The 72,089-nt window shown below is 41.9% G+C and overlaps 1 long non-coding RNA gene across 1 annotated transcript; it reads right to left on the bottom strand.

The window, feature by feature from the left end:
- Positions 1 to 23,284: 23,284 nt before the first annotated feature.
- Positions 23,285 to 66,940, bottom strand: LOC141934110 (uncharacterized). Its single transcript, XR_012626278.1, has 4 exons — positions 66,854 to 66,940; positions 64,218 to 64,298; positions 52,361 to 52,422; positions 23,285 to 23,317 (listed from the first exon to the last, which is right to left on the bottom strand). It is a non-coding gene; the product is annotated as an uncharacterized LOC141934110 (long non-coding RNA).
- Between the last annotated feature and the right edge of the window lie 5,149 nt (positions 66,941 to 72,089).

Raw genomic sequence — 72,089 nt, 5'->3', positions numbered from 1 at the left:
GGGAGTTGTAAAGTCCTTGATCTCTTAGCAACAACTGAAAACATCAGTGTATTATCAACATTCTTCTCATAACAAATCCCATACTGAATCCACAACACAGCACTGTTCTAGCTATTAAGAAGAAAAATTAACTCTATCCCAGCTGAAATGAGGACAACATCCCATTTCTCCTGCCTTATCCAGTCTCCTTCCTGCATTCTTCTTTCAAGGCCTAGTGACAATCTCCCAAATTTACTTATTTTGTGCTTGTGAAAACAAGTCAAGGTTATTTAAGTCTCACCCCAAAAGTTATTTGTCTGAAAGGTTTTTTCATAAATATGTCATTGTTTCCCTAACTGAATTTCCTGGAACCCTTCCTCACTTTCTCTATTTGTTCCTGGTTCCTTAATTGCAGATAAAAAGAGACAACAAAACTACATTAAGTATTTCTTAGCTCCCATTTGGGTGTAAAGAACGACTGAAGTTGCTGGAGGTGTGACCAGTGCCTCTGATTGAGTGTGGTCTGGGCCAACTGTATTGGGCAGCGAGGGGAGTTATACCTACTTCAAAGAAGTCCTGTGAAACATCTCTCCCTCACTCTTTTCCATGATGTGAGCCACATTTGATACTGTCCCGATCCAGTGTTGGGGGAGGTTTTGATATGATCCCAAGAGTGAGATTAAGACACAAACGAGGTCAAATGCTGTATACCCAAAACAGGTTTTTATTATTAAAAAAGTGAAGAGGGGTAGCGATAGGACAGAATGGAAGGGAAAGACAGAAATAAAGCAAGGATATGGGATAGGGCTGCAAGAATAGTCACCACCATGGATCCAGCGGTGTCCTGTTAGTGCTCAGTCTTCAGTTCTTGGGTGGTGGGTGCACACGGATCTGGCTTCGATGGTAGATGCACACTAAGCAAAATTTTCTGCTGCCTTTTTAAGTTCATCCGTATCCGCTGATCAGCATATCTGCCCACCTTTAGTTTTTTTTTTCTCTGGTCCCACAGGTTTTGTTGCATCTGACTTCAGGGCAGGAACCTTTGCCTCTTGTCAGTTCATTAGCAATGCATGCATGGAGTCTGGCCTACACAATAGAGCCACAAATGGCTACAGGATGGGGTCAACTCAGTACACCTCTGCCCCTTGGAGGCTTGTCTAAGGAGTCCGACAATGCAACCGCAAAGAAGCGGGGGGGGGGGGTGTGCATCCTTCAATACACTCCCGCTTCTCTGGGTGACATCCCCCAGACCAATTCACAGGCCGCAGCAGCTTCTCTTGGAGGTTTGCACAGACACAAGCAAGCTTTGAGACAGTCATATGACATTTCAGTCTCTCACAGATACCACAATCCAGTAAGACCCTGTTAGAATTAATCTAGCCAAATAAGATAAAGAAGCTAAACTGTAAGAAAACAACTAAACAAAAAGCTACACCCAGATTACAGTTGCGTTCATACTTATATAATTTCCTGAAACATGTACCTCATCGCCAACTCCTGAAGGATCTTTCTCCTTTCCATATGAATTCAAGAAAAGAGTACATGTTCTTGGCAAATTACATTAAAATAGGAAGAAGAGATGGCTGCTGAAATGCTTTCGTTGTAAATGAAGGGCTTTATGTTTACACAAAAACCACTCTTGGAAAAAAAGTAATTTTGCTAATGAGATATTCCCGTATCTCCTGGGGAGCTTTTCATTGCTAAGGCACTGTTTCAGATCCAGCACAGATCTACAATAAAAAGCAATAACAACTAGCTCAAAGGAGTTAATGGTTGAGCTAGCTCTCCAGTAGCAGTCTGTGCAGCATACCCACCACATCAGATGACAGTGATGCACAGTGTCAAAATGACCAGTGGTGTTGCATGAGCAGCTCAAACCATGTGAAGTGTGAGCTCAGTGTTCATCCACAGAAATGAAGTGCTGTTAATGAAAGTCCACATTGCTGCGTACATATTTCTGCTTTCATATTTATGTAGCTCCCAGACCTGTTGCTAACCAGGGAGCTGACATGTCCCAGAGCCCTCTAATTGCCACTGGATTTTCCTCAGGCATCCTGGGATCATGCGTCTGGTTGTAACAGACTAGATGCCCTACTAGATATCAGAGCTACAGTGGATGACTTGCAGATACATTGCAATGCAATGTGGGAGGTGACAATTTCTTAAAATCTTATTTTGAGTACAGAAATCCTAATCTCAAACTGGCTTGTTTTGCTTGCTTTGGCTGCCTTTGCCAACACAGAGCCTGGAATCTTTAACTTGAGGCATTTGATCAGACTTCTCACTGATCCCTTTTCCTGGCCAACCTTAGCTGGCCACATTAGAGAAATTAAGGACTAAGTAGGCTTGACCACTCAGCAGTGGTGCTCCAAGACAGTCTTTGAGTGTATTGAAAAGGCAAATGTTTGTTCTGCTGCTGCCTTGCTGAACTGTTCTGTGGAGAACCCTCTCAACCCAGCTGCTGGTGCCTTTCATGGGTACCAATTAAATTTTTATATGATGTTTTATAACCATAAATATACTCTACAGAGTTTCACATAATTCCTCTGCTTCTTTAACTGCTTTTCAAAGCCTTTTTCAGCAGGCTTATCTTTGTTTTCCTTGTGCTGATTAAAAGGCAAGATATATTTTTAATAGGGTAAGTAGTACCAGAGAGCACACTTCACATAAAAGAAAAAGAAATGCAGTCAAACCTTTGTTATCCAAGTTGAGTAGAAGACATTGAATTAATTCAGCTAACCATAGTTGCAAATAATTAATGGGATTTTCAGGCTACTGAATGCATCAGGGACCATGAGTTTGTTTTCGGCAAACAAGGTTTTCAAATGATCAAACCTGTGACTACAGGTAAGAAAAACAGCATATGAGAAGATCCTCTGCAAAGAGCTAAAAGGCTAAAAATTTGGACTTGAAATTAAAGATTTCTCCAGAAGTATTTCTGAGACTCAGTGGGCCAAAAATAGCCTGGAGACAGTAAAAAAAAGCAGTGCCATCCCTCTGGGCAGACCCCATCCTGAATGTACCAGCATGACTGAGTATTTCCACAGAGATCCTGATTTCCTGTAAAGAATCTTCCACTTTTCCTTTTTTTAGTGCAGTTTATTCCTCTCCCTGGACTGTTTTTTTTCCCCCCACAAATAACCCTTAATTGTTTGTTTTCCCTGCAAACAGTGAAGAGAGCCATATTGCACCATAAAAGTAATGTCATGTGGGTTCCCATCTCATCAGCTCTCCATGACTGCTGAGTCATGCCTGGGTAGTTTTCAAGTGCTACTGCAGCATTAGAAGACATTTCAACAGAAATCTTGATGATTTGTTGGTAAGAGGTAGCCTATTTCCATATAACATGAGCTGTAGTTTTGAGGTGGTCTCTGTTCATTGCCATAGATGGAAAGAGATCTGGAGTTGGTCATGACCGCTGAGGAGGTCAGAGACCTGATGCATTGTTTTAGGAGGGGTATAGGAACAGCTTTTGCTAGTCCACCAGTGAAGAGTGGTCACAACAGCTTACCATGAGACTGCAGTGGCCTGAAGAAGCAAAGATGGTTGTGACGGTAAGAGCAGCTGCTGTGCAGTGATGAACTGTATCAGGGGAAGGAAATCATTGGTTCCAAAATGATAAAGTGGGCTTTAATTGTCCACATCCCAATGCCTAGGGGAGTACTGCCAGGGAAGCTAGAACAGACGGAAATGCTGCTGACATTAGAATAATGTGCTGCATGTGAAACCACTGCAGAAATAGTTAAATGGCGCCTTTGCCAAGGCCACAGAGTGAAATGTTACTACACCATGGGGCGGATTAAAATATGCATTTTCTCCTAATTGAGCACAGCGGACTCAGCTGGAGGTCCTGTCAGGAGAAGAAGAATAATTTGTCACAGCAAGAAATGTATAACTTGACAGAGCATCTATTAGGCAGTACAGTAAAAAATAAAGTAGGACTTGTGCAGGTTTTCTTTATGCTCCAAACTGTTTAGTATAGGCACCCACATACTGCAAGTAAATTTCAGACTTGTTGGCAGTGAACCAACCTGGTTGTACAATGCTCACTACCCTCATGGCTACCATATCATGATGAAGAGAAGGTTAAAATCTTTCTGGATCATCCCTCATTAGAAAGGTCTCATAAACAGCGACCACCCTCTCCCCACAGTGCATTTAACTGGATAGAGTCAGCAGAGCTCTGTAACGGTTTCTTCCATCACTCTTGGAGAAAACATTTATGGGGGTAACAAGGTAATGCCATGAGGATGGAGGTAAGCCCAGTAAAGAGCTGGGACTGATCACCCATCAAGAACCACATTTTCTTCCTTTGGTAAGTATCTGGTTGTGAGAAGTGTGGAAACGGTCTCCGTGAAGAAACCGATTGGCCAGGGCTGCTCTCCAGCCTGTGAATTTCCTCTAGTAATTTCTTTCCTCATGTCACTTTTATATATGTATATTTATGATTTTCAGGGAGATCTGTCCTGGCTTGGCTGCAGCTTTTTGCTGACTCAGACCACCAGCTCCCAGTCCAGGCAGCTCTGCCAAGCCTAAAGCCCAAAGCCCTGTCCTGGTCAAAGCTACACTGTAGCCTGTAGGAAGGACTGTGTGGGTCAGCCACAGGGCTTAGAGGTGAAAACAGCTCTATGCTGTACTTGCCCTGCAGCCTTTGCAGTGTTTTGTGTAGTTGGGTGATGCCCAGAAGTCCAAATTTTAGCTCTGGCCACCGTTTTGCAGCACTTCACAGAATCCCATGCCGAATCTAAGGGGCAGCTCCCAGGACTGGGCAATACAGAAGCAACCTGTCACATCCATCCATGAGGCTGTGTGGCAGCTAAAACCAAGTAACTTCTATTCAGGCACATGCTTTTTATCTCCCTGAAAGGAAGAGCTCTGACTGACAGGGTAATTCATCATTTACCTGATGCACGAAGAAGTCTCCTGAAGGAGCAGAGCCACACACATTATTTTCACACTGGTGGAGGCGTATGCCCTGTGTGAGAGCCAATGTTTTTAGAAGTTTCTGTAACCCTAAAAAAGAAATTCTGGATTCTCTAGGGAGATGTCATTGGGAATCTTTGTCTCATGCCATAGAACGTTGAAGTGACACAGTTTATACTGGAAAGATCTGTGCAGTCTATGAGCCTACCCTGTCCCATGTCACTGCAAATGAGTTAAACAAATCTGGTTTACTTTGCATGGCACCAGGTGTGAGGCAATGCGGACAGCTTAGTTTCATGTCTCCAGTCTGTGTCAACAGCACCATAAATCATCTCTCCATACTAAACTACTTTTGACTACAGGAACCACAGAAGGGGAGCAAGCACCATCTTTGAGCTTTTATTTATATTTTATAGTGGCTATTAGATGGCCAGCTCCAGTCTGTCTTGGAAGTGGATATGCTGCTTTTTGCTGAGTAGACCTTGGTAAAATTCGAGTTACACTGGGATAGCTGGAACAGAGGGCCAATGAAAAGTGCCTCAACCACAATATTTGTATTCATTTGTCCATATGTTTACTTATTTTGATGCACACTTGCTGTGTGTTTCTTTGGCAGGATCTCCCACAGCCCAAGTCTTACCCAGTTGTAGTTTAGTCTTGCATTTCTTGACTTTAATTTTTTTTTCTTTGCTGATCAGCTCTTTCTTTTGGTCTGTGTCAGCTCTTTGCTCACACCTTTTTGTGAGGGGTGTGTGTCCTACTCCACAATTTTTCCCCTTTGTTGTGTGTAGGGAGGGTGGGATGGGGGTGCAAAGTCATAGAGGAATTTTTGTACCCTTGAGGCCAAGTCCGTGTTACATTCTGATCCTAGAGGTCTTAAAATTTTACTTTCTGGCTTGCTGGACACTTCAAGTTCAAACTCATGGATCATGGGTCTACGACTGTTTTTGTCCTTCTGCCTATTTAAAATTGAATCAGCGCATGATCATTTAGACCAAACTTCTATGCTACAAGCAGTTACCTCGAAGTGTTTTGGTACTTACCAGAACTGTATCTAATGTGATGTTGCTCTAAAGCCTGGGACTACTTGCTGTAGAAATTTGTTCCTTTCATGCAAAGATAGTTTGTCCTTCTGTATTTGGAAGCACTGCTTACTGCATGGTGAATTTAACTCCTCTAATGACGTGTTCTCTTAATTTCTTGTAGTAAGATGGTCATCTCCAGCCACTCAAAGTGAGTGGCAGACCCTATTTTAATTCCCGTAGATCCTCTTTTTCAGGCTTTCCAAAAGTGATTTTTGACTTAGCCTGTTTCTGGGTTTTACTGAAGCAATCAATTCTTATTTCTTTTCAGTCTACTTCATCAGTTAATGAGAATTGCTACCTCACCGCCTTTTACCTTTTCTTCTTTTTTAAATAAAGCATATCTTTCAATGCCTGTGTTTGAGGCAAGATTACTATTCCAGTGTGTTTCTATTGTTCTTGTAATATCCTTTTCTTTTTGTTCTGCACCAGAGATTCTACTTCCTATATGTATTTGGTCTTAATGCACTGCATTTCTCTTGATTTTCTGTTTTAATCCAGTTTTAAATAGCAAATTTCATTAAATGTATCACACATTTATTCCTCTCTTCAATATTATTCTCATATTCTCTTGCTGCCTATTTCTCTCCCCTTCTGTGTCCTATTACCCATTGTAAGAATCTCATTTATCTGATTTTCCTTTTTCCCTTGTGTTAGAATCAGGCATGGAGATTAAGTGAGTCTCCCAACCCTCTCCCCTCTGTTTCTAGTTTAAAGCTCTTATCAGTCATGCAACTGCAATCTTAGGAGTTATCCATGTGGAGTCCATTCCCAAGAGCAGTTCTCACCCTGTGAACCCCTTTTTTGGGGTCACACATCCCAGGACATTGTTCACAGCACTGATGCGTGAGCCATCAGCTTGTCCTACCTCTTGAGTCATGCCTTTGCTCTTTGCCTCTGAAGGACACTTGTAACTTCATTCATTTCTGCATTTTCACATGGCAGCCATCCCTGATCATCTCTAATGAGTATGGCTGTGTCATCTGGCCCACCATGAAGGGCAGCCAGTGGATTTTCTTTCTCTCCAATCGGGGTCTTTGCCAGTCCTACAGAACATCCTTGCTCCTAGCTGTCTGTACGCATTCTCTTGTCTAAATCTGACTTTGACAACGGTCTTCCCAATTACTCTTAATAAAAATCACTGGTCACAAAGACCTTCCTCTTTTTAATGTGAGCAAAAATGCGTACATAGTCTTTGGCTTTTTTTTCATGCAACAGCATATGGATCATCCTTATTCTCTCTTTGACTACTGCTTCTTTCTCTCTTCTGTTGAGGCTGAATCTCTTTCTTGTCCTCTCATCATTTGTTTATTCATACTCCTCTTTTATCCAGTGAAGCAAACCGGTGCCTCTTTTTGCTTCTCTATTAGCTGATCTTTTCCTCTGTTTCTTCTTCCATGGTCACATTTTCCACATGTACCATCATCTAATGATCTGCCCTCTGAGTATCAGGCTCAGAAGTTATCTAGAGCCTGACATCTCTTGTCTCCATCACTTGTTTAAAAACCCTTCTGTGATCCACCTACATCTCAATATTACAATACCTAGCTGTTTCAGTTTTGGAAAATCGTATTTGCATTCTCTTCCTCCTAACACAGACCAAAACTGCATCACCTCTCCAACCACCAGGAGACATCTACCAGTGGGGCTGCAGATGTGAAGCTAAGGGCAGAGCTGGATGGGAATGCACTTAAGAGCTGTGTTGATGAGTGGCCTGGGAGGGAGTCATACACTCTCCCTTTGCTGTGTTAATTGTTTCAGTGCTAGCAGGAATAAAAAGTAGTAAAAGTTTATTTTAGACACTAAATCAAACAAGTGTGCTATATGCACAATTCAGGAATTAAAAATCTGGTAATACATCTTGAAAATGTTTTTAAAAACATTCCACTTAGTGCTGTTTCGGGGTATGAATTATTTTATGGATTTAGGTTCCTCTCTGTTATTAAACACATTTGATTGATTCTAAGAAGCCTGGTTTTGATTCCTCTGATTCTATTCTCTGTTTTCTGCATCAGCACAGTCCATCATACAGGAGTTAAGTCTCACATCTGAAACATGTGATTATGACTTTGGGTAGGAGTAGCAGTGAATCTGGCTCCCATTCATGTTCTTCCACAGAAGTGAAACACAGAAGAAATACTCACAGAAGTCATGGATGCAAAGGAACTGATCTGTGGAATATAATAATAATACTTATTATTATTAATATGACATTACCACTTTTCAGGTTAGTTCAATAGTGAGCTATTTAAGTGACACTGTCGAAATATTGACAATGTGATAAATATGACATGCATCCTAGCCTAAGAAGAATCAACAAAATACCATGGAACTTTTTTATTTTCTTTTTTCTTTCTAGCACTTTTTCTTTTCTCCTTCTCCTTCCCTCCTCCCTCTTACTCCCTACTTGCAACATTAAGCAGTTTTGTTGTTTGAGACATGTTTTCTCTTATCTTTCTACTGTGCATGTGTGTGTTTTTAAATGGGTAGCTCCCACTTTATGCCACACTTGAATTATACAAAGGAAAGAAACTGTCCTACTTAAAAGAAAACAAAAGGATTTTGCAAGGGAAGTATTTGAAGAGGGTTATGTCAAATTAAATAAAGACCATTGTTAAACATTTTTACTCCAGTATAGTTTCAGTTCTGAAGAGAGTCTAAATTTAGACTGAGCAGTAGGTATGGCTTCATGTGGCATATCGAGTCCTACATTTGGAAGAAAGATTTGCATTGAGGAACTGGCCTAAGGAGCTTTTGGAAAACTCCTGAGTGCTTTGTTTCTGTCCTCCGAGAAATATGTTTTTTGTTGTTGCGTTTTGTCATGGTGCTCACCTTTAAGGGATGGGAAAGGATATACCACATGGCAGCTCTAAGTCAAGCAGCTTTTCCTGGTGTAGTCTGGTAACAATCCAAAGCCAGGTGAAGTTCATATACAATGGAAAGCTCTTTTTGCTTGAGCAAGGACAAGGGTGACCTGGGCTTGAGATACCTGCAATAGTCACATGGTAAACTCTCATTCAATGTCCTTGGTGTGTGGGCCCAGTGATGAACCAAGACCAGACTGAGAACTCTGCCATTAAAAGAAGAAATTAATGGGAACTGTAATATTTTAGGCAAGGCACCTACTTACACAAAACCAGCATCTCTTGCTCAAAAGTCAAATCAAACAACAGGAGAGGGCATTTAAGTGCTGGGTCCTGCACTTGGGTCACAACAACCCCATGAAACTCTACAGGCTTGGCGAAGAGTGGCTGGAAAGCTGCCTGGCAGAAAAGGACCTGGGGATGTTGGTCAACAGCCAGCTGAATGAGCTGGCAGTGTGTCCAGGTGGCCAAGAAGGCCAATAGCATCCTGGCTTGTGTCAGAAATAGCGTGGCCAGCAGGACTAGGGAAGTGATCATTCATCTGTACTTGGCACTGGTGAAGCCACACTTCAAATATTGTGTTCAGTTTTGGGCCCCTCACTACAAGAAAGACATTGAGGTGCTGGAGTGTGTCCAAAGAAGAGCAACAAAGGTGGTGAAGGGTCTAGAGAACAAGTCTTATGAAGAGCAGCTGAGGGAACTGGGGTTGTTTAGCCTGGAGTAAAGGAAGCTCAGTGGAGACCTTATCAGTCTCTACAACTACCTGAGAGAGGGTTGTAGTGAGGTGCGTGTCGGTCTCTTCTCCCAGGTAACAAGTGAAAGGACGAGAGGAAATGGCCTCAAGTTGCACCAGGGGACGTTTAGATTGGATATTAGGAAAAATTTCTTCACCAAAATGGTTGTCAAGCATTAGAACAGGCTGCCCAGGGAAGTGGCTGACTCACCATCCCTGGAGGTTTTTAAAAGACATGTATGTGTGGTGCTTAGGGACATGGTTTAGTGGTGGACTTGGTAGTGTTAGATTTACAGTTGGACTCAATGATCTTAAAGGTCTTTTCCAACCTAAATGATTCTGTGATTCTATGGTTCATTCTCAACTGCAAGCTTGCATCAGCCAGCTTTCAGTCAAAAAACCCCTGCTTTTGTTAACACCACATCTCCCAATACTTGCTTGAGCAATGTTCATCTTTTCCCTTTGTCTCCTGTTTTTCTCCAGATTTTCTCACACGTGGAAAATACCCAGTGACAACCCCTCCTTTCCTAACTTCAGAGCTGCTGCTTGAATATACCTTTGTGCTGTGAGGCTGAGTCTCAAGGATGAATTAAATCATGCTCCTCTTGGAGCACCCCATAGCAGAGGTGGCATCACAGCTTCATTTTGGAGCATGAAATGGAGGCACAAAACAGCAGCACATCCTGCCAGTGCCTGTGGAGTCAAGGGCAGAGACAATGTGTCTTGAATCCGTGTCTCCAGGGCCACTGTGCCTCATCTGGGTGGGCTGCCTGGGCAGTGAGGGGGCTGCGGGGCAGGGAGGGACCTGTGAAGCTGTGTAGGAGGACAGAGACTGTTTCTGAGCTGTTCTTAGGGACAATCTACATATCATTAAAACTCCTGTGCCATCTGAATGCATAACGGTACTTTATCAACTAAAACTTCTTTATTTAATCAGTTGATTTAATTATGAGCTAGTTAATTGAAAAATTCATGGTACAAGTTCTGAAGGTCAAAATACTCAGAAGTTCAAAGAAGACTGGAGCATTTGTTTCACTTGAGCTGTGACGTGCAGTGCTGAGTTACAGAAATCTGCTCTGATTCAAACTGGCAAACTGATCTCAGGACTAAACAACTGAATTACCAAACAAGAAGACAATTCACTTGCATTCATGAGGTGTGAATGTATCTACTGCCAGCTGTGGTTAGTCTGTGATTGATTTATCTGTATGTTGTGGTTTCCAAAAGATCCAAGTAGTAACTACTCTTGCAGAAATGCCTTTAGCAGTGTCCTGTCAACCCCTTTAGCCCTCTCAGGGACATGTCTGTGTCTGTGCAAAATGCCAGACTGATTAACCTGCAGACTGCGGTTCTCCCTGGATGGGAGAGACATGCCGAGGGCAACAAGAGCTCCAGATTCCCACCTCTGGGTCACTATGTTTCACCGCTGCATGAAAAGCTTTTTCAGAAGTTGCAGAGGCCAGGTGAAATATCTGGTCAATAATCTGGAAATAATCTGGGTTTATGAACCCCTAGGTGTTGCAAACACTGGTTTCCCTCCCAAACAAGCACAATGTAGCCAGGCACCACTAAGAACTTGCTTGAGATCCCTATTTTAGACTGAAAGTCATGTAAATATCTGCTGGGATATTTACATGCCTATAGAAGATTAAACAGCAAAAACTGTAGCCAAAACCAGTGAATTTTGGGCAGGTGAGGATGTACGAAAGCCCTGCAGCCTTAGTGTTGCTACAGAAGTGTGAGTCCCCTGTGTGTTACTGTTTGTCCAAAATGTACGATCAGAGCAGGTGGAGGACCTGCATCCTCATGTTAACACCTCTGCCATATGCTGCCCAGACTTAAGGTACACAGAGACTGCGATATCCCCTCTTACGGGAATACCCCATGTATTGGCAAACCCTGGGCCACTTTCAGGCTTTGTGTTTTCATCCCTTCATTACAGAATTTTGCCATTCCTGTCTCAGCAGGAGGATGGCACCAGCCTGGATTCAGGCCAGCCTGTATATTCTTGTGCCCTAAACAACATAGTCTTTAAAGAATAGATTGCGGGTTTCTTTAACAAGTAAAACATTACATTTCTGGCCCTCACGGCTGGAATGTACTTTGAAAGAAGTGCAACCAATTTAATATTGTTTTCCTGAATCTGCAAGTAGCCCTAATTATTAGCTCTTAGGGACTCTCTTTCCCTCAGACTTTTCAGTGATTGCAGGGTATAACTTAGAAGACCTGTGGTGGTTATGTATGTCTGCCTGTCAATGTTAACTATTCAATTGCTGAACATTTTAATGACAAGTGGGGATAGGAATGAAGCCAGGAGTAGAAGACAAACTAAAATAAGACTAAAAAATGCAGGAGGGGGGAAAATTAAAACAACAACAACAACAGTAAAGCAAAAGAGAGGGGAAGGAAAAAACCAGGAGAATGGTAAAGAAAATGAAGCAGAGGACAAAGCACATGAAAAACAGAAGGACAAAAAACTTGCATACTTATACAGATAGGTGAATACTTATTCTTGAGGGATGCTGCCTGTAAGAAGAAGGAAATTAATAAATAATAACTATAAAGTCATTTAGTACTGTTAAAAACTGTCTGGGAGACTGTCGATTTTGAAGGCTGCACTTCAGAGACTTTCCCCCTAATGCTGCTTACTGGAAGACTTTGTTTTTCTCTTGCTGGCCTGCACTAACAGCTCACAAACTGCCCTGGACAGTGAGTGGGGATGGGCCCTTGCTAGACACTGTTGAGAGATGTACTGGGAAACCTGAGGGCCTGCAAGAGTGGTCCAAGGACCAGTTTTCTTAAGTGCTGCTGTGCTATTAGGAGTGTATACATATACCACAGAGCAGCTCTGAGAGGCTTTTTTCTTCTTGGGTATCCAGTTAGAAAGCTGTCATGATACTTGCACAAGTCCAAGAGGACTTGGTAGAAACAGTCTTGTTTCCACTTATCACTTTTGGGGATCATTCTGCCCTTACCCAAACTCTTTGCAGGGCTCTCTGCTTTTCAAACTCATCTCTTAGGAGTTGTAAACATGAGTCAGTATGTATTTTTCTAACGTTCCTGTTGGGCAATTATTGGCAATCCCCACTCATCTTTCAGCAAGGCTAACACCCCTTGGGCATCGCTGGGTCAGACAGTGAGCACAGCCCCTTCACTGCTGTCTCAGCACCTAACTCGCTATAAACATTTTGTTAACCTGGGATGAAGCAAATACACGTTTAGGTAAGGTGTGCTGCAGAAACGATGGCCCTGTGACACAGGAGATACAGATTTTGAGATTCTTGGTAAGAGTATATGGAGAACCAGTTTTCATACCCTTGTGTAGAGCCACAGCAGCAATGCTGTATGGGAACAGGAGGAACACGACAAGACCATTGTTAACACCTGACTGAGACCAGATAAAATCGTTATCCAATATTTAGTGATGATAGTGAGTTTGGCATACATAGTTCCTAATGTGATCTTTATGGGATCCTGTAACTAATATATAAAAGTTTATTTTGTCACTAATCTATGTAAAACCTCCCCTCACCATCAAAAGAATGTTGTATTGACCAGGCATTGTCTAGTTTTTAAAGATCACTCTTGCCCGTCATCCACCACTAAAAATGGAAACCTTTGCTCTCTGCTATGTGATTTTTGAAAATTGGCCTAATGAGGCAGCAGAAAGAAAAGAACAAAATAACAGTAATATGGTGAAATAGTTTTCACATTTTGCTCAGATTTCCTGTCTCTCAATATAGGCATTTATGAGAAGAGAAAAACACATGAAAATTCAGAAGGCATTATTTGAAACAATAAGTGAGTCTAGGTAATAATGTACTGTATGCCCAAAAGCAAGGGAAATTGTTTTTCAATCTAATGTTGTATTTATCACTCCTGGGATGAAAATACTGCTAATACATATTTGAAATGTAAGTTCAAAATACTCATGTGCAACCAAGAAAAGGTTTATTTCTCACTCTCCATCTGTTTCTAGTGAGGTTACGTTGTTTTTCCGCATGGTGTGGTTGCATTATCTTAATAAATGATTAATTGTGAGATATTATTTCCCTTTAAAACATATGATAACAAAACAAGTTTTTAATAAAGTGTTTTGAAAAAGCAACAGACTGAAAAAAACGGGGCAAGAGTTCAAATTGGTAATGAACTGATTATGTCTCTAATTATATTGAATTTACAAGTAATAGGATAAAGCAACATTAGAAATTACTTCTGACTGAAATTCAGTGCCTTAAGACTGAGAATGTTCCCCTCAAACTTCTGAAGACTGAATAAAAATGCTATATCATTATTTGTTTTAAATATCTGTCACTTCAAATCTCAAAATGAAGGATGGTGGGCTGAGCCTTCTTGAAAACAGACACTCCGATAAATGTGTCACAAAAGCTAAGATTTTTCTTAAGGCAAAATTTATTTTTGGACTTCAGTTTACCCAGTACATGTAACATTTGGTGTAAGTCAATCTGTCTGTGTGTAATAGGAGGCTCAGTACACATTTAAACCTATATTTTAAAATAGGGATTCAGCTGTGTCGATCTAGATGAGGCTCATCATAGGACTAAATCTCTGTGCCCCGTGCCAGCAATTTAAGACTCAATCTTAATCTTTGTATGAAGTCATTTTGTATCAAATGTATAAATAATTGATGTGTTGTGTATGGAAACACTATCAGATTAATTCCTTTAATAATAAAAATCCATAGATAAATAGAGGTTGGTCAGCAAAGTGACCTTTTATCTTTTTTTTCTGTGACCTTGAATTAAATCCAGCGTTGACCAGAATGACCATTAATCATTTTGATCAGATTGCTGAGAGAATTACCAAGTGAAGTCAGTTTAGTCATCTCAGTTCACTTTCTACAGGGAAGAGGCACTGGGTTTGTATCATACAAACAACACAATAAGCCCATGATTGGTTTTTGCAGGTCAAGGCTGCTATGTATTTGTGAAGCAGCATGGACCTTGCCTATCTGTAGTGCTCTTGAACCTATTACAGATAAATAAAGGGTTTCTTCCCCCAGCATGGGTAACCTTATGTTTTGTGTCATATATAGATTTTAAAATATCTTACGGCTAAAAGTACAGAGAAGGGGTATGCTTACAGGTCAAGTAGAGTAAACAAGACCATCTCACAGATTCCTCTGTAGTTTAAATATATTTGTATTCCACAGGGAAAGAAAATACAGGTTTCATGCCTACCTCCATGGCTGCTGCTACACAGCACAGTGTGAATGAAAACACAACTGGAGAGAAAATATTAAAAGACATTTAAAAACTTGTCAGACCAGATATTAGGTTAAGTAACATTCACTATAACCTCAGCTTCATGGATCAGCTTTCCTGATGAGATCACAGTAGGTTAACGCAGGAGAGAGGCAGAATCAGAATCCAAGTCAGATGTGGAGAAGTTCATCATAACAAGGAACAGCAGAGAGTTCCTAACATAATGAAACTGTTCATCAGAAAAATTTCACTTTTTTCATGCCGAGGACAATATTTTGGCAGTACTACAGGGAATGAAAAGGATGATATGCACAGTTCACCAAGTCAGTATCTTCATTCTTGCATGGCATAAATGGTAAAAAATGAAAAGTGTTTCCAGGATCTCTCTTTCGGGGAATACAACTTACTGGCCCAAGCTAGAATGTGTCACTGCCATGAAACCCAAATTGTCTTGCCTGAGAAAACTGCTGAATCAATACAAAGGAAAAGTGCTGGAAGGAATAGAAAAACTGCTGCCCAGGAATCACATATCTGTGGCAACAGTTATCACAAAACATAGACAGAAAAGCAGTTCTCTTATCACTGAAGTGCTTCCAAACTCCCTAATGAGAATATTACAGGATCTGTTTCATAGGCTTCAGCAACAGCAGAAATGATCTGTCACCTCTACCTGCTGACATGTCTCCTACCATATAGTCTGCATCCCCCCTTCCCGACATTTCCAGATGACATACCTTTCAGTTTATGCTCCACATGATGCGGTAATGTATCAGTGCTACTCGCACAACATATATGAGAGCTGGCTGGTATGATTTATCTTTAACCTGTCAAGTTTCACTTATCTGAGTTGTCACCTCATGTTCTACCACCAACACATCTGCATGTTGTGCATTTATATAGCATTGGGTACCCACAACTTTATCCAAAAAGTGGAGTGCTGTTGCACTCCCACATAATATGGAAGGACTTGATGGACAAGTGTGCTGCTTTCTCTAGGAAAGGACCCTAAAGATAAACTTTTTGAGAGAGATACTGGTAGAATCCATCAAAAGTGTTTTCCAACCGCTGTCATAGCTCTTCTTTACAACAAATGTTTATACTAATTGCAGGGTGTTTTTTTCCCCCTGAACACTTGTCTGGGTACCTTACCTTCCCACAGGTCTCTGAATTTTCTTTACTGTTTCAAGATGGAAGCTTCTGAGAGTGTTTTTGGCTTAGCGTCTGACATGTTCATCCCACCACAAAAGGATTTAATCTCATCATACCTTGTGAGAACAACTTTTCCTTGTCTACTTTGCCATACTGACTGTTGCCTCAGGAACAGGGATAACTTACACCCTACACCTGCTACAAACATCACTCAAACACACAAAGAGTGATGTGAGAAAAAAGTTATGAGTTCTGGCAAATAAAATAAAATAAAAGCCATACCATACAGCTGCACACTACCTCTGCGTGAGCACAGGGCAGCCTGTGGTAGGGCTGCATCCCATCTTTGCCAGACTGGATGCAACAGTGAGTCAAAACTCTGTGGCTATGTTGTGGCAGTGCCTTTCTGAGACAAGGTGAAATAAAAGTGGCACACATGGATCAGACAAAAGGTGTGGCAGAAGGGGAAGAAAGGGGCAGAGTCACAGGATTCACAAAAGCAGGGAAAAGCTGGACAAGTGACCCTATAGCCCCACTCCAGGGAAGAGGATGGTTTGCCTGCTCATTGGGCAGCACTGGTGAGCATCCAGACACCATGCTGGGGATGGGCACCCAGACTCCTGGCTCCTGCTCTCACATTGGGCACTGGACCAAGGGCTTGAACCCTAAAAGAGTGTTCAGGGATCCTGAGAGGTTTCCTGGCCTGGAAGGTCCATGGATGTGGGCCAGATTCTTTAGAGGTAAGTGATATGACAGCACTGAGCCAGTCCATCCCCACCTTCTTCCTCATTATACATAAACACAAAAGGTCCAAATGCTTACAGTCTGTTACTCAATCACAGACGCAACTGTGTCTGAACTGAGTGTGCAGATTCACGTTGCTACAGCTATACAACATGGGTTTATAGCTGCCTGTTTCTCTTTGTGTGAGTGCCACATGCAGCGCGGTGTGACATTTAGTGTGTTTAGTTATAATTCTGCATGGTGATGCAAGCCAAATTAGTAACCTGCTTTCTGGTAGCCATTTAATAACAGTCACAAATGGCCTGAGGAAATCCCCATTTGTACTAAAGACAATTTAACAGACACAGATGTGTTCATCTACGCAGAAACTTCAAAGGAGGCATTTTCACAAATACGTGCTGCTCATTGCCTTCCTAGTGGCATTTGTTACTGCTTCCTGCAATGCTTGGTTTGGGTTGTCTTCATGGGCCAAATGAAGGGTCAGCCAGAGTGAAGGGCCACCCCTTCTTTTTTCTTCATGCTAAAATCATTAGTCCAGGTCAATTTTATATTCCCCCATTCCATTAACACAGAAATATGTTCTTAGAAAGCATCAGCTGGTGCACCGCACTGCCTTTTATAGACAGGGCTATTGCTTCATCATTTGATATAAATTAGGAGACATTTCAAAAAGTGAATGCAAACCCAAACAATCATTTCAGTGCACTTTTCTCTGAGATTATTGTTTTAGCTAGATACATTATCTGTATTTAAAATATATGAAATGGAGGTATACTTAATGTTCAAAGTGATATATGATAAAGATAGAAAAAGGTGAACTCTTGATATATTACAAGTCTTTCATACCATGAAATAACTATTGCCTATTATTTTACTCCTGACATTTTTATTTTTAAGGGAATTTCAGTTGATTTGTATTGCTGACACCACTGATATGTTGTTTCTAGTGACCTTACATCCAAAATCAGTAGGGTGTGACATTTGATGGCCCAGATAAAAAACATTAATAGTAGAAGAAAGGGTTTATTTTCCTGGTCATAAATTAAGTTTAAATAACTCAGAATTTATTTTAAACTCCTCAGTACTTTTTACTGTCTACCCAATAAACGTATTTATTACTGGCAGCTTAACTCAGGTTTTCTTGGAGAAGCAGTTTACTCAGATGCTTTTGTACAGCCTTGTTTTTCTTTCTGAGACAGAGTTTGATAGCAAGCACTGCTTCCCACAAACAAAAGGAGATGGTGCCCATGTAGTAAATAGAAAAGAATGTAGTGGCAGCAGCAGCTTTTGTCACGATGCACAATAGTGAAGAGTTGGACTCAGAGAATTTTGCAGCATCTCTGTTAACATACATAGATAGAGACTGATATAAATAGTAAATGCAGAGTATAAATATTAGTATGACCTAACCTGTAGTCTTATCACACCTGTTCACAGTCTTGCCTTTGCAAATTGCCCTGCAAATGTTCTCTCGAGGCATTTTTTCATGAATGCCAGTGAACTACACACCATTCTGGTGTATATTTCTCCACTTCGAAAATATTCAAAGACCATGATCTCCAGATGCAACTTGAAAAGGAGAGAGAGAGATTGAGGAATTCACTCACCAGAACTGTTACTATCAGTCCTTGGGACACAGGAAACTTTATTTAAAGGAGGAGTATGGCCGGTGCCTCAGCAAAACCTTAAAAAACCTGGAAAAAAGCCTTATTTGCCCCTACAGCTAGGTCTAAGGGCCCTGCAATGCAGTGAGTAGGATATGATTTTATGGACTAACATTTGTGAAAATGATAAATTGTTATTGGACTGTTTTAAGAACTTTTATAACAGTGAGAAAAGAGCTATTGCCATATATAGGCTCTTAAAAGTCAAGATGGGTTCCTGCAGTAGGGGGTTGTACTCTGCATTCCGTCCTGTCTTTTTTTATGCACAAGTCTATTTAGGAGACCACTGTGTCTCTTATACACACTGTCCATGGATGGTGATACAACATCTATTGGAATAGTTGAGTCCTGGAGGCACTGACAACAAAGAAAGGTCGTGAAACTTTTTTGCTCTTCAGAAAGATCTCGTTGGAGTTTCTGATGCAGTCTGATTCACTGAAGCAAAAACAAGCTCCCTAACAGAGGCTGTTCCTTTCCCAGTGAAGGAGAGAGGAGTAGATTAATTTGCTTAATTGAAGACACTTCCCACTCTTTCTGTTGAACAAATGCCGTATGTAACTTCAGTGTGGGTGGAAAAGCACGAGAGATTTTGGATATGAGCATGTGAGCTCTGGTCCCATTGGGAAAAGTCTTATCACAGACAGCTTTTATTTCACTTACCCTAGAGCAGCTCAGGTCTGGCCTCACAGACCTGCTCTGCGGGTGGATTATGCCTCCCCCATCTTCCAACCACGATTCTTATTGCAGAGAGGCAAGGCAGCATCACTGCCACAGCCTGAATCTCAGATGCTTCAGGTAGCTCCCAGCATACCCCATTGTGAGGAGGACTGCTGCTTTTTAATGGGAGGAGAGCAGTTAGCTGGAGCAAAAGGTTTTCCTGTTCATGACCTCTGAGAGGGGTTCAAAGCAGATTTTGAGCCCAGGGTGTGAATTCATAGCTGAGGCAGAAAGTGCATACAGCAGACCTTTCCATGCAGAGATTTGCACTGCAACCCCTTCGGTCTGTGTATTTCAGAGCAAGCCATCAGGTCACCACAGTAGTGAAAAAACAAGCCTCAGATGCATGATTGCTAAATAGGAAGTGTTTCACTTTGTCTTTTGGTTTCTCAGTTTTTAGGATGAGCTCAGTTCATATTTTCTTCTTCAACCAATAAGATTATTTCTGGAGAGTTTTATTTTGGAGCCTTGTTTTATTTAATGATTTAAGCTGATTCTTGTGTAATCTCTTGATTTCAGCATCAGAGTCTTAAAGAAAAAAAATCTGAAATAGTATGAACTAGCAATGCTCAAGCTGTATAATACCTGTTTGAATGTACAGATGTGTATGTTTTCTTGGACTGAAACTTTTCATACAAGCTGAAGCCTACTGTTTCCATCAGTCTACTGTCGCTGACTTGCTGAGGAGAACCAGGCCCTGTGAATCCAAGTTTGGTACTTTTCAAAACATTTCCTATACAAAATAATCTATAGAAGAAAAATATACCTGCCAGTGTTTTCTTTTACACTTATTTTTCCTAGACTCATATGCTGCTGCTGAACTGGTACAGGAGCTTTGTATCAGATGGACAATGAGAAAAAGGAGGAGGGAATTTCAGGTCATCCCATAACCCTCTTCTCCAGAGATCTGTGGAAGTGGAAATGGCCTTCAGCTGATCCGAAGGGGGCACAGAGGCTTTTGTCTCCTCCACCTGGATGTTCCTCAGTAACGTCTCCTTATGCAACTAACAGTGGAGTGGAGGGAACCTCAAAGCACATCTGCACCTCCCGTCAATGGTTTATCCTCTTCAGTGGCTATCTCTGCTCTTCATGTGGCTGGGAGAAAATGTAAGGCACCTACTCCAGATGCCATGGGCGTATGTGTGTAAAGATTGGGGCAGATTGCTAAAACAGGTTTTTGACTTCCTCTCTGCCTAACCTCAAGAGTTAAGGGCTTTCATGTGCACCAATCTGTCCAGAAGCATGGTGTTATTCTTTCTTTCTCCTTTGCAGTCCCTTGCTTGGAGAGCATGTGAGATCATAGGGGATTCTAGGATTGTTGAATCCATGTGGAGATTTCTGTGGAGCTAGTGGGAAAGGGACCCCACAACCAGAACAATACTTAAAGTGGTAGTCTGGCTACAGAGACAGGTCTGCTTCTAGTGATATCTCCAGTCTGTCTCAAAACAGGTAAGACCATTATGGGAAGAGAGATGCTCCAGCCCTGGAGCATGACAGAGCCCTCTTCCCTCCTCTCAGACAGGGGAAACCTGTCCTGCTACACAGCTAATCCAGCCTTGGGACATGACCTATGGCCTGAAGAAACCTGGGCTACCCAAAACTGCCTAATGACAGCTGCTCTTCCTATTCTGGGATGCTTATGTCCACTCCAAATGCAAATAGGAATGTGAAGTAGAGGTCATGTCAGAAAATGGCATCACCAACGTCCCTTAAAAGATGTCTTGAGGTCCTGGCTTGCTTTGAACAAGTCCTCTCAATATATTGTTCTCTCTTCAGCTACTCTGGTGATCTTGGAGGGGTTTTCCTAACAGCTGCACATGTCGATTTTCCACAGTTCACCAGAGTTCCTATGTCTGGAAGTCAATATGCCAACTGTTAATATATAGCATGCTTTTACTGTGAATTCATGAAGTATCACTGCAATTAAATTTGCCTGCTAATGACATGATTTATTAATGAAATAAGGTTCAAGTTGAAGCTCTTGAAAGTGAAAATAAGGTTGATTCTCCTTCACAGTATCATAAGATTCACGTTAGATACAGAATTTGAATAACGTTTTGAAATACTGCCATGCCAAGGAACTTAGTGGGAAGAATGCTTTTTCGTGCTCTCGTTTGCCCTTTTCTAGACAACTCACACAAAGTAATAAGGGGAAGACAGATAAATAGCAAAAAAATCCCACCCCAAAAGAGAAAAAACCCAAACCCAACACAAGATAAAGCCAAAAACCTCCTGATAAGGAAAATCACGTGAGTATTCTGACTGTTTTGAGTCCTCTCAGTTAGAAGGAAGATAGCACTGAGATGTAAAAGCTTTTCCTGTGCAGGTCGAAAGGCTCTTGGAGAAGGCTGAAGAACAGCACTGCAGCATATGTCACAGAAGCAGTACCTGCCTCATACAGTGTAAAAATACATTAGTATGGGGCTCAGATGATGGTCTAGTGGTCTTTTCCATTCATTTGTGATAGCTGCCCTCCGAAAAGACCTTGGTATAAATAGTAACTAAGCCAAACAAACAAACAAACAAAATTCAGGTAACTTCTACCTCAGTGATATCTGTAAATCCAAAGAGTTTACTTTATGTTAATGGACTCTATATGGTTGCAGAAGTTCTCTGTCTATTTGCTATATATGTTGTTGTTTTAATTTGTTGGGGGCTTTTTGTTGTTTTTTTGTTTTTTCTAATAAAATGCTCTAAATATTTGCTGTTGGAAGAGAAGAACGCTATGGGAGGCTCTGAAGTGATATTCATAAGAACTGCGAACACTGACTAATTGATTAACCAAGAGTTCTTGAAGAGAATGATTTGATTAGGGTAATTTATAGAGATTGTATCTTTTGTCATCATTTGTCTTTGAAAACATAGAAGAAAACTGCTTCCAAGTGCATGTAGCCGCTGGCATGAGAGATGGTGTGCACTACATCATCAGTTACAGCAGACTGCTCAATTTTGTACCTTTCCAGCTAGTCAAATATCCAATAACAACACACACACGCGCACGCACACACACATGCATGCACACACACAAAAGCACTCTAGCTCTTTGCACTCCAAACGTTTCCAACATGGGCTTAGAAAAATATTTGGGGTTGTTCACTGCTCTGCTCTCTGTAGCATAAACATTTATTTAAATGGGGCTGTCTTTTCAGTAATGAAGAATGAAGGAAAAACAATGGTCTGATTTTGACAAATTAACTTGTGATTTGGAGAGTCAGTGAAGCAGGGAAGAGACATTCCTAACTATACTAATTAAATGAGCTTGCAACATTTATTTTAATGCAATGGAACCAGCCATATGAAGATGAACATTTTAATTTATTTTGCGGTGACATTATGAAAAATTTCTCTGCTGCAGATTATCTACAAAAACAAATCTCATCAGCATCTAGGTTTGTGCATGAAATTTACATCTCTCACATAAGTTTGACCTTCCCCAGTGAAAACAAATGGAATGTGTTAAGTTAAAAAGTTTCTGCAAAGGTTGTCTTCCCATTGATGCGGTGGTTTATGTTCAAATTACCTCTGTGAAAAACACATCCATTTTTCATGGTGCAGTGTAGATGAAAAATTCTGAATCTGTTCTAAGGGGAATGCAAATATAGCTCATTAGTTCAAAAACATTTTTCATGAACGACTGCTGAGTATTTTCAGGCAGATGAGAATGTGCAGTTTCAGCCAAGAATGAGTACCACATGTCCTACTAATTGTTTTTTAAACTTGTTCCTTCCCTCTATGGCATTCAGTAAGTCTAGAAAGTGCAAAGATTCCTGGAGAAAAAGAATTATAGGTATCCTCACTTATAGCATATACTGGGTCTTTTCAATATACTGTGCAGTATGAGGAAAAAAAATAGGAGCATTAGCTTTCAGATGGGTAATATCGTTATATTCAGGCACATGACATTTCTCTCCTCAGAGTTTTTTCAGGTTTTAGTAATGAGTAGGAATATTATTTATGGAGTGCCATCAGCAGAGAGAGCCTTGTCCTAAGTTTCATATCAGTGACGACGTTATGGAGCTGCTGTCAGTAGGAGCTGCAGGAATTCATTGGGTTTTGGTTTTTTAAATAGGTTGAGTAGCAGTAAGATATTTTTGCTGTTTATTCTTAAGAAGGTGCTTTAGTCAGGATTTTTCTCTCTTCTGCAGGCTTCCCAAAGGTTTGCTTTGAGATGGCCTTAAAAAGCAGATGATTTGTTCAGTAAGTCAGGCTTCCCACCTTCCCTCCATGAACCTGAAAGCTGGAAGAATTAAAACAAGTGAAAACAATGACATTATTTAGAAATTATCTGGCTTCAGGGTCTGGTCACTTGTTGTATATCCCGTGTCTCTGAGTGGTGGTCCTCCATGTGTGATGCACACCCACCATCTTCTCCTTGCCCCTGTGGTGGAGAACAACTCTTCATGGGGCCTTTCCGCAGCCAGACTTACCTTAACAGCTCAGGCTGGTCTTTTCACACAGTAACCTGGGCCCAGGAGGTGAGCTGCCCCTGTCAGGGGCTGACAGGGGTGTTGGGGTGACTCAAGTTGGCAGCATAGCTCCAGCCAAGCCAAAACTGGCAGGACACCCATTGGATGATCTCCTCCTCACCTGGGCAACTCTACAGCCCTCGGTCTCAGCCTCAGACAGAGCGCAGACCTCCTGTGTTTTCCAAAATTTGTGCTGCTTAACAGACTGTAGATATTTATCTTTTACCTGGGCCCTTTATCTGTTAGCTTTGGAGTGTGCAATCAGCTTTTCGAGCTAGTTACAAAGAAAACCAAGCCAGTGGTAATGAAGGCGGGTTTCCTACACCTGATCACTCCCTTTCTTTCTGCCTCTTGCGTGGAACCCATGGACCCTTCTGCAGAAGGTCTCTTCCCCACCAAGGGATCAGCAAACCCTGGCATGTTGTGAATCATTTCGCCCACCCGTGAACTGCAGCCACCCGTGGACTGAGCTGTGCAAATCTTCTGCCCGTGCACGGAAAACCTTGAAATGAGATGAGTGCAGTCTTTCACTGAGCTGAAATTGCAGGGGGATTTTAGACAGGAAAGAGGTTATTACTGAAAGTTGTGCTGGAATTTAACCGTAACAATTGTATTAACATCCCTAATCCAATGTTATGGGAGTCTTAATGACAGTCAAGTATGGAAACTTAAGCCAGTTGATGCTAAAAATCCTGTTGCCCAAGATCATAACCCTCTTTTTTCACCTGAAAAGCAGTCCTGTGCTCCCTAAATGTTTGCTAAACAGTTGTTCATTGCCATTTGTTCAAGATGGAAAACCACCAGGCGCTGAATAGCTAGCAACACTGTCCTGTAAAAATGTCATGCTATCATTTTTTTCTTGACTCAGTATGTCAGTCACTGATTTTCTATTTAGGTCTTCCAGAACACTTTTTTTTGGTGCCCAATCTTAGAAAGAGTTCTCAGATGATAATTGCAGGTGTTAAAGCTCATTTACCAGAACAAAAATATCCTCCCAGTTATGCACAGGAAGGTTATCTTCAGCATGTACCACTGTCAGGACTGCCATAGCACTGTCATAGTGGGGTGTGTCACAGCCCCTCCTCACACCAGCAATCTTCTGTCTACATGGTCCTTACAGAGCTTACTGAAACAAGGGAGATGTTCCTATGCTTCAAAAGGAGAGATAGGGAAAAAATCTTCTGCAGATTTCATGACATCTGCCCATAAAACGAAAGAGCCAGGACCTGAAATCCAACCTCTCGCCAGGCTCCATGGCTTCAGGGCCACAACGCAGCCGTGGTTTCACTTGCATCAAGGAAAACTCCTACAAGAAAGTGATTCCTCGTATTTCCTGAGAATACAAGAGATGTCCTGGATAGCATAAACACACAGACTAAGATTCCCTTCAGCTCCTGAAAGGTTAGTGTTAGTCCTAGAGCAGTAGCAAATGTGAGCTCCAGTAAGTAATTTACAGTATTGAAGGGAAGTAGAGGTTTTATACATATTCAGAGAGGTGATGGTCAGTCTCTCTGTTGACTATACACTGTAGCACTCAATAACTCTACCTCTAAATGTCATTGGGCAATAATTATATTCAGAAATAATGAAGCTGCTACATTGTCCATTGGCCCTGACAGAAGAGATAGCTGAAGAAACAAACCTTCAAGACAGCTAAAGTCAGGCAAAAAATGCCAGTGTAGTGCCTGAGGGGACAGAGAAAAGTAGCTTCTTCCAGTGTGATGGAGTTTTTTGACTGAAGATGTTTCACTGATCTTGAAATATGGAAGTATTTTATCATCACTGAGACTTATGCATCTCTCCTAAAACAGTCAACAGCTAGGCTCCTGCTCACAAAACTGAAATTTCCAGCCATGCTTACATTCAGCTAAAAACACCAATGCATTCAGAAGGTCTCATAGGACCAAATTCATCCACAGAGGTACTTTTATGACACTGTGACTCCACTAGCAATGAATCTGTCCCATGTTTTTCAGTATGCCATTTACAAGCAATAATGGCTGCTGTCATGCTTCCCATGAGATCCCTGATGAGAGAAAAAGATGATGCATTTATACAAAAGCTAGCTCACAGACCTTCAAAAAGAAACTTCTGACAATTTGCTTTTGACTCCAAAGTAATGTACAAAAAGTCATTGCTCTTTCTGAGCTCATATATGTCTTGTGCTTCTCTTGATGGATCATTTCTCTTCATTCACCTTTTTACTCTGTTTAGGCAACCAGATTAATGTTGTGTGCCTGGACTGGGTGCTTTTCTGGCTTTCATTCTGTGAAGTTGGCAGCTCAAATAATGACAGGAATCCATCCAAATGGGGAGAGGCTTTATTTCTCACCAGTCTTCTTTACCCTTCTAGAAGCCACATTTCTCCCCCTTTTATTTGTCCCTCTTCCCCTTTTCCTTCTCTTATTCCAATTACCCTTTAGCTAAGAAGCATCCAATGATATTACTGTCACCTTCTGCCATCTATAAAGAGCAGCCACTTGCTTTCACCCTGATAAACATTTATATTAGACTGAGGCAAGCAAGGAGCAACCCAATGAGGCTTTCTTGTGAGAGATTAATCTATGTGTTCTTCTTCTGTAGGAGCTGCAGCCCACGGTTCCTGTGGAAGATGCTGAACAGTCCCAAATTGGTAAAGAGTGACCTTAATGTTTCTTCAGCCATCATCCTTGGTGACTGCTGTCAGGAGACATAGCTAGCAAATGGATAATGTGGTCAGGATGCCATGTGCTCCTAGATGCCTTGGGAAACCCTCTAGCCCATGTAGGCCCATGCAAAAATTAGAAGAGTCTTGAACTTCTGCCTGTGGTGACAAATGTCTGAAGACCTCCAGCTATAACACTGGTGTGGCCAGTTCTATCTTTTTTTTTGAACTTAGGTGACCAGGGGCTCTCTTCTGAAGTTAAGCTGGCTGTAAATTCCTGTTCAGTTGGAAATGCCAAACTGGAACAGCACTGGCTTCATGGCTGGCTAATGGAAAGCGGTCTGTCTGATCCTGGTGGATGGATTAGAGATTCTCCTGGGTCTGGCTGCAATTCCTGTTTTTTCATACTCCTGACACTTTGACTTACACTAATTGCTGAGTCGCTCCAGGATCAACCTGCAAGTCTTTTTCCACGAGATGCTAGTCCTTGGATAGCAGGAGTACCATAAATGAAAGCTAAGAGACAGATATGAATACAAGTTTTCTCCCTCTCTCTTTCTCTTTGTCTCTCTGTCCTTTAGTGCAGTATCGGTTTGCAGGAGATTAATTTTATGTAAAGTTTTACATTTCAGATTGTGATCAGCATTTTTTTTCCCTTGGTTGGCTCTGAGAAAACATATATTCAAGTTTGAGAATTCATCATGTCTGATTAATGATGTGTATATAGAGCTTCCTGTATCATCTTCCTTCTTTTGGTCTTTTTTATTCAGTTGTTTGCTGTACTCCAACCCTGCGGATAGATGGTTCTGCAGTGATAAATGTAAAGTTTGCATAAGCCATGTAACAGCAGGACAGCCTATTATCACTGTACATTTTCCATGGCTGTGCAAACCTCTGTAGGCTATTTTATTGCTAATAGATCCACAGAGAAACAGTAGTGATTTTATGACTCTTTTTAAAATGGAAATTCATGTTTGAGAAATACAACTGGGAGGAAACAGATGTAAACCACTTAAGCATTTGCAGAAAATTGAGATGCACACTCTTATTTACAGACCCACATCGCCTCCATCGTTTTATTTTCAAAATTAAAATAAGCAATCTGTTTGCCATGGGAAATGAGGAACCGTAAACTTGTTGTTTTTCCTTTACAAAGCAATGGCCAGCATCACTGTCTCTGAGCTTAATGGCATTGGAGAAAAGGGATGACAATTCCACACCCCCACCCCCCACCCCCCCCAAGATTTTATTGTCTATAACACGTTCCCTTTGTAATCTATGTAAGAGGTATGCAAGTGGGAAAGATTTTAGCATAACCATGTGTCTGAATTCACATTGTGTTATAAAAGCTAAAATGATTGCCTAACCTATTATAAGGTTTTACCCAAGTATTTAAAGCTATTGGAAAATCGATTTTAAAACTTTAATAGCAAACAATTGCAAAGCATTTACACTCATGTCAGAGTGCTGGTGTGCTCATTGCCTACACCAGCAGAAAACATTTTTTTCTTCTTGCATGCTGGTTTAGATTACTGATTTTGAGGGCCAAGCATCCTGTTAGAAAATTATTATAAAATACCCCTGTAAGTTCTGTTCAAAACGCGAACTCAGGAAATCACCTGTCCAAAAAAGACAGCATTTAGCATTAGTTATAATAATTTGTGCTGATCTACAGCCCTGCATCCATGGAGACTGGAGCTGTACACCCTCTTATTCCTCTCTTAAGAAAGGGTTGTTATATATACTTTACAAATAGCTAACCAGGGACACAGAGCTTTATGGAGGCTTGGATCTATGTCATGGCACTTCTGAGGGCTGAAGGTTGTAAGAGCACCCAGTCAGCCCTCTAATCCTCAGTAGTCACCACCATGCACGTATTTTTTCAGTCATGTATTTCCCAATTATTGCTTGTTTTCCAGGAAGGGAGAAGGGGGCCGCAGTGTTAAGGTACTTAAAAAGGACTCACAATATGCTATCACATCTGAAGAAGGCCACTGAGCAGTCTAAAAAGCTCTGCTTTCAACAACCTCTGATGTGGGGAATGTGAAAAAAAAATTTAAGCATCAACTGGTAAATGAAGGGATGGAAAATCTCCTCCTCTTACGTACTGGCATGCTGAATGTTATATGAGAACTGTGTCTCATAATAAACAATCTTAGCAATATCTGGTGACAGCCAGGTGTACACCTACAATAAGGCTTCCCTACAGCAACAGCTCCATACCCTGGGAGGCAGGAACCACAAATGTCTCCTGGTCACAACTCCCTGCTGAATGCTGGCCTCAAAGCTCAGATAAAGCCAGGTCCTTCTCCTCTGCAGCCACTCTGGTAGTCATACACTGTTTTCTTAAGAAGACCTCGAAATTGTGATGAGGCAGCTGGTAAGAAGGTGGAGGACATTACTGAGTTGCCCCAATTACAGCATCTTCCTGTGCCATAAGAAGAAGAAAAGGAAAGGAGAGCTGCTTTTATTAAGGGCAAAACCACCAGTGTGCCTGGATCTTGTCAGCACAGCTTGCAAGCAGGAGAGGAGCAGGAGCAGCCAGAGGGAGCAGAGCTGGCAGTGTAAAATGCCCAGGGAGCAAGGATGCGAGCTCTCAGAGAGCAGACTGAGGAGAAAGAAAAATCAGGTGTCAGGAAAGAATGGCCTGGGGAAGTGGGGAAGCAAAACAGCTGGGATGGGAGAGCTCCCATAAAGAGCAAAACCAGACACTAATTCCACTTTTGGGAGGAAAGACTAAGACACATATTGCATTAAAGAGAGCTAACAACACAGACTGCCTTCCCTAATGTTATTCTTCCATGCAAGCAGTTTCCATAGTGATGTCGTTTGATTGCAAGCGAGAGAGGAGATGGCCACAAGGCAATCTCTGCTAGATGCTGTTCACACCATGAAAAAGCACGAGACCTCAAATCACTTGGAGAAGAAACCCTGCACTGCAGTTGCTCAGTCCCCAAAGTGTGGCTGGGAAGGGAAGGGTTGAGCAGTCTCATCGTACCCCCAGGCAGAGCAAGGAGACTTTCCCGCTCCAGCCTGGAAAGCCTGCAGGAAGAAAAACCTCTCGCTGACCCGGCTACATCTGCCACCAATGGGCCTGCTGGATCTGAGCCCTTGGGGCAATTGTTCAGAAAATGTGCTTCAGCCCTCCAGTCCATCATGAACATGGCCAGGAGTGACACTGGTAAGCTGGAAGAACCAACAAAATTTCACACAAAATTGAAGTGAAAGAATTCTTTCTTACACTTTCCTACACTTCACTCAACACTGATTAGTACATTAAAGAGCTTTATTGACCCCTGGCAGTTAAACAGAAAGCTTTCTTGTTGTAGCACTGAATGAAGGGACAGATTTTCCAACAGCTGTCTAATATCTCTGTCAACATGGAAATGAAATAGATTTAAGGACCTCGGAAAAGCATCCGAACATTTAGTGCCCGGTAATAATGAATTCCAATTTCCACTCACAGAAACTGGAATTACTCTCAGTCTGTTCTACCAGGTTTCTAAATAAACATCTGGCACAATTTTATTTTTAGAAAAAATCATCTAAAAGCAGGCTACTAGCTGACCATCTTTTTATTAACCCAGCTACAGAGGCACAGTGTTTGAAAAATGCTAGTGTGAACCCATGTGTCATGTTCAACCCTGCAGGGGAAAAAAAGGGTAAGAATAAATAGCCAAATAACAGAATAAATGTGAGTCGATTTCACTGGGATTTGTGAGACACACCGGAACCCTTCACATCCATGTACAGCAGTGCTCAGATCAATGGACAACATCACAGTGTTTCCATCCTCCAGCTGCACACAGCACTCCTTGTTCTTAGATCAAGGCACTGTGATAAAGAAAGATCAAGCAAATGTAGCCCGAGGACCTGTGAACAGATGTTTGCTCCTTTTCTTGGTCCAGCCCAGCCTGCTACAGTTCATATCTTAAAACCAACAACAAGATTAAGCAGTTATACCCTATACACTTGTTATTGTTGTCCAATAAAGCAGCATCTAAAATAATAGCTTTTCTCCTGCCACCCAAGGATGAGTACTGCAGAAAAATGTGTTGAAACTGATTAGGTTAGAGAGATAGGTCTGCATAAATAATTGCTGAAAGTCAACTAAGTCAAAATAATAATAGCAGAGAAAATTAACTTTCAGATAGAAAAGCTACCTGCCTATGTTCTCATTTGTATACTGAAGACTAATTCAGCAAATGAAGAATACAATTCTTGGGACAAAGCAGGTAACCTATGGATTCATGGTGATGGCTGTCACAAAAAACAGGTCTACCCTGAGATCGATTGGCCTTCAGAAGATTTAAATTAATGATTATTTTTATTTTTATTATCATTATTATTATCACTGTTATCACAGAACCATGTTAAGATTTATACAACTTTTCTTGGTTGTTTTGCCCTGTATGTCAGCAAGGGATCCTAGATTTACAGATAATGACGGAGAATGCCTGAAGCAATTAAAGATTTCCTTTTATACAGGTGAAAGATGTATTTCTTTTCCCGAATTTCTTTTTCTTTTTGGCTCCTATCTGTCATCAGTTACTTTCTTCAGAAGTGGCACAACGTACAGAGTAGATTTCTTCTTCAATTAAGTTTGCTGTGGTCATTAAAGATCATCACTCCTCTGTGCAGTCAACAATTTGAATGTGGAAGGCTTCATGACAATCTTCCCTCTTACAGGAGAGGAAATGTCTTGGGTCAGAATCTTATCCCTTCAAGGTCTCTCTTCTTGGTCTTGAAATAATGTTTATAGCCCCATTTGTCTTGTCAGTACCATTCCCTCTTCACAAGAAGGACCCAGTTCAGAGTAATCATTACCACCATGTTTTATGCAGGAGTCTACATCTAATAGCAAATGTTCCTCTCGGGCCAAGTTGATGAGAGCAGTGTCATGTCTGCTGAGTACTTCTGCTGTCTCTGCCTAGCTCATTCGGCATGGGCTATTGGTCTCCTTTTCTATTTTTACTTCAAATTTTGTATTACTATCCCAGAAATGGATATGTTTCAAGTAATCTGACAGGTTCTCTCTCCATGACTATTTTATTATTTTCAGTGAAATGCATTTTGTATGGCTTCTTTTGCTCATCATCATAAACACCAAAGAAGTACATTTTTCCTGGCAAGTAAGGAAAGTCTGCAATTCTGTATTCAGGACTGAATGTAAGTTAAATAACATTGTGCTGATCCACTGTGAAAACAAGCAAAGCATGCAAAACCTCCCCCAAAATCTGTCATCTCACAGTTACATGGTGGCTTTCCTACCAACCATTAGGTTGCAGCTGAAGGTATAGTGCACCACTTTTAACTCTAGTAAAAGTCTTTTCTTATACTTCCAGATGAGCAAATGTATGAGTCCTTATCTACAAGTTACAAAAGAATTTATGTATTTTCATTCACATGTAGAACCTGATTTGAGCAGTGTGCATCTGGTGAACTTGCAGGACTTGTGAGACATATCAGTACTGAACTTGTAAAGTTTTCATTTTGAAGAGGGTTTCTGCATTGTATTTATACTAAGCCTGAAGTTACAGAGCATGTGGCTGAAGACAAACTTTTAGGGATTCTGCAAATGACCTAACCATAGCCCTCAGTCATGAAAACGGAGAATTAGTCCCAGAGCCCTTTTTATCACATAGGAAACTCTGAAAGATGCAGCTAACATGGAAAATGTCAATAGCTTTTTTACATGTGGTTCCCCATCATCATCCCCACCCTGACTGTCAAGAGTGGCTCCTGGGTTTGGTGAAATCTATGTTCTTCATCCCTCAGTGCTGATGGAAACTGTTGCCTAATACAACAAAGAGATAAAGTTGACTTGAGGTAGATCTTCAGGTTAATGAAGTCCTTTACCTGCCATCATATACCCCATTGCAGACTCTCCCTAGCTTATCGCAATCATCATGTTTTTTTTAAAGTCTTGTAGTTTTCTTTAGCTTGTAGATTTAAGTCCTTATAGTTTCAAAGGAGGGTATGAAAATGTCAAAGAGGAAATCAAAAATCAAAAGGCAGATAAAATAACTGTGAATGGGTATGTATGCTGTAAATCTCAGGAATATTAAGGAATCTCTCTATTGTTAAAACTGCATAAAAGGAAATTCTTATGAGTTTAGAAACCTCAATCATAAATTTTCGAATGCCTGGAGTTGGCAATACCATGTGCTTTCGAACAGAGATTCACAAAGCACTGCATACCACAAGGCTTCCTATATCCTGGAGGTTTAAAATATGCAAGAGCATCCTGTTCCTATTAGATGCCCAATATTTATATCTGAAATCACATTTTGGTCACAAAAGAGAAATTAATAACCCATCGCTCACCATTTTCTATGGTAATTAAGGAGTTGCACTGAACTGAGCATTGCAAATTTTCCATGTGCCAATTTGCTGCCAGTTTTTAGTACACTAGCTGAGGAGTCCAGAAATCAAAGAAATGCAGTGACTTCAAACACAAATACCCAGAGCTGTGCTGTTCTGAATGAAAATGGACACAGAAATGAATGTTAAGATTTTTCTCTATAGACTCCTTCACACAGGCATGTTTGATGCTTTCCTCTACCGGAGCTGAAGCTGGAATTAAGTAATGAATAAACATGTCTTACTGAAACAACTTTGACATTTCAACTAAGTTTACACATTAATTAAGATAAGGTTGTCCTAGCCCCCCAAAAAAGGAGCAGAAATTTGAGAGAACCCAGTGGCTGAAGTGTAGTATAAAAAAGCTGTATGAACACTTTGTTAAATGCACAGATTTAACCCTGCTGTTTTGCTCCTAATCATTATTAATTGCCTCCAGTGGTGGACATTAATTTCCCTATTGCAGCAACATGCATCTTGAGTTTGGGCATATCCTAATATATCAAGTGGGACAGGTGATATAATTCAGCTGGTCACAGCTGGAAAGAAGACAGCCACCCACATGCAAGCAGTCTGTCAGCCTTAGTTACGCTGCAGACACCACCACAGCCTCCATAACAACATTGTACATTTATCTCTGGGGATAACTTTACAAGAAGTACAGCCGATCAGTTCATCCTATTTAATCTGCTGTTGTCTTAGCAGTAATAAGAATGCTTTAGCCTCAGCTTTAGCTCCAAAGTTTGGGGGAGGAAGAACTCACACATGTGTCTGGACTGATCCGCAGAAGAGCCTGACCCTCTCCTAGTCTTTAGAAAGGGAAAGGAGTGGGGATGGTGTCCCAAAACAGGGCATCCCCCCGTAGTTAAAAGTCCAGTGCCGCCACCTGGACCAGGACAGATTTTCATTCACATCCCTAAAGTATCCAGTTCAGAATGGAACCCACTTCCCAAGCATTTTATTTGTAGATTCATGTAATGATCACTGAGCCAGAGAAACAATCCCAGTAAATTAACTATTTCTTCCATGTGGACAAGGGTGGGAGAAGTTGACACAGGTCCACCTTGGAAGAGGCTAGTGGGGAGAACACTCCATTTGAAGGCAAAAGATGTGGCTGCAAATACCTGCTCAGCCTGCAGTCCTGGTGGGAGGAGAACGTGCCTCGCTCTCTTCTTTGGGGCAGTTTCCACTCTGGACTTGGGAGGCACATACGTTTCTGCAAGAAGCTTCTGGGTTTCATGATAGTACATATGCAGGTGAAGAATGTTTCCTTGGAAAAAAAGCCTTGCCCAAGCGTCCTGATTATATAGTTAATTAAACATGAAAATTACTGCTAGCTCAGAGTTCCTTTCCCGGCATGCCCCATAACTCCACCTCAGCAGCCGTTATGTTGTATGCACTGAATTTAAGCTAGAAGATAAAGGAAGTTTCAGGAAATAAAAACCTGCATAAAAGGATTTGGGGATTTGAGGGTTTAAACTAAGCAGGACCAGGTTCCAGAGTTGCCTTTCCTAACTGCAATTAACTGTAATTTTTCAGCACTGCAATTATCTTTATTTGTAGTAACCAGCAAAGGATTAGCCATGGAGTTGTTTAGCACTTTGTTTAATAAATATACACAAGTTTGGCTGCCTGTCCTAACTATTGTTGAAATGTGCAAAAATCATTTGCCGAGAAAAAAAGAGGAAATTTAGGATGGTGAAAATTCCTGGAACAAGATCTTCCATTTCAAAATTTTTAGTGAATTGTGAAAGCGCCTTTCCTAAAGGAAGTTTCTTTTTAATATAAAATGACAAATGTATTTTTGGAATCTGAGTCTCACACTGCATTTGATGAGACTTTATGGTAGTTCTTATTGCGACCAGCTTAGTGATGCCTGGTAACTACTTTGGTCTTGAGTTCGCCACTATAAAACTGAAATGAAAGAGTTTAAAAAGGCAACTCAGTTATTCAACAGAAAAAAGTCCTGTTGTAATACCCTGACATGAACTTGATGGGTCTTCTTTCTGTTTCTTAGTTCTTGTGCCTTTCAAATTATCCTAATCGTATAGGTGTTATCCTGCAAATTTTTGCTGCATTTTGCAGCTATGCCTTATCATTCAAGGATGGCACCATAGAAGTGTGGTTGCTTAATGAATCAGAACATTGAGGTGAAACTAGTCCTTAGCATCTTGGCATGTAATAGCACTTTACACCAAGCCTAAAAGCGTTATATAGTGTGTTTTTAAATGCTCGATGATTAAGCTTTATGCATTTAACCTAGCTGAAAATCATAAGTACTAGAGATAAAGGAAAAATATGTTTACATGGCTTTGAAAGGGTTTAATTCTTCACCATGTCTGTGAATTATTCCATACCAGGTCTCCCAAACGATATCTTGATAATTAGATCTCCATTTCTTTAAAGGTGACATTCTGTCCTGACAGCATCTAAATTACGTTGTTTTCTTTTTCTGTTGGGACAACACATTGTCAAAGTAAATCACAGTGCAGTTCACTCTGCCTCCTGACTTTGATCCCTGCCTTTTCCCACAGAAGAGCTCAGGCGGTGGCTCGGCAGTGCACCGGCGCTGATCAGAGACTACAGGCATCTGAGGCTGTGTTTACCTCTTTCTCCTCCCCCAGCTTTGTTGGAAAGAGCCAGCATTCCTCCTGCAGTGGATGGGTCTGGCTCCTCATCTACTTGACCCCTCTAAGCCTCCTTGGAAAACTCTGTCTGCTTAGCTGTGGACAGCCTTATATTTCATCTGGACTGGCACCTGGTTTGGAGGTCTGGAACACAGTGTTTATGCTCGTCTCATCTTTTTTTACCACTTTTAAGGCATTCAGTTTTACTACTCAGGAATCAAGTGAAGGCTTTAGTAGGGAAGAGATTTTCTACAGAATCCAACAAGGAAGGAGAACAATTTTGGATATGCTGCAGTGGCTGTCATGAACTTACATGAGGGTTTTTTTTGTTATCTAGGCAGTAAGAGTGTTTGGGTAAAGTTGCCGGTGCCACACCATCAGAAATCTCTCTGCCAACCTGTGAATCAGACACTCATGATCAAAATGGGTCAAATAAACTGTTGGGTTGCCTGTTTTGGATGGCTTGTCTGAGCAGCCTTGTTTTAGATAGAACTGTTATTTATGAGTTATCACCAGAAGATTCCAGTGTTATGATCACTGTTATGAACAAGAGTTTAAAGTAACAAAGGCTTTGTACTAAAAAGGAAACAGTAAGGAAAAAGCCTTGCACAGTGGTATGCGGGCTGAGTTCCTTACAGCAGTATACATTTCCCTCTTAATTAAAATAGTTAAACTGTGGAACTAGACATTGATGCAATATGTTGTTCCCATTCTGGAAATACATTCACTAAGAGTTAATAAATAATCTATGAATTCTAATCTTTTAAAGTCATTTCAGAAGGATGAAGTCATCTGCTATCATTGTAAATGCAGTACCTCTGCCTTCACTGCATTCAAATGTAAAGGTGAGAAACTGATTAGAGGTGCTGGATTGCTAGAGATAGATGCACCAATTTAAATGCCGCACCATTTGTTTGTAGCAAATTGAGTTGCTAGAATAATATTTCCTTCTATTGTAAGGATTTAGCCCTGGATTTCCACCTGCTTATCCAAGATTTAACTGGGCAAAGGGATTAATTTTCTTCTTACTAAATCTGCAGAGGCTGCCTCAATCAATACAGGCTGCCTAGATAGACCAGATTTCCCAACTACACAGCACCAGTTACCTGGTGCCAGACCTACAAGAGCATCACACTCTCATTTTGACATCTGAAGCAAATCTTGCTGCAGGGGAGAAGTTGAAGCTGCTTTTGATAAATGTAGGGGTGTTGTTCTCCTTTGCTTTGCTTTTAAAAGGAGCTGAGCTGACTTGACTGGAAAATCAAGCTTTCCATGTCCAATTTCAGACGAATTTCAGACCCTAAACTGAAAGTACGTGGCAGGCTGTAAATCTCCCCAGGTAGCGGGGTGACTAGTCATTGCTGAATTTGGTTTCCCACCTCCAGACTGCTACCAGTCCCAGGGTGGATCATTTAAAACTGGCTTGAGGGTGACTATGTTGTCCAGCAGTTGCAATGAGAATTGCAGCATAAATACTCTCATCTCTGATACTCATGTTTCCATAACCTCTTTAATTCTCTTATCGACAGTCAAATTAGCTGACACGATGCTGTCAGTCAGTGCAGGCAAAGATAAGCCATGTCAAGTTTCATATTCACTCAGCTCCCATCAGTTGTTTACTCATGACAAAGTGTCATGGTTTGGAGCGTGACTTCCCTCATCTGCAGTGAATAGTGAGTTTTAATTGAAATTGCATCACCAAAGGGATGCAGTCAAGCACTGCTGTGTTTCCTGGTGATCACGAGCCCAAAGGGCATGATTTTAATGAAGCAGAGAGCCCAAGAACTCACCAGCTTAAGTCCCACCTAAAGGAAACCTCAAGCACACTTGAAAGTGCAGAAATACTCAGGGCAAAGATCAAACTTCCCTCGCACCTCCTGGAGTGTAACAGAAATGTTACTCACTAGAGATCCAGCCCCAGCTAAACCTAGTGCTGCGGAAATGAAAGACAGGCTGCACTGCTTTCCTAGGTCATTCAATACCCCAGCATTTTACGTGCATATCAATGGCAGCATTGTCCAGTGTATACATTATATAGAGACAGTCAAAAATGGTATATCAATGATAGCATCTTTAATAGCCATAAAAATAAAGTGAGGAAGACAGGGGGTGATAAATAAAGAACAGCCTGTATTGATCCATCTGCATCTGGTTTGTTAGATTTCTTATACAGTTCATGGGAACAAAAATCTGTCAGTTCACCCTCCTTCAAAATAAACTGCTTTCCATTAACAGGCAGCAGATGATCTCATGGGTTTTAAAGAAACAGGCAAGAGGGATCCGCAAAAAAGGATATGATGAAGATTATTAATATAGCAATAAATTGCATCAGCCTTGTCTCTTGAAACTAGGACAACTGCACTCAGCAATAAAAACAATAATAATAGTCTGAAGCTCTTCTGTAGCTCTGTAACCTCCCTGTGTCACTCACTCTTAACTGTAGCTTTAAAAGTGGTGCTTAAGCCCATCTGCTAGGAAAATACCACTTGCAATGCCTTAAGCGTGCATTAATCCTGGATCCCACCTGTGGCAGCTTCACAATGGTCCTGCTGCATCTGGGGACTGTCACATTCACCTGGCAGAAGATGAAGAGAAGCTCTGGAGTCCCTCTGAGGTCACCTCTTGGAGAACCTGGACTGCAGCTATCCCGGCCAGTCTTCCATGGGCACAACTCGCCGTGTATCTCTTCACATCTAGTGAACGATCTACAGAAAATTATACTCATATAGCAGCCCCGGGGCTGCACCATAGCCAGCAGGATGGGAGAGGCCTGGGAGTGAAGGATACATGAAAGCTTTATGGTATTTATACAAATGCTGGCAGATTGTGCCAGAGCTACTGTTCCCCCTGAGTGTTATTTCACCCTGAGGCAGCACACTTCTTCACCAGTCCGACTGTCCTCTGCCTCAGCTGCCAGTGGCTTCCACATCTTCAGTGGATGCTCTCTTTAGGTATTTCTCAGGTGGGGCATGCTGGCACATCCCATGAGACCAATGCCTCTTCCTACATTCAAGGTTGCACAGAGGGAGGGAGAATGAAACCACAAATTAAACTACTTTTTGCTTTCTGATTTTTCACTGTGTCCCCTTTCCCAGAAAGAAAGCCTTCCTCTTTTTCTTTCAAGGATCAGATGTCTCAAAAATTCAGTGGCCCAATAACTGGAGTAAATTTTTTGCATCTTGTTGTATGGCTGCATTGGAGAGGAAGAGGACACAACCAGAAAAAGGGGACTGAGGCACTATGGAGTTGTTGGTGGGACATCCCTCCATGAATGCAAAGGCCAGGTGAGTGACTAAAGCTGAGGTTGAGCTTACAGCCTACAGTATATGCTGGTTTTGGCAGATTATTACTAATATCACAGTCTGTTTGGAGGCAAGTACATAGGGGATTTTTGAATATGTGTGTACATGTGTTTGGTGGGCTCCATGTGCTCTCCAATATATAAAATATTTTTCCCTTTGAGACCCCAGGTGCTTGAGGCTACATTCCCAGACCATGTGGGAGGTCTTTCACAGGGCTGCTCTTTGCCTCCACGGAGAGGATGCCTGAGTGTTGAGTGCACGCTGTTTACCCTCCAGCAATGACACATGCTTACATATTTTGGAGGGGAACAGCAACATTTCTAATAAAGACAGCACTAAGCAAATGGCTCAGAAATACTCCTTATTTTCAGTTAATTCAAACTGTTGAACATCTTCATTTCTGCTGGGTTTTGAGCATGATGCGGTTCTGATATGTCATATTGCATTAGGACTTTGCACGTATTTGCCCATGTCAGTTTCTGGCTTCCTGCAATATGAACAAACTGACTTATTTTCTCACCAGATTCCTATTTCCCTGAATCACAAGAGGAATAAAGCCCTGTTATGGACAGAAAGATGCAAAGAGCTTCTAGAAACCCGCTGGTGCCACAGTTCACCAGCTCCTTAAATTCCAGTTACTTCACTTTGTTTGCCCAAAGAAGTGTTATTAAAGCCACTACAGATTTAAACTGTTTTCCAATTAGGTCAAGATGAGCAGAGGAGGGAGCAGCAGCCAAAAATACCTGTATGCCACTAACAGGCTTTTACTGACCATTTTTTACCTTAAAGCTAGTGGTGGTGTGGGCAAGGATGACAACCAGGTTGCAAATCATGCCATTTCATTTGGAAGGCATCGCTTCCTATGTACGATGCTGACGTGCTGAAACGCATCATCTTCTAAGCAAGGTCACCTTCTAAGGAAGGTGTGACAGCATCCAAACTGCCTGTTCTCCCAGACCTGTGCTGACTCCTAAATCATGCTATGGGGCTGATTGAGGGTGAGTTCATTGTCCCAGGTCAGGATCATGCTGACAACTTCATGGAACAGACAGCTGTCTTCCAGCACCTGGGAATGGGTCGAGGTACTGCTATGGAGAGACACATTATCTGGTACAGCTCCCATTGCTCCATGCAATGTGTATTTTAGATGCTACTGTACAGTGTATTTTAGTATAGTTCCCAGCACATCTTCAAGGAGGGAGGCACAGGACCGTCGAGCAATATTGCTATAAACAAGCCTTTAACTCAATATCGTTGTTTGACAGATTTGAGTTCTTTATCCTGCTTGTTTATCACATATGCAGACACACACACACACACACGTACATACACACACTTAAATAACCTCTGTAGTTTAAAGCTCTGCTACTCCCTTTGTCCTTGTATCCTTTCCTCTAATGTTTATGACCCATTTTCAAAGGCATGCACTGGTATCTGATGATCTGTGTCTTTTCAAGTCTGCATGCAGACGTGCAATCTCACTGTCTGGGTAATGCTTCCAATGGACAGCCTTCCAACAGACTCACTTTCCTCTTCCCTGCTTTGCCCCCTTCCCATGGATAGAAATGACTGATGAAGCCCATTACTTATCTATCAGATAATAGATCTACTTTGACACAGATTCCTTATAAAACTCTCTCTTAGAAAAATTTGTTCTAGACGTCGAGGAGGCATTAGGCTAAAACATTGCTTTTGTTGGGGTGGTTAATTTAGCATTTAAATTCTTTTTCTCTATTGATGACTTCTTTTGTGGAAAATTTGTCCCCTATGTACAGCAGAATTTAGCTGATCCATACTTTTGTGATAAAGGAAAAAGGCAGTGTTACAGTAAAAAAATTCTCTCTGTAATGCTGACAGCATCATGTCTTGTACACATGATTAAGATGCATACAGAAAAATCCTAACACCCAAAGAGGGAAAAGATGGTTCCATGAAAAGAGATTTAGTTACTTTTTGGTAGTTCTAGAGCACTGCCAGTGATCAGGAGAGAAGCAACTGTGCTTTGTAGCTCTGGCCACATTTAAAAGCTCTGTGCACTACTACACCAAGTACAGAACGGTTCAAGCCCTGAAAAAGTGCAACTCAACTGCAAGAGGCGCAATTCATTTCTGTGTTCAGGGCCATGCTTCTGCCCTGCCCCAGCAGTGCCTGGGATCCCTTTGCATATTCTGTTTTCCAGCTGCATCAAACCCTTGCAAGTGCATCCAAACCCAGAGAAACTCAGATTTGCTTGTTGGTTCACAACGCATGTTTGACAAATGGAAAGATGCTCCCAGATGAAATTCCAGGACTCCAAACCCAGGCCAACATTTCTAACACAAGGAATTTCCCAACACTTCAAGCCACAACATCTGGAGTTACAGCAGTTGTTGCAGGGCCTGCTTATCAGAAAAAAAGCTTCACACAGTCTAGCAGATGAATAACTCCTATCTGCTTTGTCCATCACATCAGAACACAGAGCAGAACAGCTCTGAGGGGGCAGCATGGCCATACCCCAACATTTCCCCCGCCTGCCCTTCCCTCACACCTCCAAAGCACTCATGCTGGTCTTGGTGCATTGGTGTCCACGTGGGGGGAGCCTGGCTGGGTGATGGGTGCATGTGTGCTGCTTCCAGCAGGGACATGTGCCTGCCGCTCTGCTGGGGCCTGGCTCTTCCAGAGCCTTGCGGGGACATTTATTTCACACTCCTTTTTCCTACAGACTGATGTGCCTTCTCCCTGGGGGCTGCAAGGAGTAGCAAGGAAGAGAATAGCAGTGACTGTTTGGTATACATCCTTGTGGGGGATGTATAGGTTACTACAGTTTCAAATTTGGCAGAGCTCCCAGAAATATCTCTTGCAGAAATATATATTCCTGAAATGGCCTAAAAATAACCCAGTGGCAACCTGAAGTGTATATAAAGTTTGAAGATAAAGATACAGAAGGTATAAAACATGCTGCTCTGCCTGTATGTGTCCCAGGCAGCACCTTTATGGTGGTGTTATTCCAGCCCCAGGCTTTATGTCATGCCTCATCCCTGCACCACAACACTCTGCTCCTGGTTTGAAGGACTTGGCTAAAAGCAGCAGAAATATTGTTGATGCCTGGGCTGGATTGAGAGGCACCCATGCCTTTGGAGAACATTTTACTTGTGTGTATGAAATGAGATCCTCATGAGATACAGGGTCTCCTGTGAACAGGAAGGCTGAACTGAGGTGGGGTAGTGTGGTTTGACCCAAACCAGCAGGACCTTTTTCCAGCACCTCAAGCAGAGGTTTAGTGTGTTGACAGCACAGCATGGAGCCAGAGACAGGGGTCCCCACTCCCCATCCAAGGACCACTGCTCTTCACAAATGTTGTAAAACACTCAAAGTTAAAAAAACACCCCAGCTCCTCTCATATACCATTAGTTTTAATATTACCTGCTATACAGAAATAGAGTTAAATTATCTTCAGCAGGTTTATCTCCATTTTTAACAGCAGTGTCTGAGAGTCAGCAGAGTCCTTCACAAATCCCATATCCAAAATGAATATATGAATATATTGAGAAATTAGCATGAAATGGACAATATGGCAAACTTATTTCACATCTCCAGACAAAGACAAATGAAAATCAAGAATCTCTGCAGCATCCTGGAAAAAAAAGCATCTTATTGAATAAATTACACTTGAAAAGGCAGCAGTGTTTTTTTAATGGCCAAAGATTGATTCTAGGGACCAGAAACCTGAACCAGCAAACAAAGTACCTGTTTCTGTCTGCCCCATCCTGAGAGCTCTTCACAGCAGAGCTGAGTAAATAATTCGCAGCAGATAATTTACCTGCACAAAAGCCTTCTTTTTTCGCTTACTGAATGTCAGTACCTTGATTGTGGCTTTCTCTAATTTATTTGTAATTCAAATTTACTTGTCCAATTTATTATCTTTCTTCTTTCCTAACAGGTCAGATGGACTGTGAAGGGTCTGCTACAAGTATTTCAACCTGCCTGTTCAAAAGACAGCTGAGTTCATCATGAGTGGTATCACCAGGGTTGTTTTTTTTTCTCCATCTGCAGGAATGCAGATTTTGTGATCAGGGGAAAAGCTTTGTGTTGATAATATAAATTTTATACTGCTGGAGGGGTTTTGCTCCAAGCTTCAGCCCTGGAAAAGTGGTTGTACCGTAACCTCTGCTGTCTATGTGGTGAGCTGAAATGAAATTTTTTCATTACATTCACTTGAAATAATGGCACCTGCATCCCCAGGACAGGATGCCAGTGGCACAGTCAAAACCTCATTCACTTGCTTGTGTGCCTGGGCTCTAGAAAAATTTCCAAGGAACTGGGACTCCCGCTGTGTTAAGCAGTGTCCCTTTTAAATGTACTAATTACAGAGCACAAAATGAAGAGAAATGGTCACAGCAGTGGTGGATAAAGAATTTTTGTCCCTCATTAGGCAAGTTTAAGCTTGAGGCTCTGGTAGAGCTTTGTCATCTCAGCCCAGCACTTCTGCTATATGACAGTATTCAAGCGTGCAGACTTCAAATGGGCTTTCCATGAGCATTCATGCAAGACAGGCTCCATCGCTCTAATGTCTGCAGAAAGCAAACGGAAAAGAGCTGGGAAGTCTGGGCAAAGGGAATCCATTTTCAAGCCACGAACAACACTAGTGCACTTAATGTAATCCTTTTCTTGGTCCCTAGATGTGAGAGATGATTAAAAAAACCAAAATCAGAAACAAGTCAGCATCAGCCAGCCAGGTCTTAATGGGACACTAGCTCTTAATGGGTGTTTGCTACTACTCACACTGCTGCGTGCCCTTCTTCCTTCAACTTACATAGTCAGCTATAATCAGTGAATAAGTTCATGCAAATTTGAGACAAGGACGGGTTTTTAGAGCAGGACTTCCAGGTTAAAGTGGGTTTTAACTAGAAAGCTATGCACCCTTTTCAAGAAATGACCACCTCAGATAGCATTTCTGTAGTTTTACTGTAAAACCCAACAAAAATTAGGCAAAACTTGGGAAGCTTGGTTATTGTTTTCATTCATCTTGTTTGCTAGTGCAAGTGTATCAGGAGTGAGGTATATGTGTTACAGTTTGGTTTTGTGTTTGAAATCCTAGTGGTTTCACAGCCATTTTCCCTTGCTTGTGGGCTCTGCCCCATGGGTTGAATACCTTACTGGAGCGTCAAACACATCCAAGTGTGGATAGGCAGAGGTAAAAGCTGCAGATGGTCAAAGAATCAGCTCCAGTTTTGCCCAAAATCCCAAAAGAAGGGCTCATTTCTGTTGCGCTGACAATGGTGCTCACCACTCCAGCAACAGTTGCCTCTGAAAACCCGCTGAAATATTTTCCTCTCCTTTCATTCTTCATTCTAACAGGCCTTTGCACTTCTCAACCCTGATCTTAGGTGAAATGAAAACACCAAATTAACTCAAGAGTGTCATGCTTCTGCAGGACAGGGCAGAGTCCCAGCAGAAGCCTCATCTCACGACACTCCAAAAGTGCCTGGTGCAATGGTATTGCTGAGTGGGCATCCCCACCTACCACATACTGCCAGCCTCTGGGGCAGCACAGACTTAATTGCATCACATCAAGGTCAAGGACATGAAATATTCATGTGCCCATACACCAGACCCAGCAGGCTATGGGGTCCCAACTGTGTTCCCTGAGACCACAGTAGTGAGAGTCCTCCATGAGCCATTTCTTCCCGATGTAAAGTGGGGCCGGCTGCCTCGAGCCAGCTGACTGGCAGCCGAGAGGCTCTTAATGAGCATCTCTTTCCCCTTGGCAGTGCTCGCTGAAGGAGACCTCAGCTGGGAGGGAGAGCTGCTGTATTGGGCTGAATTACCCTGAATTATTCTTTGCGCATCTAAAAAGACATAGCTGCTATTTAGAAAAGCTCATAAACCAACAATGCATCCAGCATATAAAAGGCAAATTTAAAAAAAAAAAAAAAAGCACAGCATGAACCTATATTTTAAAATAAATTTCATTTATCCCAATTGCCCCTTTTCTGAACCACTAATAGAACAAACTATCATGGTAGAAGCTGAGGAGGGACGGGAAGAAACGAAGGCCCTGTGGATAATTCAGAAGTGATATGCCATGCATGAGAAACAGTACTGAAAAATGCATGAGAGCTGTTTTGTTAAAAAAATGGACTGTGGAAATGCTGGCTTCCTTGGAAGAATCAAGAGCAATAAATAGAAAGAAGCAACACTGCAAAGAGCCTGAAATTGAGAGCAGAAAGCTCTCAGAAACCTGACTGGGTTGGAAAAGGGGAGGCACTGGAAGTTTTCAGAGAGGAGCGGATGAGCTATGGGGACATACTTGAAGAGGACCCTGTGTTTTACATGTGACTCAGGGCAGAGAAGGCAGCTGTAGTCAACACAAGTGAGGATTTTTGCTCTGGGGGGAAAAAAAAAAAGTCAGGTCTAGAAAACTGTAGCAGGAAGGAGTGACACAGCCAGTTCCTCTTCTCATGCTGTTTGGCCCTGAGCTGCTGCAAAAGGGAATGATGACTGAAGTCAGCGCAGCAGCTGCAGGGAATGAAGACATACTGCTGAAGCACAGCCTGCCTGAGATGAGTGTGACATCGGTTTTGTGTGACTGTCATACTTGGACTGGTGTCCAGGAGCTGGGGATTACTATAACAATGACATGGCAGTGGGTTGAGTCTCCTCAATGGCAAAGATGAGTAGGGGGGATTAGTGTGCTCGGTGTCCGCTGGAATGAGCAGTGGTGCTCCCTGGTACAAGAAATGCCAGCCTTCACTCCAGTCCTTGTTTTATTTTTTAACTACAGCAAACCCATCCCTTGCAACACACAGGGTGGCCAAATAGATCCAGGGGCTACCTGAAATCCAAAGAGCACAGGGATTCAGACAGGAAAAAAAAAGATTTTGTTTGCAGCTATGTCTATAAAGCAAGATTGAGGATGTCATTAGGCATTGGGCACTGCCCGTCTGGTGAAGTGTTTCCTGAGTGTGTAGGTAGACTCTGAGGAAAGTGAACTGGGTAATTGCCTTTCCTGGGGCATCAAACACAGGGATGGGGAGAGGGGCAGAGATAATAATGAAAAACTAGTGCTGCACTGCCTGCCTGATTATTTAGCAGGTGCGTGTGTGAATGTGTCTCTGTGCACACCTTTAATTAGCCTAGAAATCAAATGACTGCTGCAGAGTCTCTCTCTCATGATTTTTAAAGGACCCCTCTGTTGTGCGTTTTAGTGGCAGATTTATAAAGGAGCTGGGAAACAGTGGGGGGTGTTCAACACTGATGCCATTTCCCAGGCTTGGGAGGCAAAGCATCCCCAAGCAGGAGGGAGCCAGGAGCCTGGTGAAGCCCCCAGTGCATCTCTATCTGCCCTCCTCCTAACAGCCACCAGCACAAGAAACACAATTAAGGTCTGAGTCAGCCCAGCTGATGCCCAACTGTCAGACCCTGATGGAAATGCTGGAGGTGGGGGGCAAGGGTATCATCTGGGTAGAAACGGTGCATTAAAATCACCCGGCTCACGCAGGTTCCAGAGTTGCACCGACTGCTCAAGGAGTAAACTGTGGAGAAGCAGGGCCTTTGCATCAAAATAAATCTAGCGTCCTTTGTCATGCCCACACGGCAAACCAAGATGCTCATTTGAATCCATGAGATTGGCATTTTCTTGTGGCAAAGGCCAGAGTGCCTGACTTGGAAAAATAGGAGGAAATACAGGCAAAATTTCACAGTCCTGGCCAAACGCATTCACCTCCATTCATCACTTTCTCTTCCTGAAGGATCCTCCATGTACTGGCAGTCCCAAAGGTGTTACTGTGTTCTTAAAATGTTTTCAGTATAATTGGACTTGGTCAGCATATGATGAAGGCGAAGCACAAGCTGACAAGCACAGGACTGACCTTTACGTGTTGATCGTATCTTCCTTTCCCACAGAGATATGACTAGGAAGAAGGAAAAGTCTTTAAAAAGCCCCTGAAACTGGCTAAAATAAGAATTGGCTGAAAAGGGGAATTCTTGTGGAAAAATTAACACCCTTAATTTTTTATTTCCCTGAATACAGGAGGAGAACCAAATCTTCCACTTGTATTTATTTGAAGTATGGAAAGGAAATTCTACATAAAATTGTTTTATTTTCTTCAAAGCTGTTGATAACTTATGTGTTGATGACTTATGTGCTTCATGTTACAATGTCAATAGGAAAGGTTGGGTCTTTAAAATATTCTTTTTTGTTGTTGTTGTTCATAAATATAAATGTATTTTTTGTTCCTTTCATTTTGACATGCTTTGTGAAGAGTGTATGCTCAGCAAGTCTAAAAACTTTTGGGACAACCTGTCACAGCCTCTAGAAATAGACTAAATAAGTGTTAACCAAAGCATGAAATATGAAACACAACAACACAAGGCAGAATGAAGTGAAACTGTGCTCTGATTTCAAATCACGCATAAACAGATTTCCTTGCAATAAGTACAGCACCTGATTTTTTTTACCATTTCCCTTGTGTTTCACTTGTGTTATCTTTTCCAGGGGGGAAAAAAAAAGTGGTATCTCATAATAGTCGACCTGCTCCAGATTAAATTATTTCTGTTATTCTAAGCCAGATCCCATCAAAAATGAACAGAGAAAACTATTTAGAAAATGGTACACTTTTGATGTGTACTTTCCCCTGCTCTTTCTACCAAAACATCGTCCAGTCAGGAGGTACTAATAACCCTTCATGGACAGGTTTAAAGCTGAAGGAACAGTTTAAAGCTGAAAGTCAGGGTTGAGTTCAGGACCAGTTTCCAGTAAATATTACCCATCCCTTAAAGAAAAACTAAGTGAACTCTAAAATCTTATAGTGCATTTTTGAAAAAGAGATAGTCCTTAGCAGCTGTATTGATGCCTTTTACGGACATTTGCAAACTGTACATCTTTTCCAAATTTCCTACAACAAGGATATTTTTGAGAAATAAAAGAGCCTTGGTGAGTGGTTAGTAAATGAGGTTCTTGCAGGTGCTGCTTTACAGGTTTCAGTAAATCTCACACCTCAGAATATTTTTCAGTCCCTGTTAGATGCTGCCTGCTAGCAGTTGTTGGGTTGCACTGATGTCTCGCTGGAGAAATGTTGGCAGAAAGCATACGATGCTGTTTTTGTAGCAAGTGCAGTTAGTTCTGTAGCCCACGCATTACTTTCAGGTTTTAAGTCAGCTTTACTCAGGAGACCAGTGCAGCTACCTCCTGAGGGGTTTCCTTCCATTCCCCCAAAACAGTCAGTGTTGTCAACAGCCAAGACTGGAGATAGGGCTGAGTGGACCCTTGGCCAGATCCAAGGTGGCAATTCATGGTGTCCTTTAATTTTAGAGTGCACATTAATATCACACAAATGAACATACCCAGTGCTTTTTACCCTGCTTTATGGGGCTCTGAAGTCCTTTGCTGGTGAACTAGCTGCCAGTGCACACAGGGTATGGCTGAGATTTGGAAATTCAGTTCATGCTTGTGTGAATTCAAGCAGATTCCAGTGCTATGGAAAGCAGTGACACCATCCACCCTCCTTCCTGCCTCCCTCATAAAAACATGCCAAAAATCCAATCGCTTTTGGTGATAGACCTCACTGCAACATAGCTGCGCCTGAAAAAAAAAATCACAGATGCACACTCTGCCTTGAAGCTTCAGCTGGGAGAAATGAGAGTCGCAAGCTTTGGAAATAAATCTGCCTCTCGCTCAGCACCAGATAACCGACAAGTGTTCGTCCATCTGCCGTAAGCAGTCAAACTGTGAGTTCGCTGATGTGATATTATGGTGGTGTAATTGACTGAGGCTTTTTGGACTGTGCTCCATGCCCGTATTCTGGCTCTCCCACAGCAGCATTCGGAGGGTGAGGGCTGAGGGGCAGAGGCACTCCTCGAGACCGGGCTGATGGAGCTGGGTGGCAGCGGTGTGAACGGATGGCTGGAGCAGAAGCACTGCCTGACCGCATTAGCGCTTTCTGCCAGCAGCAATGACGGAGAAAGCTCTCCACAGCTGTCCCTCAAATCTCTGTGCCACATAGTCAAAACCCTTTCTGCTTCACGGCTCGTCTGTAGTGACTTGTATCAGTTACTGGCCCCGGCACTGAACTTCTGCCTTAGCATTTGGGTATCAATCCCTTTTGTCATCACTTTCCCCTCTGGTGTCCTTAAATGGACACGAGGTGCAGGTGATGGTAACACATTCCCTGCGGCATGTGCAGCATCTGGGCAGTGTGACCCACATGCTGGCAGGGCCCACAGCCGTGGCAGTGAATGTCTCCTCCCTTGGCTCAGCCAGTCATGATACCCAAAGTTGCCTCGTTCCCTGAGACGTCCTGAAAACTTTGCTCTTGGTGGAAGGGCTGAGCAGGGGAAATGCTCTTGTGCCCCATGCTGGCATCACTCAGCATCACTGCCACTGCATTTTCCAGATTGAGACAGCCTGGATGAAGCCCGGCTGAGGGTCCCAGGCACAGCTTGCTAGCTGAGGGGTGAAGTAGCACGGTGATGGGGAGGAGATGAAAAAGATGCCACATCCATTGCAAACAGAGACACTGAAGAAAGTGTAGGGAAGATTGCACAGAAGTTGTACCTCATTAAAGGAAACATGCTGAGATATTTTTATGTTGCTGTTACTTATAAAAGACCCAGTTAAAACAGCTTATTATGGTAATTACAGCAATGTAAAGAGAGACCTAGCAAAGATTACAGCACTTTAGTACACCATCATCATGGTTTAAGTGAAACATATTTAGGACTCAAACAAGGCGTCTCCCACATGCCTGGGCAGGGGATAAAAAAAGCAGAAGATCCCTGCATGAGCTGCTCAGGTGGCTGCAACATCACCAACTTGGCAGAAAAGTTGTTGGTGGCTGCTCATCATGAAGCAGAGTAGCCAGAGCAGGCTCGGGTGTGGGGCTGGCACTCTGCGATGGCCAGTGCTCAATGGGCCATGAAGGAGCCAGTGTGTCAGGTGAGAAGAGGCAGAGATGGGCTGTGGGGGAGATGGGGCCCATGCAAGTGATCTTGTAGTGGGCAAGCAATTTAAAGATCTCTCCATCACCACCTCCATCACTCTGTCTTGTGTGGGGAACATGAATCAAGAAAGAGGCCGTGAAGACTCATTGCCACCACACGACCTGGTGCCTCTGATAAATCCCCCGCTTACGCCTCCAGCTTCCAGCAACTGTGAGGAACTGGACCATAGAATTTAATGGCCCTGGTGGGATTTGTCCTCCCTTAATTTATCCAATCCCTTTCTGATACAGAATTTATGTTTTCACCCCTGGAGGTGGTGTCATCTCAGGCTGTGTACTCCTCTGCACCCAGATTTATGTCAGCTTCTAGTTAAAAACTCTCCTTTAATCCTTTACACTGTAAGTGCCAGGTCCTATTTTGATTTTGATAGACCCCATCTTTCCCAGGTAGTCTCCTGCAAGAATTTTCCAACTTCTTAAAAAAAGAATTCAAGCTCCTTTCTAAGCTCCTCACAGATATCTGCATTTCTACACATTCCTCTGCAGGGAGCATCTCACAGAACATCACCGTGAAGTCTGCAACCTTTTTATTTACTGGCACCCACTGATCTTCCCTAGCACTCTCAAAGTGGTTATCTAGATGCTTCAGGAGGTCTGCCACCTTCACCACCATCATGTGTACAGTGGTGAAGCTCTCAGAGCTATCAGAAACCTGGTTTGGCCACCCTGGGCTCAGGAGACAGCTCATTCCGGGGGTGTATGAACTGACTGCAGTGTGTATAACTTACATTCCACTTCCACAGGGTTAAGGGGATTTTGTAGGTGATGCTCAAACCCACTCCTCAGCTGGATTTTTACCTTAATATTGCTTTGCTAACAGCTGTTTTGTTTTTCTTTGAATTATTTCTTCATTCACAGTTTTCTGAGGAGCCAGGGCTGGAGAAGCCTGCAGTCATCTCCTCTCCCACAGCTAAACTACTGCTACAGCCAAATTCTCCTCACTTGGATTGGCTCCCACAGTCCCAGGGGCACCCAGTTCAGCAAAAACTGTAAATGAGTTGATGCAGAATATGTTTTCTCACTAAGGAATAACATGCAGATTTGGATTCACACAATCTGATTCCAGTCTCCTAAAAGGAAGCATGGCATCAAACAAAGCATTACTCAGGTTGGGTTGTCAGCTTACAGTGATTTAAGGTATGTGAGAAGTCAGGCCAGCCAGCAGCATCCATTTCACCCCTTAGAAAATATCTAGATGATGCTTGCCATGCTGAGTGAAGTGTCCTTTCTAACCTCAGAGGAGTGGAGCTCTCCCCCAGTTGCACTGGCTGTTAAGGTGACACCAGGAAAGCTTGGAAAAGGACAGGAATACCTTTTCCTTTTCTAATTCAATTTAGGGAATTTAGAAAGAGCACTTGGTGACAGTTTTAGGAGTGTTGACGCAGGGGTGACAATGATTTTGCAAACAAATGCATGTGAGAGCATGATGATCTGAGTTCCCGTGTTCAACATGGGCATTAACTAGCTGCACAGAGCTGCGCTCTACAGGTCTCATTAAAAACTGGGGACACTGTAGACTGCAAATGTAAAACAAATAGCTAAATCACGCTTTAACTTATTTAAGACTCTCTGCTGAGCACATCCTTACTCCCATTTAGCAGAAGCTACCGCATACCACTCTGAAAAGCCACAGTGAACATACTCCAGACCAGCCTCTCATTGGACTCTGGTGGCTTTCTTCCCTGCAGTAACATCTACAGGTAATATCACTGAATAGAAAACATGGACATTTGTGAGATCTGGTGCAAAATTAGATGAGTATAGCATTCCCTCCAGGTGACAGAAGTGACTGATCCTTGGGGAGCGTGTATAAAACCCTCATGGCACCAGCCCCTGGCAACTAGCACCCAATGCGGACGTGATTTACACCCGTGCTGCATGCGCCTGCACTTTCGGATAGAGGTCCTGCTGTGCTGAGGCCAATGACACTCGATCTGCATTATCACAGATATGTGGCGATCAGCTGAGTGCCTTTTTTGTGAACGAGCCTGACTTACACCAGCGGAACGGAAAGCTGAAACCAGCTTAGGTTTCTACTTCTGCAGCTGCAAGCAGATGCACTGACCCTCTACAGCCAAGTCTGGTTCTGAAAACTGCTCTCTTTTACAGAGGCAATTAAACCCCTCATGTGCAGCCTTGACATTAAAACATATTTAAATTTAAAAGCAATGTTTAGTTGGGGTTTTTTTGCCAGTTTATTTGGATGCCAGAGTTGAGCAGAGACCTCAGGGCTGGTTGATTCATGCCTGTTTCATTTTTCCATTCAATCCATTTTCTCTGAAAAGGAGACATAAGCAGTGAAGCCAATATAGTTTTATTGGATCCAATGCACTGCCACTAAAACAAATATATGTACACTCAGGCCACTACACTTTTATTAAAACAAATAGAATTTAATTCAAACCAGCATTCAATAGCTCAGTTTGGTTTTTGGGTGTTTTGTTGTTTTACCTTTTTTTTTAAAGAGATGAAATTAAATCCTACCAATACCTTTGCTCAATATGTTTTCACAATTGGATTCATTTGATCTAGGCAATATATATTTATCATAGGTAACACATTTTTATTAAAAAGAAATTTACAGAAACCAGGTTTCTTTTGAGCATACAGACAGAAATTCTAACCAATTTTAAGATTAGACCAGGAGGATAGGTGGAGTCTTGATTATTATTTTTTATGCTGGTAAAAAGCACTCTACTTAGGACTTTTTTAGACTACTACACTTGGTGTGATGGATGTCTTCTCAGAAATCAGGCTTTTAGAAGTCAGTATCTTTCTAGAACAAAAATACTTTGTACAGACCAGCAGTGGAAACAAATATAGTGCTCAATACAAACAAATGCAGTCATCAAAGGATTACAGTAAATTCAAATAAGAGCAAGGGAAATAGGGCTTGTACCTGAATCGAGGTGTAGCTGTAGGAAATGGTATTTAGAAGAACCAGCCTGTGGTACTAGACATCTGAAAGAGAAACAGAAAAAAGCTCAATACAGAAATGAAACTGAATTTACTATAGTAGTATTCACTTAATTACATTTCCACATCTGTGTTTGTAGATGAGGTTTTTACAGATGCCAAGAGGAAGTATATTTCCTTTTTCACTAAGTGTGTCTGCAAATCACGCCTAGGTCTCCATGTGTGTCCAATAAAAACCACAGTTTTACAAAAACCTTATTTTGCACTTCCAAAACCTTTTCAGCTCTTTATTCATTGGGATCCATCCTTTGATCTGGAGAGGTTATTGTCTTCCTCGGTCTCCTCTCTTTCCGCTTCAGTTTCTCAGAGAACACAGAATTTTAGGAAAAGTGCATGTAAAACCATTCACCTTTTTTCTTGATGACATTTTGCAAAAGAGGGACTGGTCCTGCTCTGCAAGCCAAGCTGTTTTCTCCCCTCCCCCAAGAAAAACAATTTGGGCAAGTTGTTGAGATGTGCCCAGGTGACAGTGGAGCACATGTTTCAGTCCAAGTCAGGAAAATATGTGCATTTAATCCCCACAGGTTTCTTTGAATTTCTTTCCTCTGTTGTTAACAAAGTTTGGAAATAAAAAAGAAAATTATTTCATAATCTTGTATGAAAATTATCTGTAGCAGATAGTCATGGTCTCCTCTGAGCTCATAGCGGTAACAGAAATGAGGATGCCAGCACTGCGACCATCAGAGTGGCACCTTGGCTGCATTCAGACCTGCCACAGTTGGAAACAGGCACATCCATGACCACTGAAGCATAATTTTGCTTGCTGCTTCAGCACCCCCAAAGCTGACAGAAGATGTTTGGCTTATGAACGTCTCAGCAGGGTTGGTGTCAGAAGAGAGTGCATATAAATACATAGTGGCACAAGGAGGTTTAGTGAGGGAGGAGTCCCCTGTTTTTTCTCCCTGCATCCTAAAAGGCACTGTGTCATGTTGACCTTCCCTCCTGAATCAAGGGCTCTCTCTGGAGTGTCAGTCAGGAAAGCATCATTAGAGAGCGGTGGTGGGGGAGAACTATCCCCTCCATATGGGCTGAACAGCTGCCTTTGCAGACTTCCTAGCCAGGGGAGCAAAGGATTAAGTTCACGACCCATATCTAGACATCCTCCCCCACATTGCGCTGAGTGGCAGTGCTGTGCAGGTGACAAAATGCTTCCACTATTTCCAATCCACTTTGTCAGAGACCAGCTACTGCTCCTTTGCCTCATTCCCAGTGACGACATTTCCAGTCAACAGCTCAGCAGCTGCGTCTGCCCGTCAGGCTTCTCCTCCCTGCCAGCCTGGTGCAGAGAGGGGAAAAAACCCTACCCTACTCTGAACAATTTTAATTAATACTGACATTTATCAAGCCGCAGAGGAAGCAACTGCTGCTCGTTGCTTGGGTTTATGTGAAAATAGTAGAAATAAATGGAACTGTCATAAAGTTGTAGACCATCCCATCTTCATTACAGCTAATGCCTGGGAGAAATGAATTGTGAGTAGCAAGAGATACAGGAGCTCATGGAGAGGCTGATGGACTGCCCAAGCGCTGAGGTTTACTCCAGAAGGCAAGTTATTTCCTAAATCACGCTGCCTTTCTCACTTGTAGACATGCGGGTCTACTTGGGTTGCCTGGAGATAAACTGCGCACTGTGACCCAGTAACTATCACCCAGGTCCCCAGTGCATCACACACCACTCCAGAGGTGGCAGACCCTGTCCCTCATGTGCTTTGGGCACACCGTGCTCTGAATATCCTCTGATGCTTTCAAAGCCCATGTCTGAGTCCTCCCAAGAGCTGCCTGGAGGCACATACACCTTCAACAGGTCTGGTACAGGCTCACCATGGGAGAAAGGCCAAATAACTGTACTATATTGCTGCAAAATGCAAATAGTACATTCTTTTTCATGCAAAGCATGTATAAGGTCCCTGCATCCTTACAAGACACCTTACTCATTTTCTGATCATTCACAGGCCTTTAAAATGTTGTTGTAGAAGCTGTAGCATTATCACAGCTTTCTACCAGGGCAGCCTTTGGATGTTTCTCCCTGCTTATTGACAGCTCTTCCCTGAATTCCTCCATAGCATTTATTTCCTAGCAAAAATGTAAACTATGGAAGATAACAATTTCTTATATCCTGACTCCTGGAGGTAGAAAAAAATTGCTCTTTCTTCACAGATGTGTTCCTGCACTCCAGGTGTCCTTTATTTTAGCTTAAAACCAACAACAAATAAATAAAGAAATAAATCCCAAGTCTCTGTATGATGGGACAGTAGTGTATGTGATTTTCTTTGTAAGAGCTGACCTCATATGCAAGGCTAACTGGTCCACTATATGCTTAAAATACATCATATCAAAAGAAAATTTTATACCCCAAAACCCCAGAAACTAGTATCCCATGAACCAGTTAAAAATGGATGCTCTAAGCAAGGGGTCTGTAGGGCAGGAGAAGCTGATCTGTAATCTCTCTGGGAAGGTTAAGTCCTCCTGTGGCCCCAGACAAGTCCAATGGAGTCCTCTTGGGGCAGATATTGCTGGTGTTGGTTTGTTGTTCTGATATGGACTTGCAGCTCTGGATTGACACCAAGTACTCTTCGGAATGTCATTTTTGCCTTCAATGCTCCAAATTAGCTCTATCTTCCAGGCAGAAAACCATGTAATCACTCATCAGTACTTTCCCAAGCTCTGAAATAGGGCCAAATGCAAAGGAAAACCCAAATCCCCCAAACCCATATTCACTTCTCTAACCCACAGACATACTGTGGGAGTGGACTGATGAATTTCTGTACAGTGCTCGGAAATTACGGAATCAGATCCTGATGGCAAATAGCTATAGACCCGCAAAGTGATAGGCAGCCCCCATCCCACACCCCCTCCCCATACCCCTATACAGAGAGTCATGTACAGCACAGGAATCTGGATTCAGTTGCAGTGCTCAACATGTCAGGATATCTTCTGTAACCCTTATTTTTAATGCAATTGTTTAATACAGTACAATAAAGCAGTCATCCTATAGTGACTTTCAAATGGGCCCTCCGATCCTGCAAAAGCACTGTGAATGATAAATTATTCTTCCTAATATCGCTAAAGTAAAATCCGCCTCTTTTTTCCCCTTTAGCTCTAGCCAGCAGCAACTGTTGGCTACTGATAGCTACAGATGGCACATTTCCCTTTCAGGAAACAAATATTGTTTTATTTCATAGAAAAAAATATCCCCTGTAATGTCAGCTATAAAATACAGTAACTGGTCTTCAGCAATACATTGAATTATACACACCTAACTGTATTGGAGACTATAAATTCATCAGATGGTGCAGGCCAGGGGGCTTGTGGAGTGGAAGGGATTTGTCTCTTGTCCCCCTCCAGGGAGGACTGTCACCCTAGCACTGAGATATTGCTTGAGCGGTGGCTCTCCAGGGGCAGAAAAAGCAGAACTTGCTGAGTCTGTTTGCGATGTGCTTATCTATTATTGACATTCATATCCCGTAATAACTCAGGGAATAAAAATAGAAAATGTGCCAACTCAAAACATCTTTGGATCCTGAAATGACAAATTCCTACTGCAGGAAAGAGACTGATTGGGTTCCTGCCAGTCCAGTCCCTGTGGGCAAATACCTTGCCATCCTCTGTGGTAAGTTTTTAGAAACGCTCATGATTGTGGGGATGTGTCATAAAACATAAAAGAAAATCATAAGCAGTGTTAATGTCACTGACATGGCATTAAATCCCACTAGCAGCTGTTCAACAGAGTTACATCATGCATGGTGATAAAAATGATCTTTTTTACATTTCCTAGTATTTACTATTTATTTTTCTCTATTTTTGGGATCCTGGTTCTGTTACCTTTCTCCACCTTATATTGTCCTCTGTCCTTTTCTTCCAGCTTCCCTAAGTACCATGAGGTACCCTCTTAACAGCTTTTGAGAAATATTTCATATCTAGCCAGCTTTGTGTTGATAAAACAACCTTAGAGTTAAGTCTCTTTTTAAACTATGTTTTAACAGAGAAAATAAAAATTAACATGGAATGTAAGAAAATATATGTTTCAGGCTAAAGAAGTAGGTTAAGTTGTTGGGCTCTTTTTCCATACTGGTAAAGATCTTTTTCAATGCTCTGTTATTTGCATTATGGCTTGCATTGTAATTCCTAATCCGTGTCAATTTTGAGCAACTAATTATCAGTAAAACACAACATAGTCTCTTTAAAATGAGAAGTACCCTTGCCTATACTAGTGAACTGTGTTGCTTGATATAACTAACTTTCTACAGTAGTTTTTGCAGTGTCTACTGCTACTTTACCTTCCTCTACTTCTCTCATGAAGTGAGCTTCATTTTGAATAGCTTTGTCAAGGACAGCAAAAATTACCTGATATGAAACCTCAATTTAAAAAAAGATTGTTTCTTCTGAAGTTGCCTTTTTGGGAGAGTTTTGGTTTAGCTGCCAAAATATGAATCACATCAGCACACGACTTGTGTAACAAGGAGTTCTTTGCTTGGTAATTTCTGTCAAGACTACCTGACTAATCCAGTGGTTTTAGGCCAATGTTGAGACTAAGGCCTTATTGCTTTTAATAAGCCATTTTTATTGTAAACCTACGTATCATGTTTGTTATTTTTATTCATAGAATTTTCATTAGAGATCTGTACCCGAGAGCTATGCATCACTCATTACACGACAATAGATACATTATACTTGTTATAAATTATGCGAATTTGGGGACAAATTTGACCTGATGTAGTCTACAGTATTAGTTCATTAAATGATAACGTTGGGTTTATAGCCCCTGCATCTGTATGGGGGACTGGAGGTGTAAGCTAACGCAGGGAGAAAAGCACAGTATACCCCTAATTTCAGTCTATGCTTCTCTGTCTTAATGCAAACAATCAATCATTATAAGAAGGAAGCACGATACCGATCCTTTCCCCACTGAGGTCAAGTAGTGACTTTGAAGTGAGAGAACTGGATTCACTGATAGAAATGATAGACAATTAGTGCGTGCTGTGTTTAATTGGAATGAATGAACTTGATTATTTGGTTTCCAATAAAGCAAAATAAATGGTACATAAATCCATTAATAATGAAGAATCTTTGGTTGTTTCTTTGTTGTTATTTTTGATGCTCAGAAGTGGGTCACTTGGTATGTGCATAAACAAAGAAGATAAATGGCTAGAAGAGGAATGAATTTTCCATAACCTGATTAAAGGATACGTCTGGCTCCTCGGAGAATGTTATAGTGCTTAATGATTTTGTTGTTGCTGATCTTAATGTGTCTAATGTTTGCTGTTTAAGAAAATCAAGAAAAATGTTAAAAGGTTGCTCCAGAAGGGAGCTGTCAGCCAGGAGGAGGAGACAGCCTTGTTTGCCAACAAATTCTCCACTGGCAAAGTGAAGAGAGAGAAAAGACCCCTCCCATCCCCATCCCAGGGTAAAACCTCACTGGATCTAAAATGAAGGGCCAGTAACCTCTGCGATGTGACCCCCAAAACCCTTGACGGCAGCCCGGAGCCCCAGCTGGAGCGTGCATGGCACAGCAGCATGCACACAAGCTTCAAGTACATGCTCCCTGGCAAGCCTTGTGTGTGCCCCAACACCTGGGGCCGGGGAAGACATCCCAGTTTAGATGTACCCCTATAGACCCAAGATGCCCGATTTTTCAACATCCTTTTCCCCAGAACTGAACATCATTGCTGCTGAGAGCTGGAGCACCCCTCTGCAGGACAGGACCAGACCTTACACACATGGTCTGACCTTGAGTGCCCTTGTATCCTGTGCACGGGAAACCAAATTCAGACTCTTTGCTGTCTGCCTCCATGCAATTCATATATGACAAGAAATGAGTCTCAGGCATGGTGCTGCTACCACATCCAAGCTGAGGAGCTGACAATCCCCCAGGGTGGGTTGCTGTCCTGTGGCAATGCCCCTGCACCTCCCCATCCCTGGAAACCCTTGCAGGGAGGAGACCGAGACCAAGACCAGCCTGCTTTTAGCCCAACATGTTTGGTTGATGTCCTGATATAAATTTAGATGTGAATGTCCCTGGATCCCACTGGTTAGATACAGGCTCTGCAGCCCCAAAAATTTGCACCAATTCTTGGTATCACAATCCCCCAGTCACTGCACAAAGTTCACTTTTCTCCCCCGCTGCTTTATCAGAATCCAAGAGTTCCCAGGATAGTGTATGCTCTTTTGGCAGTGGCTGTGAGACTAGACTTAAAATACTAATGGGCTGTGTTATTATTTTAGCATGCCACTAGTACAGTTCTGCTCAGTGCAAACTAGGGGAGGGAACTGGCAGATGCTAAGAGATAGCAGCAACAAAAGTTGAGAAAAGTTGCATTGACAAAGAAAAGACAGTTACCTAGCCTGAAGGGCTTTCTGCCTGCCAAATTGTGAAAGTCTGCTACAGACAAATGGAGCCATGAGAACTCCTAAAAGAGAAGGCGCAAAAAAACCCATATAATATCATATGAAGGCTCCTTAGTAGTGTGAAATGACAAAGACCTTAACCAGAGGAGCTGTTATTAGTGATCCCCGAAATGACAGTTAGGAGGATGGTGACAGTAATAATATACCTTTGAAGGATAAAGCCTTTATTAAGAAAAAATTAACAAAGTTAATTTCTAGTATTATTCAGTAATGTGACTAGGGTGACACAAAGGTTGAATTTGACTCCCTTTAGAGTCAATACTTTTCAGGAGTCTGCATCTCCTTAAGAAAAGAAGCTCTATTTATTTCTTGCAGATCTGTTTGCACTTTGTATAGCTACTGCCATAATATCATCAAGCCGGTCTTTGTTAGCTAAGGATCCTTTTCACATCGCTCACCATTTTAGTTCCCATAACAACAGAATACATTTGTAATATGGAAACTCAGCTTCTTTCTAGCCTGTTGGGGTAAGATTGCTTCCTCCACTTAAAAAGAAGCTTGTAACACACTAGAGGTTTGTGCAAACCTGAAAACTTGTGGTAACACAGTAGGTGATCTGATGAAAAGTGCTTAACTTCCATATTTAAACATCTTCAGGTGAAGCAACAATTTCAAATGCCTGCAGCTTTTGGCTTTGGTGTAGCCAGAAATTGCTATATCATATCTGCATTTCTAATTAAGATATAAAATGCATGGTTTTGAATGTGTCTTTTTAGATTCCAGCAAATTCATTGTGTGTTTATGAAAACACACAGCCATACCAAAGTTGGCTAGCCTAGCAAGGTTTATCTTCAGCCTATAGCTCTTTCCCTGAATTCAATACTGCAGGCACAATTTAATGCAAACCCAATTTATGACTTAATGCTCCAGGGACCATAGTGGGAGATTGTTACATTATTCTTTTCTAATCCTATTTGTGTTTTAATTTGCTAAGTCTGTAATGAGGTGCATGCCTTGAATAGATTCAAGATCTTTCACATTGCTTTTGACTTTGTTTAATATAATAGATTGTACAGTTTGCATTCAGAATTGAGGTGTTCCAGTCAGTACTATCTCTTCATTTTCAAAACTAGAGTGGATAAAATTATGTTCTGAAAGTAATTGTATCCATGTTTCCTTGTTTATCACTTAATGGTTTATTTCCTGTTATAATTTTCTGTTACAATATGTGAGGTCACAAAAATCAATTCTCAGTGGACTCTGGCTTGACTGTTCGAAATTACTCCCCCAAAGCCTCTGAAAATATTATGGAGAAAATAAAGCACTGGGTAGGAAGTGGCTGGCTATACTGATTCTTTTGTATTATTGCTTCTTTGATTTTTTGTGCTGATGAAGCTCTAGTAGAAATATAGAGAAATGGAATAAAACATCAGCTACAGAAGATACCCAAGTGATGCTAATCAACATACCTCTATTTATGCCAGTGATTTATGGCGATAAACCTACCCCAATATACCCAGGGCATTTTTGTTCTAAAATTTATTGCCTGTGATCCCAGTTGCCATTCATCTACATGGAGAATAGAAATCCCATTTCAGATAATTTCTTGATTTTAACTTTGTTTTCATTTTGTTTGGAAGAGAAAGAAAAAAAATCCCTCCACAAAATATTTTATTTTCATGACCGTATAATAAAACATACAATACCACAAAAACATAACAATTCAGAAAGAAAATGTATTTGAAAAGGAAAAATTCAATGCCTTGTCTCAAAATGTCCAGACAGGGAGGGAGGGAGGGAGGGAGGGAGGGAAGGAAGGAAGGAAGGAAGGAAGGAAGGAAGGAAGGAAGGAAGGAAGGAAAGCAGAGAGAAGAAGGGAAGGAACTTGAGAAGCGAGAGAGGGAGGAAGGAAAGCAATACTATCACAGTGAGTTGGATTTTAAGAGGACTCTTTTTTTTCAGACAGCATGCTGTAGTAACAACATTTTTCTGATTGGTTCTCCTTGCTGTATCATACAAATCTGTGTCCTGAGTCCTCTTCTGCCTATAAGAGCCATACTGGGAGGAAATCAGGTTTTTGGTTCCAAATGCATGGTCAGAGCCATTTGCTCTTTTCTGAGTTCTGGCACTGTAGAAATCTCTATTACACTCACAAAATGCAGCTAGAACAGCTACGGCATCACTGATCCAAAATAAGCTGTGGGTAGACACTCCATAGAGTACAGGAAACAGTGTTTGCACACACTTTTTGTGTTTAGTACCGGTGTCAGTTCTCATCTGGATGAACTCGGTGAGGATGTGTCCCAGCTAAATACCTTCTTGTAACACCAGTCAGCCATTCCTCTTGATTAGCTAGGTAATTCTGGGTACTTTCTCCCATGTTTTCCTTTCCTGGGTATTGTTTTTCCTGGCTCTATGCCCCTGGGGACAGGCAGAAGCCAAAGAAGCCTGGGATTTTATCAAAATCAAAAGACAGGGGGTTATCTTTTCCCATGTTTTTGCTCCCTAACGAATGTATCCACCCAAAACCTGTCATCTATTGCAACAGCATCACACAATCACCCCTTATGAGTTGCAAATGCAGGAGTCCAAATATGCCTCGGAATAGTGAAAGCTTTTCTAATTTAATTTCTTTTTCAAGTATGCTTTCTGTTCACTTTCCACATAGCCTTGAGGACTAATAAATCAGAATTATGGAAAGCTTACAGAAATCTTGCATCATATTAAAAGCTGCTTTTAATTTGTGAAACCTCCACTCATGCCAACAGATACTTCAGTTCCTTATTTCATCAAAGTGAGTGTGAAGTAACTCCAGCCTTCCTCAAATTTCAGGATAAGGAGAATGACGATTTTGAATTCATATCTCTGGCTCTGAGCAGTTGGGTGCTGGATTGACTGCTGCAATACCCTTATTTTCCATTTTGGATGTGGCTAAAATCTCTCATAAACTTGATTTTGGTAAATCCAGACAGTGGGAAACTCCTAAGGACCAGTGAGGCCCTACACTGTCTGACATTTTTAAGCTCTGAGAAAGTATCTGTGGGTATAACAATGCCATCCAAGGAAACTTCAACACCATCCTTGGTTTGATACTGAACACAAAGCCTGAAACTCTAGTAAATACCTTACAGGTAAACTAAAGCAATCTTTAATTCAGATGGCTGAGAATGGAAGACAAGTCTTATCAGAACATCCGTTGGTTAAGAGTAATTATTTTTGGATGCGTACTGTCTAATTTGTTATAATGCACCTGCTCCCACTCACACCAGACAGCATCTGGTGATGATACAGATGGGAAGGACACAAGACGACACAAGGGGTTTACTCGGGGGATGAAGTAGCATATCCACAGACATAATGAATAGAAAACACCCAAGTCTAGATGGAGGATTTTCAGATAGTCTTCTTCATAGACCACAAGTGGCCTTTGGAGTCCTACTGGATCATCTGGAGAATAAAGTATATTCTTTAATTACTGGAGTTCCTGACACCAGGACTGATACAATCCCCCAATATTTCAATGACTGATACAATCCCCCAATGCTTCATTGAATCTTGCTGTGGCACAAAAAAACCCCAACCAAGAAGTATGCAGGCTGTGTGGTGGCTGCTTCCAGCAGACATGGTAAAATGGCTTTTGAAATTGGAGCTGGATGGTTTTCAGGAAGGGCTGCTGGCCATGAGCTAGAGGAGGAGCCCATCAGATCCATGAGAGAAACTTAAAAATGACACTCCTGACTGTCAGTCACTGCCTGCTTCTGTTATCCCCCAAGTAGTTCTGGATTAAGTGCACTGGAGCTCTAAATATTCCCTTCAGCAACTTTAAAGGGTTAAGTGACATTCAGCATCTAACCCTCAGCTTTGTGTGCTGCAGGCAGCCAGAATCTCACCCTGCATGGGTTCTCAGGGAGAGGGCACAAGGGCTTCTGAAGCGGATCTTTGGTGAAAATGAGATGCTTGACTCCAACAGTGCAATGCTGGAAACCTTTTCACAGCTTCCGCCTTGCCTAAATCCATCAGTGCCGCCTCTCTATTTCACTTTCACACAGAGTTATGCCTCTCTACTCTGCCCTGACCTAGCCAGATTGAGAAATTAGATAAACTTCCACATTAGTCCCCAGAGGGCAACCTTCAGACATGACTAACACACCACTGGGACCAGCCTGTGCTTAGCCGGCTACTTCACTGCTGTAGAAGATGCAAGTTTGAATCTTCTCAGGCAGAGGAAAGAGCTGAATGCATATTTCCCACTCCCTGGGTAAGTGATCTGCCACCCGGCTTTTATATAAAAGCAAAGGATGATGCACTTTGCATATGTTCTCACTTACAAGAAAGCAGCAGCAGCAGCTACCCCCTCTTTCTTCCAAAATTTCCTGTGGACTCCAGAATTGTCAGTGTGTTCATTTCCTCTGCAAATGCCCATTGGACTTAGATCACTCAAGGATTTTAGTCAGAGCAGAGCTCAGTTTCTGGGTCTTGGACAGTCCTGGGTCAAGTGCTGAGCTGCTCAGGATGGAAAACACAACCTGAGGGGCATGGATGAAGGTTGTTGGGCGACAAGCAAGCAGGCCTTTAGGCTTGTGTGTTACACATTACTTGAAGATGGGCTTCCTCTTAACATCAGCCTTCTAATGGTTGAGCACCTCAGGTACACTCATCTTGACTTCTTGAGTCAACAGGGAGAGATATGGGTGCTTCCCAGAGCTGACTCACTTATCAAAGGAGACTCACCTTTGCTTACTGCAGGCACCTCAGGACATAGTTCCACTTTTCCCTGGAAGCAGCATGAGTTTAAAGCTCCTTGTCCTTCCCCATGCACACCTGCAGCTCACATTGGCTTGCAGGCTGCCTTCTAAGCTGGGACAGTGAGATCTTGTTAAAGCAAAGTAGGAATTGCCCATACTGCTGCCCCTGTCATGTTGAGGTTTAGTTTTGACGTCTTTTTGTTCAAGACTGTCCAGATAGAATAATTGGCTTTCTGTGACAGTAGGAAAAAAGAGTATAGGAGTATGAGGGAAGGATGTCTCTTACCTGCTAGTGTCTTAGGAGGCATTTATGAGAGGACACGTCTTGTTTATTATGGGAGGTGCATATTAAAGAATTAGAATAAATTTGTGACTTGACAGTTGTCAGTGTGTGGCAAAGAGCAATCTCACAGTGACAATGCAGTCAGTAGAGCCTATGGGACCCCATGTCTAAAGAACAGAGACTGCTGGAGCTATGGGAGAATCTCCATCAGCTGGCAGCAAAATGCACTTGCAGAGAGTAGCAATGCACATTTGGCCAAGGGAATATTTCCCATCATGGGCTAGGAGGGCTGCAGTGCCATTCCTCACCTCACTCACTAATTAGTCCTTTAAGCTCCAGGTCGCACACCTGTACAGCACACCACCACCTATTTTCACTCACACTTCACACAAGTAACAGGCACCTCTCACCTGCAGGTCACAGAAGCTGAGGCTGCTTTAACAGTAGAAATCCAGGCTGCTGCAGACCACGGAGACACAGGCAGGGAAGCACTTTCAACAGTGGAAAAAAAATTCAGTGTCCACAAGATAAAATGTGTTCAGTGGGTAATACACTGTCTGCATGCTAAAATTCCTGGAGGTACTTAGACTTCATTTTTGCATATGCTTATTGCTTAGTCTCAAGTATATTTTTCCTAAAAGCATTAAATATTTTGTTATAATTCCTTGAAGACAGAAAGCATCCATTCCTCCACAAATAAAATCAGATATTTGTGTTTGTTCCTTTCTATAGATGCATGTAGGGAAGTGTGGGTGTACTTCTATATCTCTGTATTGAACATAATATTGTGCTATAGAGGTATGTAACCTTATAGTGGTTATTAAAAAAAAAAAAAAAAAAGGAAAAAAAGGACAGCTGTTAGGTGCTCTTTCCAGAAAGCTTAAACAGTGGTAGCTGACTTTTATCATGGCACAGGCATGTATTAGCCAAAATAATCCTTTAACAGTTTTTTAGTACCCAACTATATGTTCTGTTATAAGGAATAGCAAATGTTTAATCATAAATATTTTAATGGCTTCAGGGATTCATGGTATTCAATGACTGTGTTAAATGATAATAATCACATCTGGTTTATTACTATAGTAATTCAGCAGCTTCTCTTCAGTAGTTATTTTTTATTATATGTGCTGTGCTACTGTCATGGTCATTTATAGCGGTAATATTTTAAAGTGGCTCATTTGTTTGTTTAAGGACAGTTTCACAATATATTTCTGTATTAATATACATTTTGTACTATTATTTCCAAGCTGCCACTGGAAAATTGATCCTAGCTTGTTACGATGAGAGGGGCTGGGACTTGTGCAGAATGCCAACGCCTAGAGTGAGTGACAGAGCAGATGGGTAGTGTACTGGTCTCCACTGGGGCTGTAATTGCTGTTGAGTTTTATTCATAAATGAAGGGGTCCATTAAGAAATAGTTAACCAATAATAAACACGAGGGGAGGATTTGAATCAGGCAGAGCACAGACAGAACCAGAAAAATACCATAGCTAAACAGTCAAAAAGCAACTGGATATGGCCATTTTACACATTATTACCCAATAATACTCTCATTTTTTGCATGCTAGTGCACTTATAATGGAGGGACTTTTACTAGGGAGACAAGGGAGAACTGATTGATTTTGCTGATCGTTTTATTCAGATACCTGCCCACTCTCAGTCACATGAGAGAGGTCTCATTTATCTTAATGGGATCACTCATGAGCGTAAAGGTTTGGAGGATCAAGCCATATATCAGCACAAATGGGAAGAAAGTAGCAGGAGTTAGTTATCAAATTAGAGGAGGGGCCACTCAAGACTGAAAAGACCTTCCCGTTGTTATTTTCTCCCCTTGGAATTGTGATTTTCTAAAAAACTCATGTTCCACAGGGTGCTGCATTTCCTGGCCATGGCATCCTCAGGCATCTGGGATTCAAATTACTTACCTGGAGAAAGTCACTGGGCAACACAGGACACAAAGGAAGGGCTTGGAGAATGGCATTTGTGAAGATGCAGCGTTCCCTCATCAAGCCCTAATAGCACTGATGACTACTCCCTCTCTTAGCAGCCCAAGCCTGGAAGGTTTATGTTGAAGTTAAGGGCAGCAGAGCAGTTCCTGGCCATGATGACTCACATCAGAGCTTACCCAGTGTATTGAGACCTTTCATTGCCTTTATAGCCAGTACAAAATAATTAAGAATCATATTTATGGGTGTGAAAGATAGAGATAAAAGTAATTTGTAAATGTTGCCTGTGGAAGAAAAACTGGTAGAGCAAGGGTTAACTTTCTGCTCTCTCATTTTTTGCTCCTTTCTCTCTCTTTCCCCTCCCTTTCCCGCTTTTAATGACCTGGTGAAGGAAGCTCTGTTTAGTTCAGCAAAACCTCTCCAATATCCCACCACACAGGATGTATTGAATTGTTGCAGCAAAAGTTAAAAGGAAACTAAGGACAATTGTTAGTGCTTCTTTCCTGCTCCATTTTCTAGTTGGTTTGATTGGTTGGTGGGCTGAGGGTAAATGGCTTTTATAGCATTGAATGATGAATGACTCTGAAATAAGTCTGTAACCAGAAGTGCCGACTGACATGCTGCTGATTTAACTGACATACAGGGTTATGTTTGTATAGAGTCACTTAAATAAACATGTGTTAGGCTGGAGACCAACTATGCCAGCACTTCTTCTTTGCTTCCCCTCCACCCTCCATTTATCACTGAAAGATAACAGTAATGATTTGATCTTCCTATCAGTCATTCATTATATTAATTAATTCAAATGTAATTGTTTTAAATGCCTCTCCATTGCTGTGGGTACTTTGTACAGCACTTACACACACTATCAGAGGACAAAATAAATCCTCAATAAAAAGATACACTCATCAAACAGGCTCCTTCAAGCTAGCAGTCCCTTTCATCCCGCAATTATCTCCTTAGCCTTCAAAGCGGCCTCTCCCTAAATGCTCGGGAAAATAAATGGGTCCAGAAGCTTGACAAGGAGTTCAACTAATCCCGGCTGTTACAAAGGAGCCAAAGCAAATTCCTCAGAAAAACTTTCCTCTACTCTTACTTACCTTTGTGGAATGTTGGTTCCTTTGTGGCTTTCTGTGAAGCTTCATCAAAACTTGTAAAGGTCTTTATTCCTCTTTATGGCTTTTTTTGTCTCCCAAATGAAGTGCAGAAATAAATTTCTAATCTAAGCTTTACAAATATAAATACTGGCATTGAAATGCACACTTCTGTACAATTATAGCAGGCAAGTCAGTAAGCAACAATCTGTTTTTAATGTGTAAATCAGGGAAGAATGCAAAACCAGGATAAGAATTTATGCAAGGGCCCTTCCTCTGAGTAGCTCTTCCTCTTGGCTTTGGGATGCCTGGCTGATCTAACACTCAGCAAAGCTTTATTGCAAGATTCAGACAGGCTTAAGTTTTAGTAACTCACACATTGGAAATATATGGTTACTCAAAATGCCAGTGTGAGATAGCATCTATCATAAGACTGTGGTTTAGGCCCACAAGGATGGACTCCTTTCACATGAGGGAGTAAATGTAATTTAAAAATTCTGTCAACTGCATTTACCCTGATTTTATTCTAATACTCTATTTGTTTATTTCCCATTGCTGTGCACTGGGAGTGAACTCTGCCTTGCCACAGCCAGTCTCCAATTTCCATAGCAGCTTCCACATTCCATAGCAGCACAAAAGATTATCTATCCAAATTAGAGAAAGACCGGATAAAATAAAGCACTGGCTTGTTTGTCTTAATCATCTGCTATTGCTAGGTTGTATAAAATCCTCTACGTCTGGGTCACCACTAAACCTCTCCCTGGGGTTGCCCAAGGATGAATAAGGTCATCTGTTTTCAGACCATTCTGCCCATGCTGCCATACAGAGTAGAGGACAAACAGACTTTGCTAGTGACCACAGCAAGATTTTTAATGCACTCAGTTACTAGATGCAGAAAAGCCTCCTAACCCTCTCCAAGATGCTAACCCACACCCAAGCCTTCAGAATATTCCTGTAAAAGGCTTCCTAATCCTGGGGTAGCTGAAGTAAGCAGAAAACGAGCTGGCAACTGGCTTCAGCACTGTTTGAAGTCAACTGTTGGGGCAGAAGCAGAAGGAATGGAAAGGACAGCTCTGCAAAGACTTCTGGACCCCAACTGCCTCAACTTTTGCCTCTATCCAGCTGAGCCGGGAAACTGGCAGCTGGCGGGAGCTTTCCCAAACTTACACCACCTGCTGCTCACACCCCCATGCTTCAGATAAGTCAAATGGAAAGTGAATTCTTAAAAAGCACATGGTAGGTTCATGGTGTGAATCAAAACTGGAAGGAAGTTGCTGTAGATGCTCTTGAGAGCTTTGGTTTCAGTCTTAAATGGCTGTTTTAATACCTTTAATAAAAGGGTGAGATATAACTTTTCCTTGCTTGCTCAAGACACCCAGATGCCTATTGCCCTACTTTGAGCTTGCTTTAATGACGTCAACCCAATCCTTGGAATGAGATTGCTAATTAACTCACCCCCCTTCTCCTGCTTTGTCTGAAAAACAGCCTCTTGTGTTGGAGACCTGAAGAATTACAGGACATAGCAGTAGCTGTTGCATTTAATATCTTGGCAGTGTGACGGATTTAGCACACCCTTGTCTGGCTATTTGGATTCTGGAGAACACTGTATGCCTGATTTCTATCAGGTCTAAGCAATGTCTCTTTGGGGGCCTAAATTACATGACAGAACCCCTTTAAGGGAAAAGGAAAATGAATACCACCCTCTATAAATTAGCTGGAACAAACAAACTAGTTGCTCAAAGTTACTGTACTCCTGCCAGGAGTCATAAACTAGCTAGCTGTGTTTAAGAAAAGTAAAAACTGTTTTTCCTACCATGGAATAAACAGTCTCTGGGTTCTATTCCTAACCACAAATGGCAAATGTATGCAACTCTTCGAGAACCAAATTCTGCTCACTTTCCAAATTCACTTAATCTCCAATCCTTGGAGATTAATTAACTCGACGGGGAAGCCAACACTGAAGCTGGAATAGAGGTGTTTTTTGAAGTAAGTGCTGTTCTGTTCATCTAAAGAAGCTGCTCTGCTGAGAACAGCAGAAAAATCTGCAATATTTAACCTAGATGCTCCTGTTTTCCAGTTTTGCAAGTAAAGTCTTGATTTTAAGTAAGAGACCCAAGAAATAGACACTGGGTACAGATATGACCACCTTTTAAGTGAAAGAGAAAGCATTTATCTACCTCCAGAATTAATTGCAGAGATTTCTAAAGAAACCGCAGAGTGAGCACACAATTCACGGAACGTACGCAGTATACATGTGGTGTGGGGAAGGAGTTTTTTGGCTTTTCCATGGAAAGAGCTAATACTCCAGTCCAGAATTCAAAAAGGCGGAGTGATTGGATCATCCCATTCACCACTGAGAGTTGCTGCCCAACCTCACACAGTCTCCTGGCAGTGAAACTCACAGGGATGCCCAGTATTCCTCCATGCCTCATCACTTGCAGATGAAGGCAGGGAGTGTGCATAATGCCTTCAGAGGGCCCATTCCTCTCCCTACCAGAGACACCCCACAGAGTCACCACTGTGAGTTCAGCTGGGGTACCTGGTTGCTGCAGCACAACGCTCATTGCTGAGCAGTATTACTCCATCCTAAAAGTCTCTATCAGTGTGGTTTCAGATTTCCCTTTAGGGGCATCACCATGTTGTGCAGGTCAAACTGATCAAGTCCACATCTATGTAAGCACAGCCATGGGCATCTCTGAAGTGAAAAAGACCCACAGTAATGCCAAATACTGCTGAGAGATGTTTGTGACATGAATTTGGATTTAACTGAGGCTGAACAGAGATCAGCAAACTCATTTTGCTTTGTGCAAGAGTCCTCTTCTATTCATCTCACACAGGTGAAAGATAAGGGCTTCCCTCACCAATTCTCTGTGCTGCTGGTTAAACTAAACCCTCAAGATTTCTATTCCAAGACAACACAGATTTGGGAAAAAATAACTGGAATAAAGTATAGTTTGTTCAAGCTCCTTACTTCTTTCCCACATCCACATGACATACCTCTTGCCTCTTCCTACAGGCATATGTGTAGAGAGCTGCCACAGGCTGAAAATAAAAGTATACCTTCATAAGAGAAAGTGAGGTCAGTAATGGACTTTTTCCTGGCTACAGACTCAATAATAGATAATATAATAATAATCTCTTTCCTTGCTTCCCTCCCCCACCTTGGAAATATAAATTAACACCAATGTTGTTGAGGGAGCCTTAGGATTCAGTAGTATTTTCACTAACATTTTCATTGCAGCAAGAATACCAAGAGGCAGAACTCACGTTCTCTCCACAGTCCTTCTTTTAAATCCCCTGATGTTGCCCGGTTGTCCTGACTGCACAAAGAGGCCTTGAGATCCTTCTGTAATTACAAACACATCCTGTCTTCAAGCCCTGTGTCTGCACCGGGTCCATGGCTTCCTCCTGGATGGGTCTTCAGCCATGCATGGTTGAATTCTTGGGGTTTGCCTCAGTTCACTTGATCTCTCTTGACCCTGCGTTACCAACAGTTGTTCAAAAAGACGTTTAAATGTTTTTATGCCTTTGTGAACAATGCTACAAGCAAGGTACGTTACCAGCATGTTAGCAAGCTGTTGAGATGCTGACTTCTTTCAGATTAATTAGAAATAGATGTTTGATCTGTCTAGGCATCTTTGAAAATCCTCTTTGCACTTAAACCCTTCGCAAGTCAAAACACATTTCAAAATCTAATCCACTGTGTCTAAACTTAACCAGTTGTAAAAAGTGTATGGGGTTATCAGTTTTTCAGTAGGTCTTGGTTAACAATTAGGTCTCTGTAGAAAAGGTTTGTCCTGCTCCACAGCATTCTTAACACCCTGAGTGTTTGTCTCAAAATAGTTGGTTCTATACTAAAAAAGAGCAACAAAAAACCTCACAATTGAATGTAAAATTAATCAAAAGTGTACGTCTTGTTGCTTTCCCCCCCTCTGTTCTACTTACCATTGCTCCTTTTCTTTTCCAACTTTTTGGGCATTGCCAGCATCAATTTTACCAGTATTCTGTGTATTCTCCAGTCATATTAAAGAAAATCTCTCTCAACAGCAAATACACATCTGCATTTTCTCCTGCTTCTTGATCCATTAGCAGACTTGCCAACTGTTCATTGTGAGTGAGTCATTTCCCTTTTGAGGAACCATTACTTCATGATTTTTAACCAATATAATGTGGAAAGCAACAAACTAGTATGGATTTCAGAGGGAACTTTTCAATCCAAACCAGGTCTGAGATAGATTATTTTATAGCATAGATAAGATACTAACTCTACTGTTTCATGGCATGACCTCTAACACACTGAATAAAACATGCCTTTTTTCAACATGCATTTCTTGGTCTTTGAGGTCCCTTCCTGTCATTGGACTTCATAGTCTGCTCTTGACAGATGTCTTGGGAAAGGACTAAGACAATAGGATTCCCCAAACCAGAAAAAGGGTATATTAAAGGGTATATTTCTTCACAGGGTACATTAATTCCTGGGGCCTACACTGTAGCAGACTGCTGTGTGTGGTCATTTTGCCTTCTGACTGGTATGGCACAGAGGAAACCAGTTGAGAACTTGGTGATTGATGTGGGCTGCTGGATTTGGTCAGGGGAACAGATGTGTATTAGATCCCTGATCTAACCATGGAGAAAAAGTTTTAATACCTTTAAAAAGTGCCCCGTTGCCTGATTTTGCCAAGCTAGTTTGACACATTACCTTATTCATGAGCTATCATTTTCATCCCAAGGGCGCACAAACTGGGTAGCATGGAAAGGCATGTTCAACTGAATAATTGGTATTCAGCTGTGCAGAAAGAAAATTGAATGGGCAAAAGGTTCAGCTGCATATCAATGCCTCGGACGGGTTGCCATACCCAAAACCCAGTAGATTACGTCTTTCTTTCCTTCTTTCTAGAATTCTGTCTACAATCAACAGGAATCCTCCACATACTCCATGAGACCTGTAAGTGAAAAGCAGAAGGGTCCGACAACTTAATGAAGGTAATGTGGGCAACAGGGCAACACTAATGACCTCATCAAATGCTCACCTTTGCCTTTTTGGGGAGGCTGTGGAGGTTTTTTTAAGTTTTTGAACAAAATTACAACAACGTATGAAAAAGATGAATAGTTCTGTACATCTGGTAACTGACTGCAAATAAAGCAATAATATTTGTCATAGCAGCATGTTATCATGTTCCTGTTGCATCAGTTAGCTATAAAGCCTGACAATTCACCTGTAATCATTTAATGTATACCAGTA

Source organism: Strix aluco, chromosome 1 (genome assembly GCF_031877795.1).
Source record: "Strix aluco isolate bStrAlu1 chromosome 1, bStrAlu1.hap1, whole genome shotgun sequence".
NCBI lineage: Eukaryota > Metazoa > Chordata > Aves > Strigiformes > Strigidae > Strix > Strix aluco.
This window is presented reverse-complemented; position numbering and strand designations above follow the sequence as displayed.